General features: G+C 39.4%; 2 protein-coding genes across 2 annotated transcripts; both read left to right on the plus strand.

The window, feature by feature from the left end:
• The first annotated feature begins 35,052 nt into the window (after positions 1-35,052).
• LOC133818879 (uncharacterized) lies at positions 35,053-39,383 on the plus strand. The gene is made up of 6 exons (XM_062251982.1): positions 35,053-35,071; positions 36,102-36,207; positions 36,443-37,303; positions 37,443-37,548; positions 37,784-37,989; positions 38,846-39,383. The coding sequence occupies exons 3-6, from the start codon at positions 36,546-36,548 to the stop codon at positions 39,114-39,116; spliced, it is 1,341 nt and encodes a 446-aa protein (XP_062107966.1). The 5' UTR covers positions 35,053-35,071; positions 36,102-36,207; positions 36,443-36,545; the 3' UTR covers positions 39,117-39,383.
• A 1,910-nt stretch (positions 39,384-41,293) lies between these two features.
• LOC133815077 (uncharacterized) lies at positions 41,294-42,460 on the plus strand. The gene has a single exon (XM_062247963.1). It carries the CDS (start codon positions 41,294-41,296, stop codon positions 42,458-42,460), a length of 1,167 nt encoding a protein of 388 aa, XP_062103947.1.
• The last annotated feature ends 29,629 nt before the right edge of the window (positions 42,461-72,089 follow it).

The following is a 72,089-nucleotide window of genomic DNA, read 5'->3' on the forward strand; positions in this document are numbered from 1 at the left end:
AATCTGGCACTCACCCTGATGTCGTCACCTACATCTAGGGCACACTGGAAAACTCCTCCAGTTGTCACCATTGCCCTGACGGCCACCAACAGAACCCGGCACCCTCCTATCAGAACTAGGAGGAGTAAATGAATCTGGAACCCTTCTTTTCTGCTCACTGGGGCCACCGCCCCGACTAGACCCAACAAAAGGAGGCACCGTCCTCCTGGCATCGCACCTAACAGCGTTGTCCTTCCATATCTGATCCTCAGCCCTCTCTGCAGTAAGGGCCTTATCCACAGCTTGAGCATAGGAAGTGGTCTCTGGAATCAACGTAATATTCACATCACGGGCGATCATCACATTCAACCCCCGTATGAATCTATCTCTCCTGGCCGCATCCGTCGGCACTAAGTCTGGCGCAAACTTTGCCAGTTTGTTGAATCTCAGGGCATACTCAGTAATTGATAACCTATTCCGAGTCAGGTTGATAAACTCATCAACCTTTGCAGCTCGAACTGCTATGCTGTAGTATTTCTCATTAAAGATACCCTTAAATTCTTCCCAAGTCATGGTTGTAACACTCCTCCGCTGACTTACTACATCCCACCAGACGCGGGCATCCTCCCTAAGCATGTAGCTAGCACAGGCTACCCTTTCACTTCCTTCGACCCTCATAAAGTCTAAGATCAAGGAAATCATGTTCATCCACAGCTCGGCCCGTAGTGGGTCTGACCCACCCTCAAAGGTAGGATGTTGCTACTTCCTGAATCTTTCGTACAAGGGTTCCCACCTGTTCTCAACCACAGGCTGAACCGGCACTGGCGCTACATTATGCTGTATTGGTAACCCTGTAACCTGTGGAGGGGCCTGTTGCCTCATCTGACGAAGTTCTTCCTCCGTTCTCTGTAATCTAGCCTCCACTTCGGCCAATATCTGCTGCTAGTTATGTGGGGCAGGTGGAGGGTCCTGACCCTGATTGTCATCCTCAGCTCTGCTGCCGCGGAGTCTAGATGATTGCCGAGGCATTACAACTATACGCCTGAAATCAGTGACACCACTCATCAGGCATGATAACAAAATCCAATTCCACCTCCCAATCTCAACAACAAACCAAGATCAACAATCCAAACAAGATACAAATAGCATATAACACACAACGGGCCTTGCCCTGGCATCATGCATATGTTATTTCATTCATCATGCTCTTTATAAGCTAGGCAGGCAAACAAGGCATTCAAACACATATTCAAGTATATTAATCAACCATACCCATCAACCCTGAGTCGAGCTTTTCAGTGGCAGCGTGCGTACATGTTCGGTCAATCTCCAGAACCAATAAACCTTGGCTCGCTCTGATACCAAGTTGTAACGCCCTACTACCTTAGAGCCGTTACTAAGAGAGTTTATAAAGTGCAATTAACTCACTAAGTGAGGTTTTTAGAACAAAAGTGTGATTAAACAGGAAGTCAAGGCTATAATCTTTAAAAGTACTCAATTTCATTAAAATTCAAGAGTTTAACATTCGGGATCCCAAAACAAGGTTTGTAAAATATTTACAATTCAAAATAGGTTTACAGATGACTAATTATCAAAAACATAGTTCAATACAGCCATTTCTCAAAAATGCCCCCAACCAAAGCGGTCGGGCAGGCCAAACATGTACGCACCGCCCCCACGCTCTCCGTACTCATGGCTGGTTGACTTTCTCTTTGCCCTTACCTGCAACACAGAGCACCCGTGAGCCAAAGCCCAGCAAGAAAACTCATACAGTACATAACATATGCATATCATATAATTATTATAGCAGATAACTCATATCTAATCAAACAGTCCATAAGATTTAAACACATATACGGCCATGCCGTCCCAGAAGCGTTACCGAAGCTTGGGATCTCAGTCTACACCGTAAGGATATCCCATGTATCCATTGGGGTCTCACCCTAACCACAAGCACTCTATGTGCTAAGTAGTATTCCCGGGCCCACTGCCGTTCTCGGTCTTCGCCGTTCTCGGCCCTTCGTCGTTCCCGGCTCCATTGTCGTTCATTCTGCTATAACCACATTTAGCATTCTGAAACAACAATCAAACATATAATAATTCATTTAAAGCTACATCCTAGAAATGATACAACTTAGGGTCACGCCCTGCAACAATACTATGGTCCCAAGCCCTGCTCTACGGGTGCTACAGTTTTCTTACCTGTATCCCGAGCTTTCCGATGCACCAAGGTCACAAGCACGGTCCTCTATCACGAGCCTCTCCAAAATCCTAGTCACAACACATATAAAACACTTTTAATACTAACCAATCCCAAAACCACTTCCCAGGACCAATCCCGTACTCTCAGGACCTCTAATTCCCTAATACAAAGCATTGGAACCATCCCCCGAGTCCCCGGGCAAAAGCCCTAAAAATACAATATTTGGCTGTCAAAAATGGCCTAGGGCCACGGCACTCCCATCAAGGGCCGCGGCGCCCAGAGGCTTTCCCCTAATCCTGATGCATGCTTGCGCCGCGGCGCCAAAGAACAGGGCCGCGGCGCCCCTACGCGAACCCAGATTTCTGGGTTTTCTCCTGTATTTTTCCCGAGCCAAAATAACTCCAATTCAACCCACACAAGTACCTAAGCCCCAAAATCAATTTAAAACCCCAATTGAACCCTTTAACAACCTATAAACATCAAAAACAAACCCAATTACACCATCACACTCAAAATCCACTCTTGAGTTTCAAATTCCTGAAACTTAAACCATGGCTTCCAAGACTTAAACCAGAGCTTGAAAACTATAAATCATGCCTCTAAAATCTTAAACCACATCAGATACGAAAATTAAACATGCTAAGGATTCTTACCTCAATCAAAACTCAGCTTGAACTCCTCTCAATTCCAGCCTCCAACCTCTTTCCTCTTGATTATCCTAACTGAATTTCCAAGCAAAACCATCCATATTTCCTTTAGGTTCCCACACTCAATCTCTGAAAATTCAGACTTAAATTCAACAAAAACAAAGCATAGATTCTTACCTTTCAACAACCCTAGCTTAAATCTAGTTTTGGTTGCCTCAAACTCCTCTGAATTTCCTCCTAGGTTTCAAGTTCCAGCCCTCCTTCTTGCTTCCCTTTCCTTCTAGCCTTTTCTTCCAATTTTCCGTTTAAACCAATATATGACCAAGTGTTATACGTGAACCATCCTTCCCTTCAGCTCAAACTTATCTATCCTTAGCCAATTGACCAATCTACCCTTCCCTATAAATTCTCTCCTAACTAAACCTCAAGGGCACTCTTGTCCTTTCACCTATATTACAATTCTACCATTTTTTTTCCATCTAAACTTGTTACTCTTAGCAGTTACTAATGGTTACCCAGGTTACTCAATCACCAATAACCATTAACCACTATTTCTCAAATTTACAAGATTCCCAAAGTACCCCTAGGCTCCTCCCGAGCCGGGTATAAAATCCCGTTGTGACTTTTAAATTAACTAGCTCTCTAGGACCATCTCGGCACGTGCATCACATTAATATCACCACACTCACGTGGTACAAATCTCATAATACAATTATCACATTTATGCCCTCAGCGGGCTAAAATTACCAATTTACCCCTATCATGTAAACGGGGCCCACATGCATATTTATACCACCTAAACATGCATTCTAATCACATATTCATTCAAATTCATATATTATCATGTTAATTCACTTATTGCTCTCCAGGCACGCTAATCAAGGTCCTAAACCTTATTAGCAACTTGGGGTGTTACAAGTTTGATCACCACACTAGTTTTGAGCCTTCCTACAGATCAAGGTAAATTTGTGGTTTATTGTGACGCTTTGAGACAGGGTCAAGGTTTTGTACTTATGCAGACTGGGAAGGTGATTGCCTATGCACCACGTCAGTTGAAGGACTATGAGCATAGATACCCCACGCATGATTTAGAGATGGCAGTGGTTGTTTTTGCACTGAAGGTGTGGCAGCATTACTTGTATGGTGAGAAGTGTGAGATATACATTGATCACAAGAGCCTGAAGTACTTTTTTCACTCAGAATGATCTGAACATGAGGCAGAGACATTGGTTTGTAGCTGGTAAAGGATTATGATTGTGAGATCCTCTTTCACCCTGGAAAGGCCAACGTGGTAGCAGATGCCTTAAGCCGGAAGGGGCCGAGACTGTTATATAGTGCTAGATAGATATCAAGGTAGTTGGCTGATGAGATGACTTGAGCAAGAATAGAGTTAGTGGTGGGCTGGTTGGCCAATATCACTTTACAGTCTACTCTCTTGGAGAGAATCAAGCAAGACAATTAGATGATCCACAGTTGGGGCAGGTTAGAGAAGACGTCCTAGATGGAGTAGCTAAGGACTATTCAGTGTCGAGTATGGGTTTACTGAGATATAAGGGTCAGATTTGTGTTCCGATGGACACCAAGATCAGACGAGAGATTCTGGATGAATCTCACACCACCCCGTATTCTCTTCATCCAGGCACCACGAAGATGTACCAGGACCTGAGAGTTTTATATTGGTGGCCTGGGATGAAGAGGGGTGTGACAGAGTATGTAGCGAGGTGCCTGGCCTGTCAGCAGGTCAAGGCTGAGCATCAGAGGCCGGCAGGACTGTTACAGCCTCTGGATATCCCAGAGTGGAAGTGAGAAGATATCACTATGGATTTCGTGGTAGGCTTGCCCAGGACAGTGGGCCAGCATGATTCTATTTGGGTCATTGTGGATCGGTACACGAAATCAGCTCACTTTCTACTGGTGAGGATGAATTACACAGTTGACCAGTATGAAGATCTCTATGTGAGAGAGATAGTTCACCTTCATGGGACGTTGAGGTCTATCGTGTCTGATAGGGACCCTATCTTTACTTCCAAGTTTTGGGGGAGTTTGCAGAGGGCAATGGGTACACAACTAAAGTTCAGCACAACTTATCATCCTCAGACCGATGGTCAGTCTGAGAGGACTATCCAGATACTTGAGGACATGCTGAGAGCATCTGTGTTGGACTTTGAAGGGTCCTGGAGTAAGCATTTGCCTCTGATAGAATTTTCTTATAACAACAGTTATCAGTCTACCATCGCAGTGGCACCTTATGAGATGCTATATGGTAGGAAGTGCAGATTGCCCATTCACTGGGATGAGATGGGTGAGAGGAAATATCTAGGTCCGGATGCAGTCCAGAGGACCACCGAGGCTATTGAGAAGATTAGAGCTCAGATGCTCGTTCCTCAGAGTAGGCAGAAGAGCTATTCTGACTTGAGGCGGAGGAACGTGGAGTTCCAGGTGGGAGACTATGTCTTCCTTAGGGTTTCACCTCTGAGAGGGGTGAAGAGGTTTGGGAAGAAGGGCAAGCTGAGCCCTAGGTTTGTGGGACCCTTTGAGATCCTGGAGAGGATCGGGCAGGTGGCCTACAGGTTGGCCTTATCCCCTGCACTGTTTAGTGTGCATAATGTATTCCATATTTCCATGTTGAGGAAGTATGTGTCAAATGGAACTCACGTACTGAGTTATGAGGATTTGGAATTGGAGGCAGACTTGTCTTATGAAGAACAACCAGTTCAGATTCTTGACAGGAAGGACAAGGTCTTGAGAAACAAGACTATACCTTTGGTTAAGGTATTATGGAGGAATAGCAGGGTCGAGGAAGCGACCTGGGAGCTGGAGGCAGATATGCGAGCTCGGTTTCCCGAGTTGTTCACGTAAAATTTCGAGGATAAAATTTCTGTAAGGATGGGATAGTTGTAACGTCCCAAAATTACCTAATAAAGCTTAAGGCCTTTATTAGGGGGCCGAGATGACAATATATGGAATTACGTGTATAAATGCTATATTAATTGTTAATATGTGAATTATGTGATAATATGATTAATTGCGCATATTTAGGGATATTATATATGCATGTGGGCTTGCTTTTTATTAGAAGGGTGATTTAGTAATTTGGCCGTTGCGGGCATAAATGTGTATTTTTGTGCATATATGTGATATATGTGAGAGACCACATTATTATGTGGGTTTATTTGGGTTACTCGGCACGAGGCGATCCTAGGGAGCAAGTTAGCGGGAAAGTCACAACGGGACCCAATACCCGACTCGGGGCGAGTGAAGGGGTATTTTGGGTAATAGAAATTTATTTGGGTTATGAAAATAAATAATTGGAGATATATTTGAAGTTAGAGAGTTTAGGCGGGAATATTGGAAAAATTTACCATTTTTCCCTTGGGGACATTTTTGGTACCCTGAGCTTTGGGATTAACTTAAGTAACTTAAGTTAGAAAAAAAAAAAAACTAAAGTTAGAAACCCATAAAGTGTTCAGCCAAGGCCAACTCTCTCTCTCTCTATACTCTCTTCTTTTTCTCTCAAGGACTTCCAAGCTTGAACCATTGAAACTAAGGGATTTTTGGGCTAGGTTCACAAGAATTGGGGCTCTAATATTTGGGAATTATTCAGTTGCAGCTTTGGGTTCTAACTGTTATTGAGGTAGGTTTTAAATTTAATTTTTTTTTTAGCATGTAAATTCTGTATTTGCTGGCTGGTTTTTAAGTGTCTTGAGCCTTTGAAGTACAAAGATTGAAGTAAGGATTTGGTGAGTTTTGGGACTAGTTTTATGTTGGGTTTTGTTGTTGGGAGCATATTAGAGTTGTTGTATTGATTTAATTGTGTTGTTGGGATGATTTTGGGTTAAATTGAATTTAATTTAGCTACTAAATTGGAGGATATTTCTGGGTTCAAGGGGTCAAGTCGCGACCTTGTTCTTTACAAGTCACGACTTTGCTTGAACCAGGCGCCTTGGGAGGCCTCTGCCTAGGGGGCGCGCCGCGACTTGATAGGCCAAGTCGCGGCCCGTGCCTATGGACAGAGAGGGGGATGAAGCTGGTCAGGGGGGGCGCCGCGGACCACAGAGGGGCAAGTCGTGGCCCGCCTGGGCAGATTTTCCTTGGGGAGTTTGTTTTAGAATGGAACTTTTTCCTTAGGGCTCGTGTTTGTTTCCACTGCCCGGTTTGGTGGAACCCGAGACCCCGGAGGTTAGGACTTGGTCCGAAAGCCTTTGACCACTCGATATTAATAGAATCATATTTTATGGTTGTGGCTTAGGGTATCGCTAAGGGCTCGGAACTGGGATCGTGCTCGAGGGTCGTTCTTAGATACGCTTTCTTGGACCTAAGGTAAGAAAACTGCACCCGGAACGTGTTGTATGTGATTAGGGCTTGGCCTGTCTGTTGTATATTAATACGATTAGGGCTTGGGCCACATGATTTGATATGTTAGGCTATTGTTCTAAATTCTTGTTGATAAATGCTTAAAGTTCTTATATTCATTACATGAATTCTATGGTTAGGGCATGTGGCCCCGTTAAGTGAATATGTTTAGTATTATGAAAATGGTTATCCAATGGGATTATGTGAATAGCATGATTATGTGCTTAATTGTAGGGATGTGCCTATCCACATTTGTTCCTTATAAGTAAGGTATGAAATCCTGGATCAGGGCTTGACTTATGAGTCAAGGATGGCAATAACGCATTGTGCGTTGGTCGAAAGGCATTGGCCTAAACCAGCATTATTACGTTGATCGACTCTAAGGTTGTAGGTGAACCATGAGGGCTGGGCTAGCTATATGGCTAGTGAGACAGAGCTAAGGGCGAGGCCCCAGGTGACTCTATGGTCACATAGCTAGGGCATAGGCCCGAGAGTTGGCTTAAAAGCCAACTGAATAGGGCAACGACCCCAGGTTGATCCAATGATCACTCGATTGAACTTATATAATATTGGTTATGAATTGATGTTGGTTTTTATAGATCCAATCAGAGATTATACGCAGTGGAACAACAACAAAATTGTTAATTTAACTCCACAAGATTTCTAGATCTACTTCTTCACATACATATATATATATTGAATCAAATATACAAATAGAAAATTACCTCAAGTCCTTCCTTGTTGCTATATTTTTGTATGGTAAATATCCTTGAGATCTCACACCAAGATCTTCCAAAATGGTCTCAGCACACAAAGAACGAGTTTGGGCTCGCTATACAAAACAATAAGCAAAATCTATTTATCAAATGTTCCCAATACATGGGATCTGATAAAGTTTGGACCTAAGTTTGTGAAGAACAGTGACTTATGCTTGTATCACTGTTCTATTTCTCTCAGGGAGATTTCACGATATATTTTCTATCACTGAAAAGTATCGTTCTGAAAAATTGATCTCATATATTTAATACATCCAATATATTAAAAATAAAATATAAGTTATTTTAAACGATTTGAAAATAACTAATCAATTATCAGATTTTGTTTAAATAATAATATTTTAATCATATTACAATATCTCATTATTTATTTAATATTAAAATAACTAAAATTATGGAACTAAGAAACTGCCATGAGCTTCTCATGCGTGTAGCACAGTAACTGTGTACTGTGCTACACGTGTACCACATGTCGAGGAAAGCATGTGATTTTTCCCAATTTTTATTATTATTTAAATACCAAAATCCCACACAAAAATTAATTCAAAATTAATTATATTTTTGTTAAATCAAATAATTAATTAATTACACATAATTATACAATATTTATGTTTGGTGCATAGAAAAATATTTTACTTATCACATAAGTCATTTTGCCCATTTTTGTATTTATCTTTGTTAGTGTTTGTTTGAGCCATTTCGGGGACCATGGACCTATAACATTAAGCTCCAATAAATTAAAACTAAATAATTAAACTCTTTAATTATAATAGTTGATTTATTAATTCTGATATTTCTCCACTATAAATTCAGAATTGAACTCTTTATGTTATAGATATACTTTTACAGAAATCTTATTTTAAGTTGTCCATTGATATAACCATCTTACAATAGTTCAACCCTCTAATTAATTAGTTCATAAACTAGAATGGAAGAATTACCATTTTACCTTTCTAATTTACTTCTTATTCCTTAAGTACCATTAATTCACTAGTGAATAATTAATCTATAATCTAATTATAGATTTGAGCTCAAAATCATTAAGTTCCAGAATTAACCCTTAAGGGAACTAATATACGATCTGTTAGGAAAGATTAGATTCTGTATTGTTGATACATGTTCCCAGCCATCCATGATATTAAATCTCCAAAACAAAAGTCATTAGCCTCATTCTTTGAAGAGGCCTTAACGAATGAATCAAAAGATTTAATAAACATGAACAGGAGTTCATGAACACTCAGGATTTAGGTTGATGTATAAATGATCATCAGTTATGATATGAATTATAAGTCTTTATTATTAAATGGTTTTTGGATAAAGACTTTTATTCATATCGGTCCATGTCATATATAATCATATTATATAAAGCATCTTTGCCGAGATGTCTTACCACATCAATAATCTGAATCTAGATTATTTGTATCAACATGATACTCAGAAAACCGTATTTACAACCCCAATTAAAGAATTCCATAACTTCAATTTGTTGTTGTTGACTATTTTTATTCATTCATGTGATCTTAATTCTCTCATACTAATACAAGATCACATCCTCAATAATGAATATGGAATTTTTCTGATATTTACAATATTATTCAAACAATAATTTAATAATCTAAATATAACAATAATAGACCATTGTATTTATTTATTCATCGAAATAATAAATGTCTTTTACATTCTTTTAGGACATACTCCTAACAATCTCCCACGTGTACTTAAAGCAAGTAGGGCATTTCTCTCAATCCCATATTACGTACATGACCCTCGAATTGCTTTGCAGGAAGCGTCTTCATAAACGGGTCTGCCAAGTTGTGTTCTGATGCGATTTTCAGAATGGACACATCTCCTTTATGTACGATTTCTCTGACTAAGTGGTATTTGCACTCTATATGCTTGCCTCTCTTGTGGCTTCGTGGTTCTTTAGAATTAGCCACTGCTCCACTGTTGTCACAGTAAAGAACAAGTGGTTTCTCCACTTCTGGAACCACTTCCAGATCCGTGTAGAACTTTTTCAGCCAAACTGCTTCTTTAGCTGCTTCACAAGCTGCTATGTATTCAACTTCCATGGTTGAATCATCTATACTGGATTGCTTAATGCTTCTCCAGAAAACTGCTCCACCACAAAGAGTGAATACTAACCCAGAAGTAGACTTTCTACTATCCTTGTCAGATTGAAAATCTGAGTCAGTGTATCCAGTAGGTTCAAGGTTGTAAAAGATCCAAGGTGCGTGCTAAGGTCACATAAGGGCCTAAATACATGTCTGAGCTGCGGGAGGCTCGGGAAACCGTCCTCTTGCAATGGCCTTCGCATCACCTCATGGCACATGGCATCTCGCGAGGCCCCAGCCTCACGACACCCCTCGGCGTGCCTCGCGCCACTGCTCGGCACCCCTTGGCGCCTCACGACATCCCTTGGCGCCTCGCGCCTCATGCCACCCCACGGTGCCTCGCGCCTCGCGCCACCCCACGGTGCCTCGCGCGGGAGGCATCCCATAGCCTCGACGGCCTAGCGTGGGGGCATCTCCTAGCCTCAAGAGGCGGCCTCACCTGGGGGGCATCCCATAGCCTCGACGGCCTCGCGTGGGGACATCTCCTAGCCTCGAGGGGCGGCCTCGCGTGGGGGCATCCCATATCCTTGACGGCCTCGTGTGGGAGCCTCGCCTAGCCCCGACGGCCACTCGGCGTAGGAGCATCTCATGGCATCTCCACGAGGGGCAACCTCACATAGCCCCGCCATGGTTACGCCGCAAGGGCCTCGCGTGATAACATCCTGCGCCCTTCATCTCGATATGGCATCTCCTATGGAGACCTATGGAAACCCCACCGTCTAGAAGTGAAAGCCCAAGTATGATTCTGAAAGGTCATGATGGTACAATCTCGTACGGGGTACGGCTTGTAAGGCCCCATACGTCTGACCGTGGCACTCATGCTAGTCAGGTAGTGGGAGCACTAGGAGAAAGGACATGGCCTGCATACTACCAATCAGGTGTCAGATTCGACACCACTATCACCTGTACCACTCCTCTGACATTCGTACGGTAGAGTAGTGGAGACAGCCTCGTGGTACCTGGCTATATACTAGTATCAGCACCACTACCCCTGAGACCACTCACCTGACAGAGTACTCGTGTACCACTTGGTCCCCTGGACCACCATGTATCCAAGGCCATTAGAGCCTACTATAAAAAGAACCCCACTCCCACATGGAAGGGGGTTGGAAAATTTACTGTAGCAAGGGCACCATAGTGAATGAAAATTGATTTCACAATTGTTTTGTTGCAATTGTTCTTAGAGTTGATACTTAGATTCCTAGAGCTTTTCTTTTGATAATCTTTACTTTGAAATTTTTCTGACTTAATTTAGTTGACGAGTTCTCACCGTCAACAAAGGTCACTACCCGAATATACTAGCATATAGTTCCTCGTTCTCCTGAGATACTTGAGAATATTGTTCACTGCAATCCAATGACATAATCCAGGATTGGATTGATAACGACTAACTATCCCTACTGCATAACAAATGTCAGGTCTTGTACACTACTTAGCGTACATCAGACTTCCTACTGCTGAGGCCTAGGGACACTATCTCATGTCTTCCTCTCCCTAAAGTGTTTTGGGACATTGCTCCTTGGAAAGTAATACTCCAGAAACAGGTTGGCATATCACCCTTTTTGAAGTTTTGCATATTAAAGCGTTATAGCACCTTATCAATATAAGTTGCTTAAGACAGTGCCAAAGTTTTGTTCTGTCTATCTCTAAGAATCTTAATGCCCAGAACATACTTGGCTTCTCCCAAATCTTACATTTAGAATTGTTCAGCTAACCATTTCTTTACATTTTATAATGTCTCTACATCACTCCCAATTAGTAGGATATCATCAACGTAAAGAACTAAGAAAATGACAACTTTCCCTTTGATGTATTTATAAACACATTCTTCGTCAACATTTTGTTCGAAGCCATATGTTTTTATAGTTTCATCAAATGTTAAGTTCCAAGATCTTGATGCTTGTTTCAATCCATATATGGATTTCAACAACTTGCATACCTTTTTATATTGATCCTTCTTAATAAACCCTTCTGGTTGTTCCATATATATGGTTTCATCAAGTTGGCCATTCAGAAAGGTTGTCTTGACGTCCATTTGCCAAATCTCGTAATTATAGATGGCAGCTATGGATAAAAGTATGCGAATGGACTTAAGCATGGCTACAGGAGAAAATGTTTCTTCATAGTCTACACCTTTTCTCTGTGTGTAGCCTTTGGCCACAAGTCTTGCTTTATAAGTCTCTACTTTTCCATCTACACCCATTTTCTTCTTGTAGATTCATTTACATCCAATGGAATTAACATTGTCAGGCAGATCTACAAGTTCCCAGACTGAATTGGAATACATTGATTCCATTTTTTGATTCATGGCAGCTTTCCACTTATCAACATCAGGGTCCTCCATTGCTTCTTTAAAAGCCAATGGATTGTCCTTTTCAGTATCTGATACAAGAACGTGTGCCTTATGTTTGTAGCGAATAGGTTGTCTCATAATCCTCCCACTACGATGTTGCACTGGTTTTTCCTTTTCACGAATTGTAGTTTCTTTAGTTGTTTTATCATTAACTGATGAAGAAGATGGAGATGAAATTTTATCTGTCATTAGTTCCTCTAAAACTACTTTGCTCCGAGGTTTAAAATCATTCATATAGTCGTGTTCTAAAAATGTTGCATTCGTTGAAACAAATACATTTTGATCACTTGGACTATAGAAATATCCACCTCTTGTTTCTGGAGCATAGCCCACAAATATACACACTTCAGACCTCAGTTTTCCAGATTTAGGTCTTAGCACATGAGCAGGACAACCCCAATTACGAAAATGTCATAAACTAGGTTTATTTCCATTCCATAATTCTAGTGGTGTCTTTGTCACAGCTTTGGACGGAACTACATTCAAAATGTAATTAGCTGTTTGAAGTGCATATCCCCAAAATGATAAGGGAAGTGAAGAGTAGCTTAACATAGACCTGACCATGTCCAACAAGGTCCTGTTTCTTCTCTCTAAAACTCTGTTTTGTTGTGGTGTTCCAGGTGCTGTGAGTTGGGATAGAATACCATGCTCCAACAAGAAATCTTTGAATTCAGAATCCAAATATTCACCACCACAGTCAGATCAGAGTGTCTTTAAAGATTTACCTAATTGATTCTCAGCTAAAGCTTTGAAGTCTTTAAACCTATCAAAAGTTTCTGACTTCTTAAGCATTAGGTAAACATGACCGTATCTAGAATTTTCGTCAGTAAATGTGACAAAATATTCATAACCACCTCGAGATGGTATGTTAATTGGACCACATACATCACTATGTATTAGCTCCAGTGGTTCTTTGGCTCTATTTCCCTTTGAAGTGAAAGGTCGTTTGGTCAATTTTCCTTATAAACAAGATTCACAAACCGGTAGGGTTCCAACTGTTAGTTCCCTTAAGGGTCCATCTTTAGTTAATCGGATTATCCTATCTAGACTAATGTGACCTAATCTTAAGTGCCAAAGATACGTGTCATTTTCTTTAGAAACCTTTTGTCTTTTGTTACTTTGTGGTTTAGCTACTTTGAATAATTCAGAATTATTGAGCGATTTTTCAATTGGATTAAACATGTACAGTCCATTCTTTTGTTTTGCATGAAAAATATTGTTCGCATTCCTTGAAATAAAAATCATATTATTATTAAAAGAAATGCCAAAATTTTGTTCATGTAACAAAGATAAAGAAATAATATTTCTAGTAATTTCAGGAATAAAGAAAACATTATTCAAAAATAGAAAATTATTCTTAAAATTTAAACGGACTGTTCCACATGCTTTAGCTGAAACAAGTGCTCCACTTCCCACTCTCATAGTCATATCTCCTTGCTCCAAATGCTTTACGGGCTCAAGCATCTGCAAACAAGAACAAACATGGTAAGTGGAACCAGAATCAACTATCCATGATAATCTATCATGTTCCACCATAAAAGCTTCGAGTACAAGTAAATCTAATTTACCTTTCTTTTTCTCTTTCAGCTCAACGAGATACTTTGGATAGTTTCTCTTCCAATGACCGTCGACATTACAATGGAAACACTTTCCTTTGGGTGCCTTTTGTTTGGGGTCATTGTTCTTTTTGTTCTTGGGTGCCTTGGATGACTTCTTTACCTTTTTCGGATTGTCCTTTTTAGGTTTGCAATCATTGTTATTGCTTTTCCTTTTCTTCTTAGAAGAAGATGGTTTTTCTTCAGCAACATTTGCTTCAGCCTGACTTGAGATTGTCTTGTTCAAAGACTCAAAAGTTTGTAATTCATTCAACAATTGTGTCATGTTAAATTCTAATTTATTCATGACATAATTTATTGTGAATGTTGAAAAAGCAGGAGTTAAAGACTCAAGTATGATGCTTACTTGTGTCTTTTCATCCATGATGGCTTTGTGCGCCTCAACTTCATGGAGTACACTAATCATGCTCAAGACATGCTCACGCACAGATTGACCTTTCTTCATCTTAGCATTCATGTAGGTTCTAGTAGCCTCATGACGACTTTGATCAGATGGGCACCCAAACATTTCCTTAAGAGATTCTAGTATCTCAAAAGCAGTTTCCATGGATTCATGCTTTGTTCGTAAGACATCACTCATGATCATGAGCATATAGCACTTAGCTTTGTTATTGGATTGAACTCATACATCAAATTTGTCCCGAACATGTTTCGGGGCATTGGCGCCAGGTTCTTCAGGACATTCCTCATTTAGGACAAACTTGTGTTTTTCGCTAACCAACAACAGATTCATATTTGATTTCCATTTTATGAAGTTATCACCAGTTAATTTTTCTTGTGCGATTAAAGTAGTGATAGGATTACCAAAGATAGACATATTCTGAATAAAAAAATACAAATATTATTATTATATTTAGAAAAACTAATATCAAAGTTTTGGAAAATAAATGTGATGCATGAGCACAATTAAAACACATAAAATAAAGTTTAATTTCTACGATAAAACTTTCTTAGAGAATTTATAAGCCGTTCTTATCTTTATTGTTTAAAACTTAAAATAACTCATTATTTTCTCTTTTAAACATTAAAGTACCGCTTAGTTTGGTCAAGTTATGATTATCCACTGCAAAAGCTTAATCATAACTTTGTGAGTGTAACCCATTATTTTGGAGTTCATGACTTAACTTAGGACATGCCGCCTTAGGTCAGTCAAACCTAAAATACATCATTAGTTCCTATCTTTGTAAGAAATATAACCTTGCTATAGACATGTCTAGACACCTTCCTTAGGGGGACGAAAACAAAGCCGTCACGAGGCGCTATTCACATCTCACGATGTTATATTAATAATGGAGACCATGGGTTATGTTTGAGATATCAACCCTCTCCCACTCACTATTTTGAAATAAGTGTTTTTATCCTAATTAATTCCAAATTAATTATAGATTCTTTAAACTTTATGAACATAATTAAAATTGGAAAGAGAGCGAGTTTCTAGGTCCATATCCAATTTTAAATTACCAATTATGTTCATCTAAACTTTACTAAAAAAATAATTTTAAAATTGCTGACGCAGTTCTTCGCCAACAAGTAATTATACGAATAAGTAGGATGGATTAGTGCTAATTGGTGAACCGTAATATGAAAATAGCTAAATTATAGACTTGAGAAATTAATATCATGGGAAGGTGATCACTCCTTTCTTTTTAGGTGGTTCGAAGGTTAAAATCCCTCTAGTTCACCAGTCGATATTATTGATATCTCTTGGCTATCTCTTACAGAGTATTTCTTTACAAAAACATGCCAACCCCTTGCACTGCCCAAGAGTTTTGGTATTTATAGGAAGAGGATACCTGGGTTGGCAATGGGGTCATCCCGTGATCTCTATACCCTTCACGTCATCTCTGTGACACTAATGATTAATTCCTAAAACCTTACAGTGAAGTGTGGTCTAATCAATAGGTAAGGAAGGATAATGGGCCGCATGGCCCAAATCAGGCGTGGGATGACTGAACACGCACATTTATACTATGTGTCCAAGAATTTTGGAATGGAATAGACACGTGATGTATGATATATGCACGTTTATATTGCGTGATTGACTTTGCAAGGATTCAGGTTTCAGATCTCTACCGCATCACGAGCTCAACGTAGCGCCATCTCGTGACATCCATACTACTGACCCGCTGCCCCCGAGTAGCAGTTAACTCTCTAATCAGCTCGGACTGGACAGATGGAAGCCCGTAACAACATCTCTGGGTGGATGATTTACACGTGGCGGATCGAATTAGGCCCTCTTCCAGCTCGCCAATAGTGCGCGGATGTTTAGGGCGTACATTTGCCCCCCAAGCCCCTGCTCGTGACCCATGACGTCATCTGTGACCTTCACAGCGGGGCTTTTAAGTTTCCCTTTTGACTCTTCATGTCCCGCCCACTGCGCGGGTATCAGACACGTGGAGCGCTGTGGTTTTGCGATTGTTCGGCTTCCGAGAATTGCATTAAATGGCCTAGCCTGCCTTCGACCGTCGTTTCGCCTCTCAAGTTATGACCCTCGTATCTCGCATTAATTTGATCGAACGGTCCTCGTTCCTTTGCCTCTTACGTATATATAAGGTTGGCCATCTTCCGTATTAGCCACCCTTTATTTGAAATTTTTTCCTCATTTTCTCTCCTTTTTAGTCTCAGAAGTTTTTCTTCTTCCGGTTATCATCCCAGAGATCCCTACGCTCCTGTCACAAGAGTTTCTTCGTTAGTCCAGCTTTAAAGGCTCCACCAGGACTCCGATTCCTACGCTTTTTGCGACTTTCACACGGAAAAAACACTGTAAGTCCTCTGCCTGTTGCATGTTTTGATCTTTCTGTTTCTCTGTTAGTTAAACTTCTTTCTTAGCCGCACATTGTAGGTTGTTTTTGGTTGGTTTCTGGTGCATAGGTTTTGATCCTAGGAATATCGACTATATGAGAACATGTCTAGGAATGTGATTTTTAGGACAAGATAATTTCTGGGTAATTATTCTGAGTAGCTTTTTTGGGTATCTTTAGGGAATGCCTGTTTGGAAAGGGGAAGGTGAGAGGTTTCTAGGGTGCAAAACTGGGTAGCTTAGGGGTCACGCTTCCTAGGCGGTTTTGCTTTATAAAACGTTCCCTCCAAGGCAAGCATTATCCTGACCCTCCTGACACACAGATCCCAAGAAATCGGGGATCCGTTGGAAACGTGGGCGCGTGACCATGGCAACGCGTGGCTTCACACACCGTGGGCTGAGATTACCTCAACCCGTGTTTGAAAATCATTTCTCGCACTATATTCCCTATTCTATTTTTAGGTCGCCTATTTAAAATTTTCTTCATTCTTGTTCGTTAGGCGACCATATGGAGCCCAGGAAGAACATACCCAAGAAGAGCACGGCTAGCTCGTCATCGTAGCAGGCCAGCAAGGGGAAAGGGATTGCTGTGGATTCTCCCATCCCCCACTTCGGTCCCACAGTGGAGAAAGAGGTCGAGGTGGGACCTGATGCTTTCTTCGAGGCAGAGAGGATAGTCTCAAAGATTACGACCCAAGGGAGGGTCAACAAGATCCTACTGTCCCATAACATCAAAATTGGGACAGGCATTCTTGTTGTCCGACCTCCCCTCGAGGGAGAGAGGAGCTGCATGCCTCTCGACGAGGAGTTCGCGGCTTGGAGAGACAAACACCTCAAGGCCGGGGCCTTCCTACCCCTGGACCAGTACTTCGCGGATTTTTTGAATTACGTGAAGCTGGCTCCCTTCCAACTGCCCCCTTACTCCTACCGTCTGCTAGCGAGGTTGATGTACCTCTTCCTGAGGCACGAGTGGGAGGTCCTAACACCAGCAGACATCCTTTTCTTCTTCTGCCCCAAAGCCAGCCCAGATCAACGAGGGTGAGGCGACGAGTACTACTATTTGACCCATTTTTCCAACTCTCCTGCAGTCACCGAGCTGCCCAGCCACCCCAACGACTTCAAGGACAAGTTCTTCATGTCGACGGGGTTTCGTAACTACGAATACCACTACTTCAATCATCCTCGTAAGTTCTCTCTATTCTTAGCTCACAAAATCACCACATTGCTTTATTTATTTTCACGTGTATTGACTTGAACATCATCGTGCAGCCATTTTTGTGAGGACGGCCAAATCGGTGACCCTTGGGGGTCAATACGATACCTTGGCAGGGCTACCACCAAGTGAAAAAGACTACCGCCAACTCGTATCTGATGAGACGATGCTGGCGTGTAAGTTAATTTCTCCGGGCCAGACTCTGGCCTTGAGGAGGTCACGGGCTATCCCAGTTGTGACAGTCATAATCCTGTGATCCGTAAGGGGAAAGACCGGGTAAACTGTGCAATCCCACACCGCCTGGGGAAGGTCAAGTGTGATGATTCTAAGACTGTGTAGGTATGGGACTACACAGTTGAAGAGGGCTTAAATGGATTGATGGGTACTACCTATATCAACAAGATGCATCTTCTTTTCGGTAGCCCATCACTTGAGAACTCCAAAGTTAAGCATGCTTGACCTGGGGTAATCTAGGGATGGGTGACCTCCTGGGAAGTTTTCCTAAGAAGCATGTGAGTGAGGACAAAGCAAGCTAAAAAGACTCGTGTTGGTTCGTAGGGTCAGTCGTCATTCCAGGAAGTAGCCATAGTGACGTGGGGGCATCACAAATGGTATCAGAGCCTTGACCCAGCTGGAAGTGTGGCCAACGAGGACGTCGGGCTCGTAAGGGGGGCTGATTGTAACAGTCATAATCCCGCGATCCGTAAGGGGAAAGACCGGGTAAGCTGTGCAATCCCACACCACCTGGGGAAGGTCAAGTGTGATGATTCTAAGACTGTGTAGGTATGGGACTACACAGTTGAAGAGGGCTTAAATGGATTGATGGGTACTACCTATATCAACAAGATGCATCTTCTTTTCGGTAGCCCATCACTTGAGAACTCCAAAGTTAAGCGTGCTTGACCTGGGGAAATCTAGGGATGGGTGACCTCTTGGGAAGTTTTCCTAAGAAGCATGTGAGTGAGGACATAGCACGCTGAAAAGACTCGTGTTAGTTTGTAGGGTTAGTCGTCATTCCAGAAAGCAGCCATAGTGACGTGGGGCGTCACACCAGTAGCTCGCGAGCTGGTGCCTATCCCCGAGGGGGATGCTACGGACAGTGACGAGCAGGACGAGGAAGATGAGATGCCGCTCGTGCGATGAAAGTGGGCCCTCGAGGCTGCTCAGGGGCTCAACACGGATCAGATTCAGTCTGGGGCAGCAACCGGCCCCTCCGGCCAAGGTAACCCATACCTGTTTAGGGACTTAGACAGGGCTATCGCAGACCTAAGGCTTGCTAGGTTTAACCCAAGCCAGCTCGTACATCGTCATCGAGATGACCCAGGCCTTAACATAAACCTACTCCAGTGTGTAGATCAACTAGTGTTTCTCCATGATATGGGCCGCCCTAGGGGCACTGTAGTAGTAGACAACACCCTGGCTTTTAGGTCAGCCTTTTTTGAGGAGTACGGGACCAACCTTAGGTCGTGGCCCTCTCTTCTGGAGGGTGTAGTCACTCCAGGGCTTAGGTAGTATGTAGAGGAGTCCAATTCTGAGGCGGATCTGGACCCAGAGCCCTTTCTCATTCGCGAAGTTATAAACTTAGACTCCCCCATAGAAGCTTCAAGGCCGGAGGTCGTGGTAATAGATTCCTCCTCTAGCTCGGAGGGTAGGACCTTTTCAATACACCTTTAGACTTTCTCTTGTAATGAAGTAACCTTACATGTATACTAATGCTCCTTTCTTTTCTGTTTCAGGCGAAGAGATGGCCCAGCCCGGAGACAACATCCTATGGTCCATCTTCCAGCTAGGGAATCGTCCCTCCAGATCGTCCGGGCCACTGGTCAAGAAACCCCGGCTGACCAATAAGACTCCTCCCTCTGGGACCACCTCCAAGTCTCCCGCTAAGGGGAAGGGCCAGGTCCCTGCAGCCGCAGAGAACATGCCCCCACCTCCCCCGCGACCTCCAGTCCCTACTCAGGAATAGGAGGCACCAGCTGGAACCCCGCCAGCTCCCACTCCCATTGTGCGTATCCCGGTTAACACCCAGGCCCTGGAGAAAATCCCTGAGGCCTTCCGAGGGATGGTTTACGAGACAGCGAGCTATACAGTGGATCATTACTACAATGCCACCCTGAGGGACTTGCGGGAGATCGAGATGAGGAGCCCCAAGAATGTTATGGAGTCTTCGCTGGGGATGACCCTCACGGTAAGTTTATTTAGCTAACTTTCTTTGTTTTCTTCCCAGCACATGCTTCTTTGCTTTCTTTCCAGCACATGCCTTACTATCTATGTCTTTGCAGGTGGCTTTGGCTCTACATCGTAGCATAGCTCGGTCCAGGGCCAGGATTGACGAGATCAGGGGTGAGTTCTAGACTGCTCAGGCCACTCTCACGTCTGCACAATAGCAAGAGAAAAATGCCAAGGTTGCCTTGACGGCTGCCAAAGAAAGCGAAAAGGCCGCACAGGTCGCCTTGGCTGCTACGAAGTCCGAACTGGAGGTGGCCAGGGCTAAGCAATTGGAGGCCGAGGCTGCATAGGTCACCTTGGCCGCTGTGAAGACCGAGCTCGAGGAGGCCAAGGCTAAGCAGTTGGAGGTCGAGGCCGCCACTGTGGCAGAGAGGGCATCTTCCAGCTCCTCCGTGGAGGCCATGCTCTATCACTGCTGGGCCTTCAACCAGGATGGGGACTTCTCCTTCCTGGCGCCTGAGGTGTGGGAGCCATTCCTCGAGAAGTTCAAGGCCCGCCTTCAACAGGAGCCGCCTTCTGAGACTGGGGAGACTTCCGCTGCTGGCGAGCAGGAGACCGAAGGGGTGACTTCATCGGAGTGGCCTGGGGGGGTCTAGGACTTCTGGATTCTTTATTTACTTGTAATCTTTTACCATGATGTTTTTCCTCCTTGAGACAATTGGTTTCATTTCAATCTATTTTTATTATTATTGTTATTATTTATTTAACTAACTTCTAATGTTTTTGGACCTGGTTGTATCCAGGACGGTTAACTTTAAAAACTTAGTCCGCGTTTATTGTTATTGATGCCTCGTGCTTTTTAAGAAAAACATCGATTAACCAATTTGAATCAACTTCTAAGTTTTAGGGCCGGGTTGTACCCAGAACATTGATTTTAAAAACTCAGTTCGCGTTAATTTTTTATTGATACCTCGTGCCTTTTAAGAAAAAACATCGATTAACCAATTTGAATTAACTTCTAAGTTTTAGGACCTGGTTGTATCCAGGACATTGATTTTAAAAACTTAGTTCGTGTTAATTTTTTATTGATACCTCGTGCTTTTTAAGAAAAACATCGATTAACCAATTTGAATTAACTTTTTAGTTTCGGGACCTGGTTGTATCCAGGATATATATGCCCCCCAAGTAACCAGAAAGAGAACTTTCTTGGTTACTTGGAACATGCTCTTCTAACACTACACGCACACGGAAACATACAACGATATACGAGGGATGTACATCTCATTTCTTAATAAAACAAGGCGACTTTCATAATTAAGCCTTACAAAAGTGTGACTATTGATAATATTTCTGTAGGTGTGTAGTGTTCCATGTCCGTGGGACTGCTTCTCCATTAGGCTGAGCAAGTTTAAAGGTCCATTCCTTCACAACCTCTATTATCTGATAGGGTCCTTCCCAGTTTGGTCCCAACACTCCGTCCTTGGGATCCTTACCGGCTAAGAAGACTCTTCAGAGCACCAGGTCGCCTAAGTTAAAGATGTGTCTCTTGACCTTTGAGTTGAAATAACAAGTGATCTTTTGTTGATAATGCGTGAGCTGCAGCTGCGAAGCTTCTCGTTTTTCATCAATTAGGTCGAGGGACGCGCTGAGCAATTTGTCGTTCTGGTCTTGGTCCAACGCCCAGACTCTGTGCGAGGCTATCTTTGTTTCGACAGGAAGGACGACCTCGCTCCCGAAAGTTAGGGAGAAAGGAGTGTGACCCTTCGAAGTTCGGTGTGAGGTCCAGTACACCCACAGCACCTGGGGGAGATGTTTAGGCCAAACTCCCTTGGCTTCATCCAACCTCTTCTTAAGTCTCGCTTTTAGTGTCTTGTTCACAGCCTCGACCTGTCCATTAGCCTGGGGGTAGGCCACAGAGGAAAAGCTTTTAATTATGACGTGCCTCTCGCAGAATTCGGTGAAGAGGTCGCTATCGAACTGGGTTCCGTTATCCGACACGATCTTCTTTGGAAGCCTGAATCGGCAGACAATAATCTTAACCACAAAGTCAAGGATCCTCTTTGATGTAATCGTCGCCAGGGGCTCCGCTTCTGGCCATTTTGTGAAGTAGTCAATAGCCACCACCGCATAGCAAACTCCTCCTTTTCTCATGGGCAGGGCACCAACTAAATCAATTCCCCAGACCGTGAATGACCACGGGGACGAGATCATCTTTAGCTCAACTGGAGGGGCTCGGGCGACCGTGGCGAACCGCTGGCACTTGTCGCACTTTTGGACATAAGAAATCAAATCCTTCGACAAAGTGGGTCAATAATATCCTTGCCTTAATATCTTCAAGGCCATGTTTTTCCCCCGAGCGTGATCTCCACAAAATCCCTCATGCATCTCCAGCATAATAGTTTTCGCTTCGCTTGGCAGAACACATCGCAGAAGAGGTAAAGAAAGACCACGCTGGTATAACGTCCCGTCTACCATTGCATACCTCGGAGATTGGTAAAGTACCCTCCTTGCGTCGTTTCTCTCTTCAGGTAACTTTCCTGTTGTGAGGTACTCGACTATGGGAGTCATCCAAGTCGCCCTAGTGTCGATCATTTCGACCTCCCTCCCGGCTTCCTCTATGCTTGGCCTTTCCAAGAATTCCATCGGTACCAGGCCCAAGGTTTCGGCCTCCTCAGAGGTGGCGATCTTTGCTAAGCCGTCAGCATTGGCATTCTGCTCCCGAGGTATCTGTTCAACTAGGTTGTGCTCAAATGCGAACAACTCCTTCTTTACCTTGGCCAGGTAGGCCGCCATCTTGGTTCCCCGCGCTTGGTATTCTCCTGACACCTGGTTTACCACGAGCTAGGAATCGCTATAGCACTGGATGGAGCTGGCCTTCAACTCCTGGGCCACCCTTAGCCCAGCCAATAAAGTTTCGTATTCGGCCTCGTTGTTGGATACCTCGAATTCGAATCACGGAGTGGAAACGATGTCCCTCCGGGGATATCAAAATGATTCTAGCTTCGGATCCATTCTTGTTAGACGAGCCGTCCACAAAGACTTTCCACGAGGCTCGTACTGGTTCTTCCACTGGTTCCTCTTGGAATCCCGTGCACTCTGCTACAAAATCAGCCAGAGCTTGGCTTTTGATCGCAGTTCGCAGCACATGTAGTATCTCAAATGGGCTAAGCTCGATAGCCCACTTCAAAAGACGCCCCGATGCCTCAGGTTTCTGCAAAACTTGCCTTAAAGGTTGATCGGTTATGACGTGGATTGAATGGGACTGGAAATACGGCTTGAGCTTTCTGGAGGCCGTGATAAGGTAAAACGCCATTTTTTCCATCATCGGATATCTAGACTCGGCTCTTAGAAGCCTCTTGCTAATGTAGTAGACCAGCTTTTAAGATCGGTCCTCCTCACGAACCAGCACGGCGCTGGCTGCATCTTTTGTTATAGCTAGGTAAAGAAAAAGAGGCTCTCCTGCTGTGGGCTTAGATAACACGGGCGACTTAGCTAAATGTGCTTTTAGGTCGAGGAAGGCACACTTACACTCATCGGTCCACTCAAATTTTTTATTTCCCCGGAGCAGGTTATAGAATGGCAAACACTTATCGGTTGATTTGGAAATGAACCGATTAAGGGCTGCCACCCTTCCTGTTAGACTTTGGACATCTTTTCGTGACCGGGGTGATGGCATCTCAAGTAGCGACCTGATTTTATCGGGGTTCACCTCTATTCCTCTGGTGTTGACAATAAAACCCAAAAAATTTCCTGACGCAACCCCAAAGGTCACTTTTGGGGATTCAGCCTCATGTCGTACTGTCTTTAAATTTTAAAACATTCCTTCAGATTGGGGACATGGTTATCGGCAGTTTTCGACTTGACCAACATGTCGTCAACATACATTTCCATGTTTCTCCCGATCTGATTAATAAACATCCTGTTGACCAATCTCTGGTATGTAGCTCCTACATTTTTCAGCCCGAAGGGCATGACCTTGTAACAATAAACGTTAGTTAGGGTCATGAAGCTAGTGTGTTCCTAGTCCGCAGGGTTCATGGCGATCTGGTTATAGCCCAAGTATGCATCCATAAAAGACATGAGCTCGTGCCCCGCAATGACATCTACTAATTGATCAATCCTTAGCAAGGGGAAGCAATCTTTGGGGCAGGCTTTATTCAGATCGAAAAATTCGATGCAGGTCCGCCACTTCCCGTTGGGCTTCGGGACCAAAACAGGATTGGTGACCCAGATTGGGTATTTTTCCTCGCGAATAAAGCCGCACTTTAAAAGTCGAGCTACTTCCTCTTCTAGGGCCTCAGCTCGGGTCGTGCCCAGGTGCCTTTATTTCTGGGACTTCGCAGGCACATTCTTTTCCAAGTTGAGGGTGTGCATGATGACGCTTGGGATGATCCCTATCATGTCTTCATGAGACCAGGCGAACACATCTAGATTCTCTTGTAGGAATCTCAACAGCTCCGCCTTTTTCTCATTACACAGGTTTTTCCCAAGCTTTACCACCTTTGAGGGGTCTTTCAGATCGATGTTCAACTCTTCAAGTTCTTCGATGGCCTGGAGCTCGGATCTATCTTCACCTATCCTGGGGTCGATATCATCATTCAAGGTGATACCCTCCCCATGGGCTTCTTGAGGTTTTTCTATCTCAGGAATAAGTCCTACTTCCTGAGATTCCTCATTCCTGCTTTGAATGGTCATCGTTTGCTGCCCGGGTCATGATTTTCCCTTCATGAAAATGCTATAGCATTCCCTGGCAGTGAGCTGATCACCTCGGACTGTACATATCCCCGTAGAGGAGGGGAATTTGACTACGAGATGGTGGATAGAGGTTATGGCCTCAAATGCCATCAACGTAGGTCGGCCTAGAATAGCGTTGTAGGCGGTGGGACAATCGATAACCACGAATTCGAGGAGCTTAGAGACAGTTCGAGGCCCCTCTCCCAAGGTTATTATTAGCTTGATTGTTCCTATCGCTGCCGACCCTTCTCCGGAAAATCCATACAGCATCATGGAGGTGGCCTTCAGCTCGGTGACAGATAATCCCATTTTCTCCAGCGTAGATTGGAACAGTAGGTTCACCGAACTCCCATTATCGACTAGTATCCTCCTAACTCTCTGGTTGGCGAGTTGGGCAGTTATGACTAGAGGATCCTTATGGAAGAACTGGACGTGACTAGCGTCCTCCTCAGTAAAAATGATTGGTTACCTCTCCAATCGTTGCTGTTTGGGTAGATGCTGCTCCAGGACGAATTCCACTCCGTTATGAGCCTTCAACTCATTGACATATCTCTTCTGGGCACCTCTGCTCGTGCCGGCCAAATGGGGGCCTTCGGAGATTGTGGATATCTCTTCTCCTATTATAGGAGGAGGGGTATCCTGACTTATCCGGGGCCCGGCCTGATTTATCGGAGCTTCCGGAGCTGGCTGACTAGTAGGAACTCGGTTCCGCGCATACTGAGCCAAAGGTCCGGGTCTAATGAGTGTCTCGATCTCATCCTTCAAATGCCTACAATCGTCAGTGTTGTGGCCAATGTTGTTGTGGAATCGACAGAACTTGGAAGGGTCCCTCTTAGCCTTCTGGTGTTTCAAAGGCTCCGGCTTTTTCCAGGGGAGGCGGGCAGAGTTTGCTAGGAAAATGTGTTCCCTAGTGTTTGTGAGCTCGGTATAAGCCACGTAGACTGGCTTAAATTTTTCCATGGGCTTGTTCTTCTTCGAACCGTGCTAGCCGCCCTTGCTGCTCCCTTTTCTCTTACCTCCACCTCCTTGGTTATTTTGTGCAACGGTTTGAGTCGTTTTTACGACATCCGTTTCCACTCCAATGGGTTGATCCAGGGTTTGGCTAGTTCCCGCGACCGATGCTCGTGCCTCTTCCAAGTTTATCCATTCTTGGGCCTTGTTTAGGAATTCATCCATGATGCTGACACCTCTTCTCTGTATCTCTTTCGATAGCCCACCTCCAACGAGGATTCCAGTCCTCAAGGCCATAAGCTTGGAACTATCGTCTGCGTCCCTGGCTCGGGCCGCGACGTTTACGAACCTGCTCAGGTAAGCTTTCAAAGGTTCCCCGGGCTGTTGCTTCACGTTTGCCAGGGTGTCAGCTTTGACGCGGGCAGCTTGAGAAGCTTGGAACGCCCTCTTGAAGTCAGCAGAAAAATTCTTCCACGAGCTGATGGAATGCTTTTTACACTACTTGAACCACTGCCTAGCTGGCCCAGTCAAGGTGGAAGGGAATATCAAACACCTCAGCTCGGGGCCGATATTATGGGCCATCATCAGGGTGTTGAACATACCCAAATGATCCGATGGGACTCCATCTCCATCAAACTTTGACAGGTGGGGCATCCGAAAACCCGACGGGTACGTTGTGGCTGCTATGTTGGGGGCAAAAAACTTGAGCTCGTCCCCCGAGTCATACTCGTCTTTCTCCTTTTTTGACAAGATCTTCTTCATCAGCTCCTCCATCTGAGCTAAATGCTCTAGGGTTTGGTCCTTAATCCCTTGGTTGTTCTGCAGCTGTTCAACAGCTCCAGTTCCGTTGTACGCGTTAGGCGGGTTATTGTCCCTCCAAGCTTGAGCTTGGTTAGGTGGGACATTCCCACTGTCACATACTTCGGAAAGACCATCCCCTCGGTGAGCATGACTTCCATTTCTAGTCGGATCCCCCTTCTGCGAATTGAGGCGATCTCGAAGGTTGGCCCTCGAAGTGGCCCGAGGGCTCTGCGCTGAATTCAAGCGATTACGCAGGTCTCCACTGGATCTGCCACTTCGCTGGCTCCCGGTCTAGTAGCTCCCGTTGGAAAAGATTGGAGCCCACTGCTGAGGGTGAGGATCCGGGACCTCCTCGCGTGCTCGGTTGCGATGGGAAGGACCGGCGGGAGGAGGATTTCTTCTGCTGCTCCCGTGTGTCAGAATGTCTCGAACTGGACGGGGAGGAGATGGGTATCTTATCGGCGATGGGGGATGCCTAACTGGTGACGCAATCCTAGTCCTGTCCGGGCTGATCAAATTAGCTCACGACCGTTGTACTCTACCATCTCCAGCATCCTGCGCTCGGTGGTCGGACCGCTGCACGGGAAGGCTGGCCGGAGCAGGCTGTCTTCGCAAGCCTTCCCTGGATCTCCTCCGCGAGCTGCCACGAGCCTTTCTGGGAGCGTTCGACAGTGGAATTAAGCTACGAGTCGAGGTTCAGACTGACCGACTAAATTGCTGATTGGCCCTGGGAAACTCCTCAAACATAGTTTCTTGGTTGTGGTGTGATGCGGGTGCAGAACTCGGGGTTGAGGTTCTGAATGATCGACTGGGTCTGGGCCGATTATCCATGTGGGACTTGTGAGTCCCACTTTGCCTCTTTCCTACGTTAACGTCGGTTGTAAGAGGGGGTAGCCGGGCCAAGACTTCTTCGATTTGCTTACTTGCTCTGGATAGCTGACTCCTCAATTGTATGTTCTCCATCTCTATCACTGTCAGGAAACCCAGGTTCAGATTTGGCGGTCGGGGCGCCAAACTCTCGTGTCGTCTTGGCCCATCGGCTACTTTCCCGATCGCTGCTGGATCTCGGGGTTTTGTTCATCGGATATGGCAGCATGGTGGGCCTCCTGCCCATCATGTTGATTCGCCTCGTTACCATGTCTCGAACGAGTAACCACCATGATCAGGTTTTTGCGATAGCACCAATCTAAATCCTCTCAATGAAAGCACCAAACTGTTGACGCAGTTCTTCGCCAACAGGTAATTATACGAATAAGTAGAATGGATTGGTCCTAATTGGTGAACCGTAATATGAAAATAGCTAAATTATAGACTTGAGAAATTAATATCATGGGAAGGTGATCACTCCTTTCTTTTTGGGTGGTTCGAAGGTTAAAATCTCTCTAGTCCACCAGTTGATACTATTGACATCTCTTGGCTATCTCTTACAGAGTATTTCTTTACAAAAACATGCCAACCCCTTGCACTGCCCAGGATCTTGGTATTTATAGGAAGAGGATACTCGGGTTGGCAATGGGGTCATCCCGTGATCTCTTTACCCTTCACGTCATCTGTGTGACACTGATGATTAATTCCTATTAACCTTACAGTGAAGTGTGGTCTAATCAATAGGTAAGGAGGGATAATGGGCCGCATGGCCCAAATTAGGCGTGGGATGACTGAACACGCACGTTTATACTGTACGTTCGAGAATTTGGGAATGGAATAGACACGTGATGTTTGATATATGCACGTTTATATTGCGTGATTGACTTTACAAGGATTCGGGTGTCAGATCTCTGCCGCATCACGAGCTCAACGTAGCGCCAGCTCGTGACATCCATACTGCTGACCCGCTGCCCTCGAGTAGCAGTTAAACCCTCTAATCAGCTCGGGCTGGACAAATGGAAGCCCGTAACAACAGCTCCGGGTGGACAATTTACACGTGGCGGATTGGATTAGGCCCTTTTCCAGCTCGCCAATAGTGCGCGGATGTTTAGGGCGTACAAAAATAAAGTTGGTTTAAAGAAATTAAGTCATAAAGACTTAAAACCGGTGTGATATTTTACCAAGTTTTCAAAGAATAAAACTAAGTAATTTATATGCAATTGGTTTCGCAAAACAAATCATATAAACATATAGGACAATCCTAATAATCATGTTTCTACCAATGAGATGTATGATAATGACTGTGTGAGTTTTTTATGTATAGCACAAAATGCATAAATATATTATCAATCACATGAAAATAATTATTTAACTAAATAAACAATAAATGTTGAACCAAGTGCTTTTGGGTATTTCTAATTTTACAAACTCTTTATAAAATTCAAATAAAACCGCATTGATCGCCATCGGGCTTCTTTACTTTACTTTCGGTAGGGTATGTGTCGTTGGTCCAGAATAACAATAAGAAAACAATTTTCTAATTATCTTGATTAATTAAAACAAAACTTTTAAATAATCATTATTTTATTTTCCTTTTTAATTAAAGCAACTTTTAATTAAAAACTGAAATAATTTTGATTAAAATCTGTTATTTAGAAAAATAAATTTTTAAATAATATATTCAAAAAAGTTCATTAGGATAACAAATTTATCTCATTATTTAAGTATCAAATTTCTAATAAATAGGATATTTAACATTTTAAAATTTAAAAAAATAACAGATTAATTTCATAAAAATAAAAATAAATTATGGACCAGTAAGACGGGGACACGTGGCACCAAAAGGTGCTGTCGGGGCCCACTTGTACGGACCCGTCCGTACGACATCCCCGACAGCGGCTCAGAGGGTGGCCTCGGAGGAACGGTGGCTGAATTCTGAATCCCGAGCTTCATTTTGACTTAGTGTGATCGGAATTACAATTTTATGGTGTCAAAAACCAAATAAAATTACATAAATCCTATGTCCCTTTATGGATTACACAATGATCTAATCATAAACAAATCCTAACCCAAAAACACCATACAATTAACGATTCAACATTCTCATGCATTCAATCATATTAAGCCATCCATTCATTCATCAAAAATAAATAAATGCATAAATTAAACCCACACATATTCAATATATATCTGTGAAGATGGCTCTGGTACCATTTGTTGGTTTTTATAGATCAAATCAGAGATTATACGCAGTGGAACAACAATCAAAATTGTTAATTTAACCCCACAAGATTTCTAGATCTACTTCTTCACATACATATATATATTGAATCAAAGATACGAATAGAAAATTACCTCAAGTCCTTCCTTGCTGCTATCTTTTTGTATGGCAAAAATCCTTGAGATCTCACACCAAGATCTTCCAAAATGTTCTCAGCACACAAAGAACGAGTGTGGGCTCGCTATACAAAATAATTGGCAAAATCTATTTATTAGATGTTTTCAACACATGAGATCTGATAAAGTTTGGACCTAAGTTTGTGAAGAACAGTGACCTATGCAATCACTATTCTATTTCTCTCAAGGAGATTTCACGATATATTTTCTATCACTGAAAAGTATCGTTCTAAAAAACTGATCTCCTATATTTAATATATCCAATATATTAAAAATAAAATATTAGTTATTTTAAACAATTTGAAAATAACTAATCAATTATCAGATTTTGTTTAAATAATAATATTTTAATCATATTACAATATCTCATTATTTATTTAATATTTAAATAACTAAAATTGTGGAACTAAGAAACTGCCATGAACTTCTTATGTGTGTAGCATAGTAACTGTGCACTGTTCTACACGTGTACCACATGCCAAGGAAGGCATGTGATTTTTCCCAATTTTTATTATTATTTAAATACCAAAATCCCAAAAATAAATTAATCCAAAATTAATTATATTTTTGTTAAATCAAATAATTAATTAATTCTCAATTAGTTAATTACACATAATTATACAATAATTATGTTTGGTGCATAGAAAAATATTTTACTTATCAAATAAGTCATTTTGCCAATTTTTGTATTTATCTTTGTCAGTGTTTGTTTGAGCCATTTCAGAGACCATGGGCCTATAACATTAAGCTCTAATAAACTGAAGCTAAATAATTAAACTCTTTAATTATAATAGTTAATTTATTAATTATGATATTTCTCCACTATAAATTCAGAATTGAACTCTTTATGTTATAGATATACTTTTACATAAATCTTATTTTAAGCTGTCCAATGATATAACCATCTTACAATAGTTCAACCCTCTAATTAATTAGTTCATAAATTAGAATGGAAGAATTACCATTTTACATTTCTAATTTTCTTCTTATTCCTTAAATACCATTAATTCACTAGTGAATAATTAATCTATAATCTAATTATAGATTTGAACTCAAAATCATTCTGTTCCAGAATTAACCCTTAAGGGAACTAATATACGATCCGTTAGGAAAGATTAGATTCCATATTGTTGATACATGTTCCCAACCATCCATGATATTAAATCTCCAAAACAAAAGTCATTAGCCTCATTCTTTGAAGAGACCTTAACGAATGAATCAAAAGATTTAATAAACATGAACATGAGTTCATGAACACTCAGGATTTAGGTTGATCTATAAATTATCATCAGTTATGATATGAATTACAAGTCTTTATTATTAAATGGTTTTTGGATAAAGACTTTTATTCATATCGGTCCATGTCATATATAATCATATTATATAAAGCACCTTTACCGAGATGTCTTACCACATCAATAATCTGAATCTAGATTATTTGTATCAACATGATACTCAGCAAACCGTATTTACAACCCCAATTAAAGAATTCCATAACTTCAATTTGTTGTTGTTGACTATTTTTATTCATTCATGTGATCTTAATTCTCTCGTACTAATAGAAGATCACATCCTCAATAATGAATATGGAAATTTTCTGATATTTACAAAATTATTCAAACAATAATTTAATAATCTAAATATAACAATAATAGACCACTGTATTTATTTATTCATCGAAATAATAAATGTCTTTTACATGCTTTTAAGACATACTCCTAACAGCTGATTTGTTGAATGGTTATTTTAAGTTATATTCTCTGTTATCGTACATTCTGTTTTCTTGTTGAGCCTCGTCTCACGGGTGCTTTGTGGTGCAGGTAAGGGAAAGGGAAAGGGAAAGCTTGACCAGCCATGAGTTGGAGAGCTTCGATGGCAGCGTGTACATATGCGGCTGCTCGACTATCACGGCCAGGGTTATCTCAGAGGAACTAGGGTTATAGCCCTATTTTGCTGCTTAGGCCGGCTGATGTAACTTTTGTTATGTGTTTACCCTTTTAAACAATTGTGTTGTAATATTTTGGGATCCCATGTTGTATAACACTTTTGAAATAAAAGTCAATGGTTCTTTGACCAAAATTTTTAAGTTACACAATTTAAGCCAAATGACCTAATTAGCAGGTCTAACACAATTTTAAGTACACATTGTAACGGTCCTGGATTAGGAGGGCGTTACAGATGGGATTTAGTTAGAAACTCGTAGACATAGTTATGGATTTTATAAGTTTAACCTATGGTTTAGAAATATTAATTTTAACATAGGGTTTGATTAATATAGCTGGTCCTATAAATATTGTTTATTATAACCTAAGGTTTAGATAGAATAATTAAGAATGTGACACTTGTCACATGTATGATTATTAAGGATTTAAGCATTTTGGATGAATAAATTAATAAAGGATAGATCTAGAAGGTCTAGAACCTTCCCTCATCTGTTAGGATCACGTTTTATTCAATCAAAGTGGTTTAAACAAATTCAAGTGTTCTGAAAGTGTTCAAAAACATGTTTAAAATATCAGTGTATGCCGATATATCGCAGCTATAAGGGCAGATATATCACCTATGATTGATACGGAAAACATGTCGACTTCGCACGAACGAAACCACGGACCCTCGGGATTATGGTGTAGGCGATATATCGACTCCAGTAGCCCTTTTTTAATCTTCGTGGAATCCGAAACTAGAAACAACCCTCAACAACTTTGACGTGTTCCTGAACGTTTTTGACCGAGTTCTGGGCATCTGTTGAGCGAAAAATGTATTTTTAATAATTTATTTATTCATTTTAAAAGGAGTTAGTTTCACTCGTTGAACTCTATAAACATGACCCTTCACTCAGCCATTCTCTTCATCATTCAAGCACATTTCAGAGCCTTCAAGTTGCTAAGTTCGTTCTAGAGAGAAACACTAGGGTTTTGGGGTTAAAAACTTTCAAGTCCAAGCTTTTCTAAACACTTGGGAAGTAAGCTTGTGTGTGATCTCGGTGTTTGATGTATAGATCGAAGCTCTAAGCTATCTAAGGTACCATTAATCTCTAGGTTTATTCCATTTCCATTCTTCTTATTCTTTCCTTTTATTTCAAAAACCTAACTTGTTGTAATGACTTTTGGTTAGGTGTTCAAACTTAAGGTTTTGGGTAAGTCTTTATTCCAATAATGGTTTAGATCTTTTTTTCAACTTCTTTTCTCTAGAGGACTTATGGTTTCTTTATGTTTGGTTTTAGGAGTTTCCAATCCCGCTCTTGTCTCCAATATTCCAGTATTTTGTAAGGAAAATTAGGTAGTTTAGTTTATGATCTAGTTTATGTTTAGTTTACGATTAGGAAAATTAATAAAGGAAAATTAGGTAATTTAGTTTATGATCTAACATTTCAGGTACAATAAAGGGGTAAGTGTGTCTGGATCTAAGGTGTCCAATGATGTATGACAGACTTATGTACGGTAGGCTCGGTTGCCAAAATTTTATGACGGACCTAAGTTGATGTCCGGTGTATGACAGACTATTGTCCAGGGCTTAATTGCCACCCCTGTATAAACACATATCTTTTTATTATATTTGACTTGTTATTATGACCTATAGTTATGATTATGATCTATGACCTATAGTTACGATTATGACTTATGACCTATGATTTATGATTATGACTTAGCCTATGATATGACCTATGATTTTGTGATGTGATATGATTAGTATAAATAAGTTTTTGTTATGACTCTTGTGTAATTTAGGATATGTTGATTAAATGATTATATGACTAACTCTTGTTTGTATTTTCCTTACTGGGCTTAGAAGCTCACCCCTTATGATGTTTGTTATTTCAAGCAATTGAAGATAGAAAGATCGGTGGCGAGTGGGACCTAGGAGCTTCGTGATGTACTCGTGGGGACCATTTGGCCAAGGAAGATTAAGCGAGCCTATTTATTTATTTTTATTAAAGAATGGTTTCTTTTAAAGTTTTATTTAAATGTTGCTCATTTTAATATGTTAAAGACAATTATTTTATTTTTGTAAAACCATGGATCCATATATGTATTTTCAAGATTTTATTCAATAAAAAGAGCAATATTTATGATTATGATCCGTGTTCTCGATAATTTATGAGAAATTAAGGCATTACAACTAATATATATACCACTATATTACAGTTATACACTCCTAACTAAATAAAAGAATGATAGAAAATGAGAATTTATATAATCAACAATATAAAATGATCATTTTTTTACCATTTTTAAAATAAGTACATTAATTTCTTTATGCTATTATTTTGAGTTATTTAATATAATTTCTCAATATACTAAATTGGATGTAGATCATTAATCACCGAATCACTATAAATTTCATTTCTTATTTATTACTGCATTAAATATTCTCTTACGTCTGTGCACTATTAATTTTATAAATTAAGGGGGGACGAAAATCCAAACCAACAATTTTATTTTATTATAATTTTTAAATGTTATTTTATTAATTTTAAAATTATTTAAATATCAGCAAAACAAATATTTAAATATAAATTAATATTCGTTAATATATCATTTTTTTAATCATTAAAACAAAACTGATCAGAAAATTTTAAAATTCAAAAAGATGTAAAATGTTTTTTTTTTTTTAAATGGTTACGCAAAGATGTAAACTAAATGTTGAATATCCTTAAAAGAAAAATAAACGTTGAATAATTGAGGTTGGTCCCATTAATGCAGAGCAGAGCAGGCGACTGAATTGGGTGAAAATCCTCATCCTGTAGCACCACCAAACAAATTCCTATTAATAAATTTGACCTCTCTTTCTCGCCACTTTCCCTCATCCCAAACAATAATAAATACCCAATCCTCTCACCGTCTCCTCAGACCTGGTAAGTTATTTTTTTTTTCTTTGGTTCATCCTTTCACACTCACCCACCCACCGCCAACCCGCCAAATTCAAATTAAAAGCCTCCTTACCATTTTTTTTAATAAAAATATCTGAAATCCAGGAAAAATAGAAAAGGCTTAAGGAGAAAATTGTCATTGTGTGACACGATTTTCTTTCTCAGCTGTCGCTTTACGGCGTCAGTGGCTATGGTTTTCCTCCAAGGGTTCGTTAATGTCGCCTAACCGTAGTCCGTACCTGCATTTCCAATTTTACCCTTCTATTTTCTTTTTCGTGTTTTTATTCATTCATTTTTAATATTATTCTGATGTCACTACATACTCACCTTCGAATTTTCTTAGAGCATATGCAACCCAACTGCATTACGGCATTTATATGCCGTATAATGGTATTTCAGTCTCCAACCCAACTGCAATCTCTCCTCTATTTAGCCGTGGATGAACAGTGCCACGGCATATATGCCGTGCACTGTTCACACGGCATATATATATATATATATATTTTTTTTTTATAAAGATAAATATATTTATATCTTATATATATATTTATATATATAAACATATGAGTATTATTTGAGTCTATATTTTATGTTGGGTTTTTTAAATTATAAATACACATATAATTTAATTTTTTAAATAAAATTTCAAATATTTCATAATTAATTTTTTATATAATTTATTTTAATTTGTGTGAAAATTCTTACTCTACACTATAAGAAAATAAAATTAACATTGAAATTGACTAAATATACAAAAGATAATTAATAATGATATTTTTATTTAATTAATTAAATAAATAAACTATAAAATAATATAATAATAAAAATAATATTCTATTTTATTAAAAAATAATATAATAATAAATAATATATTTTTTGGTGTAACTTTTGGTGTTGTGGTTGGAATGGAAAAAAAATATAGTGCTAAGATTCTTTAATTTTGGTGTTGGTGCAACACCATAATAGGATAATAGGTTGGAGATGCCCTTAGGAGAAAACCGTCATTTCAGATAGACTCCTGATTATCTGGAAACATCAACGTTGACAACATCTCATATTGTTTTCTTAAACTTTGTTACACGTTTAAAAATGTTTTGCAATGCATACGTGTCGTTCTCCAATTGGGTTGTCGTTTCCTTGTACTAGTTGAATCTGAGTCAAAACATATTTAAATTTTGTGGCAAATTTTTGCATTTTAATTTTAAATTTGTTCGCTATTATATATTCCATTCCCAATCCTAATCAAATTACTCTTGCACAGAAACGCGTATTGGGATCCTTTTAAGGAACGTTTTATGAGTTTAGTCGGGCTGTCAGAGAAGATTTGACAGCCCGACTTCATTGAACGAAAAGTTCCTAGAATCGAGGTAAGAATATATATATATATGGGAATATACTTATCTTTTGTGCTCATATTCTTGCGTCCATTCTCTTCTACTTCGTGAATAATCAATCTATTTTTTGACACTCTCATATAATTCGATATAAAGTTAAACACCCATATCGTATATTTGTTACATTGTTAAAGGGTTATCGCCAAAATCCCCAACCGTTTTGATAAAGTGTTTCTCATTCTCGGTTTTTGGCTTTCTGGGTATTCAGGTTTTCGGTTGTTTTTGGCTTTGGCTAGAGCGTGTTCGTTGTTTTATTGGGGTTCGGTTGATATTGTTTTGAGAGTCTTGGGGGCTTGGTGCAGTTTTTGAATATGGGTTCCTTGTCTGGAATCCTCCAAAGACCTCTGGTTGCCGCTACTGCCGTTGCCGTTGCTTCTGTTTCGAATGAGTTTTCCGATAAGTTACCGTCTCAATCTCATAAATCCCCAGGAACGTGCTCTTCTTCCCCGGATTTATTGAATTCTTCAATCCATGATTCATTACAAGAACCAAAGTCTTCGTGGGCTTCGCATATTTCAGTTTCTAAGCTCGCAAACTTATCGTTTGTCACCAGAATACGAGTGCCCGTACCAAGTGTTAATTTTCCCATTCCTCATTCGGGCTGTAACTTTGTTCCTAAATCGTTAAGTTCTTCAATTGCTTGTTCCCCTGTTCTCCTTGATTTGTTTCAATCAGCTAAGTTGGTCAAAGCACCAGAGCCAGTTACACATCTACATGGTTTATCTCCTCCTGCGGATGTTATGTACAGATGGCATTTGCCTGAGCCGACCGCTATAGATGTTTCAGGTGGTTCTGAGTGTTCATCAGCCAAGTCTAGGACAGTTGTAGTTTTGCTAGGATGGTTGGGAGCAAAGCAGAAGCATCTTAAGAGATATGCAGAATGGTATACCTCAAGGGGCTTTCATGTCATCACCTTCACGTTTCCAATGTCTGAGATTCTTAGTTATCAAGTTGGAGGAAAAGCCGAGAAGCACATAAACTTGCTTGTGGACCATTTGGCTGAATGGTTAGAAGAGGAGCATGGAAAGAACCTGGTTTTTCATACTTTCAGTAACACTGGATGGCTAACGTGAGTGCATTTAGTCTTTTATTTCTCATTAGACTCTCGGAACAATATGCCACTATATCTTGTTGGAGCCATCTTTAAATTTCATCTCCTTTTAAAGTTCTTGATTTGATTTGTGTAAGTTTATTCAAATTGTTAACAGGTATGGGGCTATCCTCGAGGGGTTTCAGAAGCAGGATCCTTCCTTAATGGGAAGGATTAGAGGCTGCATTGTGGATTCTGCACCTGTTGCAGCACCTGACCCACAGGTAATGAAAACATCTGGTGTATGAGATGTATATTTACTATGACATACTAATGAAAGATATGCCTTCAACAAAAGATGGCTTTGCGTTAGTAACCACTGAGATTCTATTTTGTGGTCAGGAAGACTTTTGTTAGAATTGGACAGCGATTCTCTTGTTTAGTGTATATCTTAATGATGCATAGTTTTCTAGTTCATTGTGTTCTGATTATATTTTGTGTATTCTTAATTATATGAAGGTATGGGCTTCAGGTTTCTCTGCTGCATTTTTAAAGAAGACTAGTGTGACAACAAAAGGAGCCATAAGCTTGAATGCGTCGGGAACTGGAGTTTTGGTTGACACCAAGGAAGCTGTGGAACCAAAACCAGCAGTAACTGAAGCAGCTTTGATGTTGGTTTTGGAGAAGTTTTTTGATGTGGTTTTGAACCTTCCAGCGGTGAACAGGTAATTTATCACAAAAATCACTACCAATGATTCGTTAATTATTATCATCTGCCTGTTTAATTGAAGTGTATGTGTTCTCTTTGATTAAGAAATGAATTTCAAGTTACAATATTGGGAGATAAATTTGATGAAACATGGAGTTGTGAACTTGAGTATAATATAGAGCCTAAGTTCATACATACATTACCTGTATATTTGCTTGCTTTGGACATCATAATATTTGTCCAGGCATATCAGTGCATTAAACTCACATAGTTTGGTTGTGCGCTTTTGTAACTCTATCCAAGTGTGTCTGCTGAAATTCACTTAACAATTTAACCACCTTTTCATGAATTTTCAGTATCAAACATTATGTCAATCATTAAGGGGATGGTTTTGTTTCGATATGGTTATTATATTAAAAGTTTAAAACTTAGTTTTAAATTATTACTTCATTGAAAAATAAAATAATCCCTTTTCCTGCCAATATTTCACTACTTAAGTATCATTTTTTTCCTTTATTATATAATATAAAACTAAGTTATATTATATATTATCGAGCATATTGCTGCGGTTTGTCAAAAATGTACCATGTATTAGTATTCCATAAAGCATTTGATAGAAGAGAGAATTGACACAAAACAGAGTAGTTTAGAAAGGAGCTTTTTCAATTGATAGATTAGAAAAGAAGTTGACATAAATAGTAAAATGTTTATGAATCCCTTTTTTTTATTGCGCAAGATATAACAATGCTGTCTTTTTATAAATTGCTTCTGTACCCTTTCGATTCAATATCAATTCTTTGCCATAGTGCTTCACTTTTGACTTGTACACGGTCATGGATTCTAATATGAATATGATTATTGTGATATTACAGGAGACTTTCTGATGTGTTGGGTTTATTGTCTACACAACAACCAAGCTGTCCGCAACTATATATTTATAGCTCTGCAGACAGAGTCATCCCAGCAGGGTCTGTCGAATCATTTATTGAGAAGCAAAGGAGGGCCGGGCGTGAGGTGAGGGCCTGCAATTTTGTGTCTACGCCTCATGTTGATCATTTCAGAAACGACCCAAAACTTTATACTTCTCAGCTAACCCAATTTTTGGAGGACTGTGTGCTTACTAGTTGCAAAAAGTCGCATTAGTTTAAACTCAAACCAAATTCTTTTTCTCTGTGAACTATACAAAAAAAGAGAAGAAAAAAAATTCATTAATTCATTGCTATAGATTTGGTGGAATGCAGCATGAGGATATTCCTATTGTGTGCTCTGTTCACATGCTGCAAACATATTCAAAGGGGGGTTATAATTATACAGCTCATGCAATGTTGAGCTTTGATTTATATTTTGGCATATAGTTGAACTTTTGACCTTTGGTTTATTACTGAAGTCATAATTTTGCTATTTTGGCTATCTAGTTTTTTTCTACTTCATTTTCTGTTATAGTTGATGCAATAATTCTCATTTTCATGCAATTGTAAAGAGTGAAGGTATATATGACATAATGGTTCCAATCATCCAAATACCATGTGCTCATGTGAAGTGACTCTGTCCTTGCTCTATATCAATTTCATCTGTAGGCATGAAACTAAAAGACATTATGTGAAAACACCCAAATGGCACACCGTGAACTAAGAGCATTATTATCAACTAGAAAAAAAAAGTGGTGACGAGTTATTATTTATAGCTGAACACTCGTATGATCAGTTACATGTGGAGCCACTTTCCTTCAAAGTTAAGATGTAGAATTATTGCTCATCGATTTTATCCGCTGAAACCCACCAATAATTGGGCATACTGAAAGACTTCGTTAAGAGCTTAGATTATCTAAAGGGATATTTTTAAAAATATGTTATTTTAATAGCTAATATATGTTCTTTTATAAAGTCTTGTCTTTTGACATGGTAGATATTCTCTCTGTCTTTGTATAATTTCTTAAGTTTCTGTATCAAACTATCATCTTATCAATGGAAGACAATGAAGCCCGTAATAGTGAAATAAGCCTGGAGGATCAATACATGAACATCTCACTGGAAAATGAAGAGGAGGAGGATCTAATATATGATCAAGGAGTGGAAGATTTATCTGAAGTCGATGCTAGATGGTGCTTGGTTGGTCGCTTTCTCACAGACAGATGTTTTGACTTTCAGGCGATGCAACACAAAATGGCGTCGTTGTGGAGACCGGGACGGGGGGTATACGTTAAGGAGCTTGAGCAGAACCGGTATCTTTTTCAGTTCTACCATGAGGTAGATATATCACGTGTGATGGAAGGCAGTCCATGGACTTTCGATCGGGTCCCGTTGGTTTTTGAGTGTCTAAAAGTAGGAGAGAATCCACGGGCTGTGGTTTTGAACAGGTTACACTTTTGGGTGCAACTTTTGGGTGCAACTTCATGGCATGACTCCGGGGTTTATGTCGGAACGCGTGGTACGGGATATTGGTAATCGTATTGGAGATTTCATGGAATCCGACTTAAACAATTTTAATGGCGTTTGGCGTGATTATATGCGCATTCGGGTTTTGATAAATGTGGATCTCCCTTTGAAGCGGAAAATGAATATCAAGAACCAAAATGGGCAGATTTGCTGTGTACAGTTTAAGTATGAAGATTTGACTATGTTCTGCTTCATCTGCGGCATACTTGGTCATTTTGAACATTTTTGTGAAAAAATCTTCGATACTCCTCAGCATCTTCTCGTCAAACCGTATGGTCTGGGCATGAAGGCTGCACCTCGACATCAGAACCATACTATTGGCTCACGGTGGCTACGGCAAGGAGCAGTTTACAGTGGTGGAGAGCAACCAAATTCAGGTCCTCCAAGTGTCAACAGGACCATGCAAGACAGCATGTTTTTGGCGAAAAATCAGGAACCACTATATGACCCTCCCTACAATATAGGCGAAGCTAATGGGGTTGAAGGAGCAGTTATGGGACCGACAAGTCATTTGATTTCGGCCAGCCCACGATATAACCATAATGGAAAGTCAACTGCTAATGTAAGTGATGAGGCTCCACGTGTGACTTATCCAAATACCCTTCTTGTTATGGAGGCCAAAAGGAAGCGCGTGGAACAATTGGGAAGGGGGAATATCGGGCATGGAATTATAGGCCCAAGGAATGATTCAACTGGGCTTGTTTTGGAGGAAGATGTTGTAATGGGCTCCCACATCAATGAAAGCCTGGGATTAGGCCCAAGTCACTTTGAGAACAACAATTATGAATTTATCAATTCAGAGGCTACTAGAGTGAGTTCGGGAGAAGCAAGTGGTCCAAAAAACGTATTTGGGGCGGGTTCTGTTTCACAGACCCGCCAAGCATTATGAATGTATTGAGCTGGAATTGTCGTGGGCTTGGGAACCCAGGGACCTTTCAATTCCTTAAGGAGCTTGTTGCTCAAAAGAAACCCAATTTTCTTTTTTTGTGTGAAACAAAATGTCAAAAACAAAGGCTGGAATGGGTTGGTCATCAGTTGGGCTTTGAAGGGATAATTTGTGTGGAGGCCCAAGGCAGAAGTGGGGGGCTCGGCTTACTCTGGAAACATGCCGAAGAGGGGTTTCTATTGGGTTATTCAAGCAACCACATAGACCTGGAAGTGATTAAGGAGGGTGAACCACATTGGCGTCTCACTGGATTTTATGGAGAATCCAGAAGAAATTTTCGTCGCACCTCATGGACTCTTCTCCATTCACTGGCGGCATCGTCCCAGCTTCCTTGGTGTGTCATTGGTGACTTCAATAATATTGCAGCTCATGAAGACAAAAGAGGGGGTAGTTTGTATTCTCAGTGGTTGATTGATGGCTTCCAAGCGGCTATGAACCATGGTGATCTTACTGACCTTGATCTGGTGGGATACCCATTTACATGGGAAAGGGGGAGAGGAACTGAGTATTGGACTGAAATTAGGCTGGATAGAGCAATCGTCAACTCCAGGTGGAATGGACTATTTCCGAATTCGAAGCTCTCTAATTTGGAAACCTCTCCTTCGGATCATAATCCTATTTTTCTGGAACCAATTGTCGTGCAGAACCATTTCACTCATCGTCATTTCCGCTTCGAAAATGCTTGGCTCAAAGAGCCACTTTGCTACCAATTGGTTCGGGATTGCTGGGACAGTCAAGAAGGGAAATCTTTTGAAGAAAAATTGCATTTTTGTGCTGAGAAATTGAATACGTGGGGAAGGGAGCTAACTGGTAATTTCCGACGACGACTTCGACTTTGTAAACAAGAGCTGGAGTATTTAAAAAGGCAGCGAGACTCTGCTTCCATTCAAAGGTATGATGAAGTAAAGAGGAAGCTTTTTGACATTCTTGACCAGAGGGAAGTGTTTTGGAAACAAAGAGCCAAACAATTTTGGCTTAAAGAGGGGGACCAAAATAGTAAATATTTCCACAAGGCAGCTAGCACTAGAAGACGGAATAATACAATCCAGAAGCTAAAAATGAGGCAGGGGAGTTTGTTGATTGGGAAAATGGACTTCAATCAGTGATGATTGAATATTTTAATAGCTTATTTTCGACTTCAGGGGCTCAATACACCGAGATATTGGAGTGTGTTCAGCATCGCATCCCCAACGCAGTCAATGAAGAATTACTCAAACCAGTCAATGAAGAGGAAGTGAAGAAAGCGGTTTTCCAAATGCATCCAGACAAGAGCCCGGGACCTGACGGAATGACACCTGCTTTCTACCAAAAGTGTTGGACTATCGTTGGCAGTGATGTTGTAAGTGAAGTGCGCAAGTTCTTTGCAAGGGGCGAGTTTGAGGAGAATTGTTGTATGGCCAATGTTGTTTTGATCCCAAAGAAAAAGAACCCCGAGACTATGGCGGATCTTAGACCTATCTCTCTTTGTAATGTTATGTACAAGGTCATCACCAAAGTTCTCACTAACCGGATGAAACCAATTATGGACGGAATAGTGGCGGAGAATCAAAGCGCTTTCATCCCAGGTCGTTTAATATCTGACAACGTCATGATTTCCTTTGAGATACTGCATTATCTCAAACGGAAGAGACAAGGCAAGGAAGGCTATGTGGCATTGAAACTTGACATGAGCAAGGCTTATGATCGCATTGAGTGGGATTTTTTGAATGCTATGCTTCTGAAGATGGGTTTTCACAGAGACTGGGTTCATCTACTATCTAAATGCGTCACCTCTGCCCGATACAAAATCACTCATGGGGGGAGAGAAATGGGGCCGATTGTCCCTTCACGCGGTATTCGGCAAGGGGATCCTTTGTCCCCTTATTTATTTATTTTGTGTGCTGAGGGTCTGTCTTCACTGATAAGGAAATATGAAAGGAATGGCTGGCTCCATGGGTGCAAAGTTGCAAATGGTGCACCACGTGTCTCTCATATGCTGTTCGCAGACAACAGCTATCTCTATTGTAAGGCTACGGTTGACGAAGCGTCCAAAATACAAGAGCTACTTAACAAGTTTGAAGAAGCTTCAGGGCAGAAGGTTAACCTTGGTAAATCCTCTATCTTTTTTAGCAATAATACTGATGATGCTATGCGTAACAATTTATGTACTCAGCTACAAATGAGGATGGCAGACGGCAATAGTTTGTATCTTGGGCTACCTAGTACGCTAGGGAGAAATAAAACGGCAGTTTTTGGTTATTTAAAGGACAGGATTCGTAAGAGAATGCAAGGGTGGGACAAAAAATATTTATCTAGAGCTGGGAAGGAGATATTGGTTAAGACAGTGGCTCAGGCGCTCCCTAGTTATGCAATGAGTGTCTTCTTATTACCTGCTGAGATAAGTAGAGACATGGAACAACAAATGGCAAGATTTTGGTGGAAGTCTTCTGGGTCACAAGGTCGTGGGATTCATTGGATGTCTTGGGATAAACTAGGGCGTCACAAGAGTGTGGGCGGAATGGGATTCAGGAGCTTACGAGATTTTAACCATGCCCTTTTGGGAAAACAAGGCTGGCGTCTCCTAACAAGACCACATTCCTTAGCAGCTAAAGTCTTCCAGGCAAGATATTATCCGACAGGCACATTTCTATCTGCTCAACTGGGGAATAATCCAAGCTTTGTTTGGCGAAGTATATGGGAATCTCAGGACATGGTTCGTAATGGCACTAGATGGTGTGTGGGCAACAGTTTAAGGATAGATGTGTTGAACAGCCCCTGGCTACCAGACAATGACAATCCTATGGTTATTTCTACTCACCCAGCACTAAAGGAGGCAAAGGTAAATCATCTGATGAGCATATCAGGGAGGGATTGGGACATTGAGATCATTAGAGATTTATTTGAGCAAAGGGATATCAATCTTATACTAGGCATTCCTATCCTGTTTGACCAACAGGATGATCATTATATTTGGTCTCAAGAGACCTCGGGAATGTACACAGTTAAGAGTGCTTATAATTTAATATAGAAGAGGCTAGGGCGTTGGAATGAGGTGGACTCTACTCCATTTTGGAAACGACTTTGGAAGCTTAAGATTCCCCCGAAAGTCAAGAATTTGATGTGGCGGGCTGCAACAAACTGTCTTCCTACCATGATCCAGTTACTCACAAAAAGAATAGAGGTTAGCCCTTTATGTCCAATTTGCGGTATGGAAGATGAATCTATTGTTCATTGTCTGGTGTCTTGTAGAGTGATTGAGCAGGTATGGAATAGAGTGGGTATTGGAACAAAAGCAACACATGGCATGACTTTCTTAGAATGGGTGATCAAATGTTTTCAGCGATATGATTCAGAGACTCAGTGCCTATTGTCTACAGTTTGTTGGGCCATATGGGGAGCTCGAAACAATGCAGTTTGGAATAACAAATTCACTGGTACTTCTAATATTGTTGGTTCTGCAAAAGGATTCCTTGACCATTGGAGAAATGCTCAGAAATCTGATTTTGCTTCATCATCTTCGACGTTGGAGAGGGGGGATGGAGCTGAGCAATGGATTGTTCCTAGATTACACAGTGTCAAGGTGAATGTGGATGCAGCAATTTTCCAGGAGCACCAAAAGTTTGGGGTCGGTTTTGTAGCTCGTGATGACAAAGGCATGTTACTAGAAGGAGGCACTCGCCTTTATCATGGAAGCATTGATCCAATTTTAGCAGAAGTGATGGGGATGCGTGAGGCCCTGAGCTGGATAAAATCGAAACAATGGCATCAAGTATATGTGGAGTCTGACTGCCTAGTGATGGTTCAAGCTATACGAAGTACCACTGAGATGTTCTCTCCTTTTGGGAAGATTATAAACGATTGTAGAACCTTACTTGGTGATATGCAAAATGTAGTTCTTTCTTTTGTTAAACGGTCAGCTAATATGGTTGCTCATGACTTTGCTAGAGCGTCCATTTTGTATCTTGATCGTCTGTTCAGTCTGGGGGATGTCCCAGCTGATTTGTTGCCAACATTGGTAATTGAATTCCATGGTTAATGAAGTTATAATTTCCATTCAAAAAAAAAAAAAGCTAATATATAAAAATATGACATTTCCATATATCTATATATGTAAGTTTTACTTAATTATTTTTAAAAATTATATGGCTTTTTTTGACATTAAGTTTTAAAAAATCAATATTCTCATTTATATTAACAATGCATTCAACATCAAGAAACATTAAATCTAGATAGACTCAATAACACATTGTTTTTTTTATACGAAGATCTTTATTTTTATCCTAGGTTGTTTTTTAATGCATTAAGACATACTTATATAATACTTAAATTTTTTTAATATATATGCATAGCTTTTATAGTTCTTTTTCTTTTTGTATACATATAATTACATAGTTTTTTTTTTAATGAAAATGAAGTTTGAGGTTAATTCATGATTGCACGAACTTGTTTGATCTCACATTTGTGCATGTGTTGAAACATATTTTTATTAAATGTCCATAAAAAAATGAGAGCACTCGCGATTAAAAATAATAATATAACTTAGTCATAGTTTAGACAACTTCTTCATTCAAGAGAACAAAACATGAAGACAACTAAAATGAATTTTTTTTCTCTTGTTAAATGTAAAACTATAAATATATCTTTAAAAGAAATGGGTGTGTCAAATTCATTTAAATTTTGGAAGCTATTTAGCTAAGATTTGTCATGGATGAAGAATTGTTTATTTTTTGACCCAACACATGTTCAAAAAACTAAAAAGATAAAGTAACATAATTTTAAATTATACAAATTCATCAACAATTTTGATTGATTTTATTTTACCTAATATTAGTATTAGTTTATTTGCAATTCTATTTAAAGAATTGAGACTAACAATGTACTTTTAGGTCGAATTTGAATTTAAAATTGTATTTTTTTTCAAAATCTTGAAATTCTATCACAGTCACTAGTTACACTTTCACAGTAACCAGTTATAATAAGAAAAGTGTAACAAGTTAAAAGTTTTCTCAGTTTGAAAGTTGTAACCGGTTACAAGTCTACATAAATAATTTTTTTTTGGTTCCATATTTGTATCTAGTTACCACTCTCAAACTATATATGATGGGATTTTATAGATTTTAAAAGAAAGAAAACTAAATCCAAGATTCAACCAAGAAATCTATTGTAATTTTTTTAACTTTTTTTTTTTGCTATAATCCATATAATTATTTTATTTATTTACCCAATGGAAATAATATCAATTGAAGTAGTTTTATCGTTGTAGATGAAGGGAGTTGATGTTAGAATTAATGTCCTAAAAACATATAAAGACATTTGATTGATTTAAATAAAAATACAATTTTATTATATTTGAATGTTATAATTATTGTTTGAATTAATTATATAATAATATCAAGAAAATTCATTATTCATTCATGAGAATATGATCTTGTATTAGTACGAGATAAGTAATATCATATATAATGAATAAAATAGTGAGTAACATATTAAAGTAAAGAATCTTTAATGAATGGTTACTAGTACGGTTTAATAAGCACACGGGATGCAAGTGATCTAGATTCGGATTACTGATGTGGATAGACATCTTAGTAAATGTAATGTATATAATAGAGATTATACACGATAGGACCAATGAGAATTAATTATTTTTATAAACTTGTCGTTTGACATAAAGATTTAATTCTTATCATAATAGATGATCATTTGTAGATGAGTATAAATCCTGAGTATTTATGAATTCTTGTTTATATTTATTGGAATTTTTTATTCACTCATTAAGGTTTCTTAGTATAATGAGGCTAATGAATTTTGTTTTGGAGATTCAATATCAAGAATGGCTGGGAACATGATTTACAATAAATGAATCCATACTTTCCTAACGGATCGAATAATTGATTTATTATTTAACTATGTAGTTTTTATTTTGAAAAACTATAGATTTAAATAAATATTACTCATGTTTGGATTAATATAAAGAGAGATGAATAATTATCTTATTTAGAATAAGATATTTATTTATTTAAAAATGATATTTTAAGATAAAGTTAATTTTGAATTAACTGATATTTATTTTGGGATAAATATATTGTCTTAAATATCAATTAAATAAACGAATGAGAAAATTATGTGATATTTCCTATTCCTGGGATTTGAATTTTGAATTTCAAATAATTTGTTTATTTAATTATTCATTTTACATATGATTTAAATTAAATAATTAAATAAGGTTATAATTGATCAGTTTATTTTAATAAAATAAATATTAATTAATTATGTTGATTATATTTATAAAACTGAAAGATCGATACTTTCCGGAATAAGTTGTTTTAAACAATTAAAATGTTTAGACTCTCTCAGTGAAAAGAAAGCGATGATTTTTCTAAACCTGAAAAACTATTCAATACATATTATCTCAATCAAACATCTCTAGATCTCATGTGTTGATTATATCTAAAGAGTCAACATTTTGAATCCTACACGCCCACACACGTCCTTGTGTGTTTGAGGATTGACCTGGAAGATCAAGGTGTGAGCTTTTTAGAATTTGGATTGGAAGATTGTTGATTTATACAAAAAGATTCGTGGATACTTGATAAGTTTCAAGAGGTAATCTCTAATCTATTTGTATGTGATTTAATATATATGTATGATCCTGGCTGGTATTAATAATTTTTTTAAAAACCCATTTCCGTTATGTAACTCTGATTGACACTTTTAATACCAACGGTTGAAATGTAGGATTAAGTGGTGGTAGGGCACTATTAAATTAATTTTAAATTTCTAGGTCTCAAGACTCTGGATACTAATCTTACTTTCAAATAGTTGTTTAGTGTATATGTTGCTATAAACTTTTATCTCAATGTTGACTTTCCACCATCACTAGCATTAAGGATTTTGATATTATGAATACTTCTACTTTGTTTTATATACACTAGACACTCTATGTATAAGATTTATAAGGAAATTACTTTATGCAAAACTAACTTATCATTCTAATGAAAATTATATTGGCAGTGGCATTGATATTGATATTGTCATTATATATATATATTAGCATTGGTTAAATACATAGTGAAATTGGTTAAACACAAAGATGTGCAAAACCATAACGATTTCACTAAAGTCAACATGAGCGGGTTGAATTTTGATGTAGGCATCTCAAAATTATCTTTTTGGGTCCAAAGTATTTCTTTAGAGTATCCAAAAATTTTGGAGGCATTTGGAGACGTTTTGGAGCGATATCTGGGGCATTATTACAAAGGCATCTGCGTTGCGTCGCCTATGGGAAGCGATGCATCGCCCGACATGCAAAACCCTAGACAGGCGATGGATCACCTGCATGTAGGCGATGCATCGCATGGGTGGTCTGTATGGGACCGTACAATTACGTGTTTTTGGCTCCAAAACTTATTTTAAAATGATCTCATCTCATTGGTTAACACTAATGACGCTTCCTACACTATCTAAGAGGTTCATTTGAGATTTTGGTGAATTGATCCCTCTCTCTCTCTCTCCCTCTCTAACTCATAAAGATTACTAGTTTTCTCCAAGATCTTCATCAAGAAAGCTTGACTTGTATGAAGATCAAGGCTTGTAAATCCCAATCTCATTCCATCTTGTAGTAGTTTTAAGCAATCTCTAATAGGAGGCTACAAATAGAATTTTTTGGACAACAAATTCAATTTGTGTCAAGCCTTTTGTCTTCTCCATTGATTCACATGAAATCATAAAATAATTTTATGTAACTAGTGTTTCTCTCCACAAATGTCCTCTCTTTCTCTTGATCTAATTTGTTATTCTTCCATTAAATTCATTGTTATATTGTGATTGATTCTCTTACATTACAATATTCATTTTGTAATTATAAGCCATCATTTGTGATTAAATATTTCTAAATTCCAGTAATAATTATTTAATTGCTTAATATTTGATTATCGATTTGCATTTATTATTTGAATATATTTCTTTAACTATCAAAATTTGTATTCACACTTTGAATATGGTTATTTAATTATCAAGATTTTCATTCATACTTTGAATATGGTTCTTGATTAATCTGTAGGGTTTGTAATATTGAATTAATTCCCATTATTCATTGTTGGTTTAGAAAGTGTAAGCCATAAATTGTGAACAATAAAAAATCTTTATCTTTAATTACTTTCTTTTTTGTGTTTTGCATAATCAACAATGAGAAAATTTTGTTCATCTTCTACAATATTCAAATCCTTATGTCAAGATATGGTTTGTCTTGAACACATAACCATGGGAGATTAAAGAAAATTCTACTTGGATATACACTACATAAACATGATTATGGATTCAAAATCTTCATCAACAAAGGATGAGACAACTCAATGGGATTACATACTTAAGATGAATGGTATCATCAAAATCCTTGTTTCTAAATGTGTAGATTTCAAGAATTTATATAAAATGTGTTTGCTGCCATATTTTGTGAGTTTATTTATGTTAAGAGTACAATGGTGATTGTTAATGTACAATTGAAGGACTATTGTCATACTTGTTTTGTTTATAAAATTATTGATCATCATGTGAGATATGGTAATTGTAAAATTAACCATAATAAGATTAGGGCTAGGACAATGAGTGTTGAGATCATTACACTCTTAAATGAAGTTAATTGGGTTACTATCATTGATAATGAGATCTTTGTGACCTTAATTAAATGGAATGCAATCAAGGAATGCATTGTAACCCTAATTGAGAATAGTACATTTAATGAGGAATGCATGATAACTCTAAAGGAAATTGACATAGTTTATGCATGTGGTGATGAGACTAATGCAACCTTAAGAGAAGGTAAACATGTCAGTGTAATTGATGTTGAGATCATTGCATTCTTGAGTTAAGTTAATGCAACCCAAGGGAAGGTGGAATGATGGTGGTATAATACTTGTGCTACCCTTCATGCAACCTATGATAAAACTCTTTTCAAAACCTTTGAAAGTACAAATGATAAATTTGAAGTCCAAATGGGAAATGAAAAGAGATCGAATGTAATTGGAAGGGGCTGCATTAATTTGTGTTTCACCAAGGGAAAGAAAGTGACCCTAATAATATTTTTCTATATTCCCGATATGACCAAATTTTTTTTTAAATGGAAGTTTATTGAGTAAGTTTGGTATCAAAGCAAAGTTTGAATGTTGTAACTCATTTTGACCAAATTCGACAAATGGTTATTCATATGATGGGATGATCAAACATTGTACTCTTGATACTGACAATAATAATGTGGCATCTTGTTCTTGTAATGTTATTAATTTTAGTTCTATTACTTTGTGGCATAATAGACTTGCTCATATAGGTTGTAACACAATTACAAGAGTTGCTAAATGTGGATTAATTAATTGTGATGTGAATAAGCATGATAAATGAGAATTATGTGTCAAATCTAAAATGGTGAAGAAACATTTTTCTAGTGTTGATAGATGTTTAAACTTGCTAGATTTAATACATAGTGACTTATGTGAATTAAATGGGACAAATGAAAGAAAGAATAGGACATATATTGAGATGATTAACTGTATGCTTTTACATGCTAAATTGTGTTATAATTTGTGGGGTGAAGCTTCGCTTGTTGTGTGTCATATATTGAATCGAATTCCTATGAAAAAGAGCAATGTATCTTATAAGCGTTATGGAGAGGAAAGAAACCTAACCTAGGCTATCTTAAAGTGTGGGGGTGCCTTGCCTATTGCAAGATCATGTAGCCTAAAAGGACCAAGGTGGGTCCAAGGGTCATTAAGTGTGCATTTTTGGCTATGCCTCAAATAGCAAGGCCTATAGGCTATTAGACTTGGAGTCTAATGTGATAATTGAATCAAGATAAGTAGAGTTCTTTGAGAACATGTTATATTGTGATAGAAACTCTCAAGAACCCACATGTGTTGGAGAATCTCATGAGGAGAAAGATCCAAAGATTGATGAGCAGCCTATATTGCCTCGAAGAAGCTAAAGGCTTGTAAAGATTTGGGATCAAATGAGAAATATTCTTATGTGAAGATACTTTACCTAGTAAAAGGAAAACTTGAAGAAGTCACATTGAAATTTTCTATGGTTCTTCAAGTTGAGGATGATCCCAAAACCTACCAAGAAGCAATGTCTTTGAGAGACTCAGCTTTTTGGAAGGTAGCAATAAATGATTAGATGGAATCAATTATGTCAAACCACAAATGGGAATTGGTAGACCTTCAACAAGGTTCAAAATCAATAGGGTGCAAGTGGGTATTTCGGAGGAAATATCACACAGATGGTACCTTACAAGCCTTCAAGGCTAGATTAGTAGCCATAGGGTTTAAAAATAAAGGAAGGAGTCAATTATTTTGATACATATGCACCGGTTGCTTGGACAACCACAATAAGAGTTTTATTTGCCTTATCATCAATATATAACCTTTATGTTCATCAAATGGATGTCAAAACGACATTTCTAAATGGAGATCTCGATGAGGAGATCCATATGGAACAACCAGAGGGTTTTGTTCTAAGGGGAAATGAACATAAAAAGTGTAGGCTTGTTAAATCATTGTATGGATTAAAACAAGTACCAAAACAATGTCATGATAAGTTTGATAAAGCCATTGTTTAGGATGGGTTTAGACATAATAATGTGGACATGTACTTATACTCTAAGACTCGTGATGGCTATTGTAACATCCTGAAACTCCTAATATGATTAAGTATTTTAATTGGCATGTTGGGAGGACACGTGGGGTAATGATGTGATTATATTATTATATGATTGAGTATGCATGATTATGTGTAATAAATATGTTTAAAGGTTCGCTTTTTTTTAAAAGGGGCATTTTTCATAATTTTTACCCGTTGATGATATATTTTAAAAAAATTTATGAGTTATATGCTTTGGACCACATTATTATGTGGATATATGCGATATTCAGCATGAGTGGATCTTTTCAAGCGGTTATAGTGGAAAAGTCACAACGAAGATAAATACCCGTCTCAGGCTGAGCCTAAGGGTATTTTGTGAATTTTGATATTTTGGGATTATTAGTGAATGCAATTAATTGGTGGAATAGTTTTATTTGATGGTTTAGTTGATAAATTGGGAATTGGTGGTGTAATTTGAGGTTTAGTGGGAATTTAGGCTAAATAACCATTTTTCCCTTGTGGTGTTTTGAGAAGAGAGTTATGGGGAAGGGTATAATGGTCATTTGACCACTTATTAGATAAATTTGGTTAAGTATTGATGGCAACCTCTTTCCACGTTCAGACTCTCTCTTTCTACACCACTTCTTCTATCGTTTGGTTATTCAAGCTCATCCAACACCAAGTTCTTGATTTTTGGAGTAATCTAGGAAGGAATTAAGCTTAAGGAGAGGAGTTAGGGGTCACCTTCAATCTAGGGAAATTCGAAATCCATCTCAGAGGTAAGCTTTCTGTGACGTTTTTAATGTGTTCCCGAGTTAGTTGCTTGTTCTTAAAGGAGTTTTGGGAATTTTGAGTTTTGTTTTTTGAAATTCATGACCCTAGGTTGTGTTAATGGATATATGGATGTTAGAAACATGATTTGGGTTTGATTTAGAACTTGAATTCGGATTAAAAACAAAAAAAAAATTGCTTAGTTTTGAAATTGGGGAAAAAATGGGTTCTTAGAACCCTCAATTTCTAATTGGTGTCAATAAGTTGTAATTGAAGGTGCACTTGATATCTAGAGGTTGTATGTCAACTGTATAACTATTTTGTGGCTTAAATTCTATGCTTGGAACTTGTTGGGATTAATTTGAGTTTAGTTATGGAGTTGGGAAATCGCATAAAATTTGTAGGTTTCGCTTTCTATGTAGATCCAATTGACCAACTTTGGGCACCTAGTCGAGCGGCCAGTGATACTAGGCAAGCATGGATATTTTGGCAAGTCGTTCAATCGACCTAGGGTAGGCATTCAACCGGCCTATGCTGATAGCTTTGTTTTGAGTTGGTTTTCAATGGGCTTTGATGAGTACCCTTGGGGGATCATATGATAAGGTCCCTAGGACATAATTGGACATGTTTAAAGTGTGTTTAGGGCCTAGTGAGGTCTATATAATAGTTGTGACTAGGGTTTCCGAGAGGCTTGTGAGAGGATCACACTCGGGGTCATTATAATTTTTGCACCAGACCGAGGTAAGAAAACTAGTACACACACTTAAAGTTGGGCATTGGCCCTGGTATCTGAACGCGATTATAACTGTGCATCACATTTGTTTAGGGTTGCGTACCCTTGTTTTATAATTGAATTTGTTGCATTTGGTTGCTTGTATTTATCTATGATTGATCGGCATGGGCCGTATTCGGCAGCAAGCATGCAGAATGCAGGCCGTGATGGCGAGGCCACAAAGAGGTGTTGTACCCACTTGCTCGACACAGGTCGTATAAATGATTTATATGCTGATATGAATTGCTTATTGTCTGTGAAATATATTGTTTGCTGGTTATGTTTTATTGTATATTTGTTATGCCATGATGGTTTTCTTGCTGAGCCTTGGCTCACAAGTGCTTTGTGGTGTAGGTAATGGTAAGGGAAATGTCAACCATACATTAGTTAGAGGGCTTTGGAACGGTGCATACATGTTCAGCCCGCTCGGTCGTTATGGTCGAGACAATTTGAGGGACTTAGGATATGAGTCCAATTTTGTCGCTTAGGCTGACTATTTTTTGTATCTTTGAATGTAATTCTACTTTGTTTTGCTGCCATATTTGGGATCCATTGTATACATTTAAGGTTTAATGGAAAAGTTCATACCATTTGACCAAAATTTTTAATACCTAACCTTTATTTATCTTTAATTACACTTTTAAGTGTAACGATCTTTGATTAGTAGGGCGTTACAGCATGGTATCAGAGCCGCCAAGTCTTTATGGTTCCTGAAGATCGAACGAACATGTACGCTTGCTGTTAAAGAATGGCTCGACTCACAATTCGATGGGTAATGTGTTGAATACGTGTTTAACTGCTTAATTGAACTATATGCCTTATCTACATGCTAGAATAGGGAGCATGAAATATACTGATAGGGCCTGGCCCTTGACTGCTATGGGAATATGAAAGATATGCTTATTAACATTATTGTTGAATGCGAGTGTGATAGATATGCTTATTAACATTGTTGTTGCATGTGAATTCTTTATTTGCTCAGTTTTGGACCGTGGGACGGTTTTTGGATACTATTATCATTGCATGATAAGTCGAGTCATTGATTGTAGAGCATGATAACCAGGGCCAAACCTTCACTTGCCCCTCAGAATTGGCAGCAGATGTTTGTAGAAATGCAAGCGAGACTTCAGAGGCAAGATGATGAGATCATATTATTGAGGCAGCAGGTTCCGCTAGGGAATTCTGCACTGTATGTGCCACTTGCGGTGGTACCAGCTTTATCATAGCCTAGGATTGAAAATAGATGAGAACCACTGTATGAGAGGTTCAGGAAGAACCTCCCTCCAACCTTTGAGGGAGGCCCAAATCCGCTCAGAGTTGAGTAGTGGACATGCATGATTAGCTCTGTCCTCGCCTTCATGAGGGTGGCAGGCAATGATAGGGTGGCATGTGCAACTTATATGTTGCAGGATGATGCCCAAATTTGGTGGGAAGTGGTATTCCACACTCAAAACATCGCTACGATGAGTTAGGAAGAGTTTTGAGAGTTGTTTAAGGAGAAATACTTTAATGACGCAGTTCGAACTGCGAAGGTGGGTGAGTTCAGTAGTTTTGTTCAAGGCAATATGACCGTGACTGAATATGACTTGAAGTTTGATTGGTTGGACAAGTTTGCCTCTGTCTTGGTGCCAATTGAAGTGGATAGAAATGAATGGTTTGTTTAGGGGTTGAATTCCATGATAGTCCGGGATGTCAGGATTACCTATGTGCCTGGAGTGACCACTTATGCCTAGGTAGTAGAGAAGGACCTTACTGCTGAGGGTGCGAAGGATTAGATATGGAGAGAGGGTGCTGTGAGGCATGATGCTCGGAGGGTGGTACCTCCTTTTACTAGGTCTAGTAGGGGTGTAGGCCCCAGTGATCGCAAAAGGAAGGCCGCAGACACAATTAGCATACCTGGACCACAGAGGAGGTTCTGGGGCATTTAGGGTGACAGTCAGTAAGGGAATGAAAGCTGGAAGAATTATCCAAAGTGCGCTTGGTGTAGGAGATGCCACATGGGAGAATTTCATGCTAAGGCATACTTCCTATGCATTGTGGTGGGTCATGTCAAGAAAGATTGTTCACAGTCGAAGAAAAAGGAACAAAAGAGGGGTGACAACTTGGTTCCAGCCTGAGTATTCACATTGACGCAGATAGAGGTTGAGGCTAGTTCTTCGGTGGTGACAGGTCAGATTTATAGCACTGGTTCTTCTTATCCAGTATTGATTGATTTTGATGCTACGCATTCATTTGTATCCAGTAGGGTGATAGGCAGACTTAGAAGAACCTTTGATGTATGTAGTGGACACAATTTTTCTGTAATTAAAGTCTAACTAGTCAGCCAGACTAGCTCGCCAGGCCCAATAAGCTAGTAAGGCCCCAAACCAATGTAAATGGGCCCGCACATATTGAATAAGCCATCTAAATGGACCAGCTTGCACCCAGGCTTAAGTCCGGGTGCATTCAGTCAGCTAGAGACGTTGAAGCTGTCAAAAAACCCGCTCCTTTTCCCATGAAAATCGAAGGGGAACCACTGAGAACGGATCAGACGGGCAAGATAGATGAGAGGAGAACAAAAAGAAGAGGACGAATATAAAAAAAACCCTCAGGGGTTGAGAAGAGGACATCGGATAATCACTTTACTCTCTTATTGAAACGAAGGCTACTCTCTTTCACAGCGATCCAGTCAAGCAAGTCGAATCAGTCAATCTGATCTGACCGGACTTGACCCAGTCGTTCAGTCCCGCCATCGTCGCCACCGTCACTCTGACCATTCCACTACTCATCCATCCATCTCTATTTCATTATTTACATCATAGTTTTATTACTTTCAATTAGCTTTCGTTACAACCCGAATAACTTGAGCGTCATAGTCCCTTTGGCTGACACCCCACTGGTGCTCCTAATTGAACTCTCATTCCTCTCTTTGTTCTTGACAGGTTGCTGGTACCCATCTAATCAATTGTAGAAAATCACATCTACAATTTGGCGCCCATCGTGGGGCCCTAGTAATCAGACAATTAACAAATAAATCAAGGAGTTCACTTGGGAGCCGTGTCAGGCGTGACTAAGACACCGATCTGTCTGCCCAGCTCGCTACTCTTACCGCCCAGATGAATGAAGAACGCGAGAAAATGAGGAGGCTCGAAGCTGAGAATGCTGACCTGCTCGTGCAAATGGAGGCCATGTCCTCTCAAGCCACCGGGGTTCAGCCATCCCTCCTCTGAGGTCCAATTAGCCCGATGCAACCTTTGGGTGGCCTCACCCCTATCTCTAACAATGATGGACCGAGCCAGATAGTTCCATCATCCTCGGTAAGGAATTATTGATAACTCTAGAATATAGAGTTATCTTTAATACTTGTAGCTTATAATTTGATTAAAAAGATGAGTGATTTGTGTCTTTATCTTTAGAATTGAGTCATTTTCTTTTATTTGGGTTTAGGAGTTAGTTTTGGTTTTATGAGGTAAAATAAGTAAGAAAATGATAAATTTGATGAAGTTGAATGAAGTGAAAAAGAGCTAATGTGATTTTAAATGATAATTTTTCGTGCAGGAATTCTTAGAATGCTGCAGCAATGCTGAAGCATTTTGTCTAGGCAGCAAGCATTTCTTGGGTCAACGTGAGAAGTTGCCACCTCAGCAATATAATTTTTTTTTTAATTAACTTGACATGGGCTGAAGATTAAAGGAAGATATTTGGGCCTTTAATTGTGTTGGTGCATGTTTAACAAAAAGACAACAAATGGGAGGAAAAAGGCCCACGTGAGAACAAAAAAGGAAAACTACCCTAATGTATATATCATCAAGCTTTCCCTTTTTCTTTGGAGAGGCACGTACAGTACCAGAAAAGGGGACACAACCAGCAGCCATTAGAGAGGAAAAGTGGAGAATGAAGAAAAAGAAAAAGAAGAAGAAAGAGAAGAATTCAAGAGAGGAGGACCATTTTGGGAAGATCTTTTTGGCTTGATTCTCTTACCCTTCTCCTTAATATTTTATTTTTTTTCTTGTATTTTCTAAACTATGATTTATTTTGTTAAAGGTTGTTTTGATTTTGTATTTGTGCTCTTGAATTTAGCCATGAACTAAATCTTTTGAGGCTTGAATTATTAATTAACTCTATGTCTTAATTATAATTTTCTAGCATTTTATTTTAGCAATTTACCCATTGTTCATTCAAATGTGCTTAATGATGAATTCTTGTCATTGCTTGATCACCAATTACAAGATATTGAGTTATATTTGTGCTGGGAAGTTTGAATATAATGAATAGATTTGAATGACACAAGTGGATAATCTTGTTAGATTATGTTTGTGAATAGCATAGGAATGTGTTAGTTGCCTTGTGTAACAATGATGAATTGGTGCTTAATTCTGGGTTCTTTAACTTGATTGGCATAGGAATATGTTAAATTAGGCGGAAGAATTAATATCATGGGTCTTGGAAAAGTTTCATGAACGTGTTTTGAATTCTTGTTAACTCTGAGTTTACTGAGATTTTGTTGCAGTAAAACGTATAGGTCAATTGACATAGACGAATTTAATAATTCAAACCCATTTCACCAAATTGAATTTTTATTGCTTTTATATTGTCATCTTAGTTTATTTTGAAGCATTTTCAATTTATTTTTCATCATTATTAAATTTTTTGGTAATTGATTTGTGCAAAATTATTTGCTAATTAAATCCATGTGGAGACGATACTCAACTTATTTCTTTATTACTTGTTTGTCGACTGTGTACACTTGCACACTTTTAATTGCTTAAATACACACAACAAGTTTTTGGCGTCGTTGCCGGGGATTGATTTAGTGAAATTTTGTTTTTTAGAATTCAATTACTTTTCAATTTGGTTTCTTGTTTTTCATTTGTTTATTTTTACATTTTTTTTGTTTCTTTTTATGCTTTGTTTGTTTGATTTTTCTTGCAAGGTACTTGAGATGTCTCATCGCCAAGTACTCTTGGATTTTGTTCAACATGGCTCAGAGACTTTACATAGAGCATGGTGGAGACACAAGGAGTTGCTAATGTGGTTTCCTCACCATGGTTTGCCTAGAGAAAGTCAATTTGAAGTCTTTTTCAATAGGATGAATACAAACACAAGAGAATGGGTAGAAATAGGAGATGGTACCACCAATTTCTACCAAGTATCAATCGATGAAGCCCATTGGATTTTGGAAGACATGGTGGAATACGATTATTGTTGTTGGAATTCTCCAACAACTAACCAAGTTTGGGAAAACAATGTTAGTCGTATGGAGTCTAATTTTAATTATACTCAAGGACCACGAGAGGAGAACTTGGAGAATTTTCAAGATATATCCCCAAGTGAGGAACCACAACCAAGTTCATTGGAGGATTTCATAAGAGAGCGCATAGCCAAGATAGATGCATATATGGAAAAACAAGATGCACTAATTCAACATCAAGATGCATCTTTAAGGAATTTAGAGAATCAAATTGAAAAAGAACAACATGAGGTGGCCATTTTGAGGAGTGGTGAAGAGTTGGAGATGCTTTGGGAAAATTTTGAGCAACTACAAGAGCCCACTTCAATTCAAATCAGCAAAGAAAAGGGCGAGAAACTAATAAAATCAAGCTCACCAAAATTTGTCTCTGCCCATAATGTTGTAGCATTTTCGTCATAGCAAAACTGCCCAGAATTTCAGGAAATTCAGCAACAAAATGTCTTCACTCCTCAACCTATTGAGTCATTTGTCGTGCATGAATACACTTATCAAGATCCAATGTGGCCACCACCTCCTCCACCATCAATAGCATCATATATTTGTTTCCATCATGCATCTTCACCAAAAGAAAGTCAAGTTGAAGGTTTGAGCTCACCAAATCCACATCTGGCCAAGCTTGAGGGCGTCCACAATGAAGACCCATATGTGAGGGCGTATGCAACTTTCTATGGGCAGAAGCCGCTCTTTGATGAGCACTTCTCCAAAGTCAAGCTGACGACTTTAAGTCAAGCGATTCTTGGGAGGCAACCCAAGTTTCTAAACTTGTTTTTAATTTTGTTTTAGTTTAGTTAAGCTCATTGCATTCCTTTATTAAATATTTTATGTTTGAAAAAAAAAAGAACAAAGTTATTTTAATTTTAATTTTTGTTACTTGTGTTATTTTTTAGAGTGGTTTTACGTTTGTTCTTGTGTTTCAGGTGTTAAATAGCAAGAAAATAGTGTTTTAGCAGTAATTTGGGGGTTTGAAGATTTTGCGGAAATTTTGCTAAAGAAAAATGGAGAGAAAAATGTGTGAAATTTCTGAAAAATGAAGGGTACCACCTGCTGCAGCAAAATTTTTACTCGTAAACTTTTGCTGGAGCAAAATTTTGCAATTTGGGAAAGCACCCAACTCCTCAACTCCACAACCAACCTAAAAGAAGGCCATTGATTCAAAATCAACCATATCCTTTTGGATGACAATTCTGAAGGACAGGCAGTGAGTTTTCTTATCTCAGCTCAATTTTTTTTTCATTTTGTTGTTTTTGTTATTTCTTTTGTTCTGTGGTTGTAATCTTGTTTTTAATTCTTGTCAGTATCTCTATTTTGTTTCTAGTTTGTCCTTGTCTTTTCGTTATTTTGTTGTTGTGTTGAGGATATTCTATTTCTTTTTTAGTGTTAACTAGGGGGCTCGATGACGATCTTGCAAAAGCTAAAAAAATATAATAAAATTAAGTTGAAGCTGAATGTCTCTCTTACTTAAGTTTTTAAACTCAATTCTTTGGGTGTGAATGTTGCTAGCAATTGATTGATGAGAGTGTTTTTCTTTTTAATGTGTGCATAGATTGAATAAACATTTTTGAGACCCTAGAAAGAGCTAGTTTCTTGTGAGTGCTTAAGTTTCTAAAATTACTTAGTTGTTTTCCTTGAGGCGAAGTCCTAGACATCACTACACCAATGACATGATTTAGGCTATCTTTGGCCCGTTTGAGCCTTTGAAGCCTACCTGTTATGCATTTTTATCCCTAGTCACCTTGTTGAGCTTAATAGACACTTTTCTTTCTTAGCCACTCATTAGCCTAGCTAGATATAATAACTTCCTTTAACCATACCCCTTTAGCACCTTTATCTTTATAGGATAGATTTGTGCATTTTGGGGGGTTGAGAGGAGTTGAGTGTGAGAGAGGAAATTGGGTGAGCATTTTCATTTTCATCTTTTTCTTATTTTCACCATTGGGGACAATGTTGAATTTTAAGTTTGGGGGGGGGGGGGGGGGGAGAGTGTATTCTCATTTTTCTTGTTCTCTTACCATTTAGTTTGTTTATCAATATTCGAAAAAAGTAGAAAAATGTTAAAAAAAAAAAGCAAAATAATTTCAAGAGTGCACTCCCTTGAATCAAAGGAAATTTTTGAAAAAAAATTCAGAAAAAAGTCAAGAAAAGAACAAAAAAAAGTAATCAAGTATGTTTGTAAATAAGTTTGGAGGTGTAACTCTTCAAATAAAAGAAAAGTTTGTTTTAGTTTTTGTCTTTGTATGTTAGTAATAAAGGCTAGTGGCAAGAGTTATATTTTGTTGTGGGGTGTTCTTTGGGGAAAATAATGTGTGCATTGATTTAGGTCCTAGAAAGATTGAGGTGCTTAGGGTGATTCAAGCCAAAATTAATATCATTATCCTACCTTCACCCTAGCCTATCATTACAAGCTTGATAAAATCTTATTGATCTTTGGTGTGGTGTTTGTCTACATTAGTGGAGAGGGAATCACTAAGTAACTTATGGAGGCATTATTTAAGCTTTAGGACCAAGGTCTAGTTTGATTTTTGGTGATTGAAAAATGTTTAGGAAAAGCTATGAATGCACTAAAGGGAGAAACACTTGACTCATATTTTGACGGCAACATTAATACTTGAATATTTTGGTTTAAATCTTCTATAAGTGTGAAATTCAGTTTCTCTTATTCAACAATAAAATTCCCAAGATTTTTCCCCTTTTTAAACATTGGCAAAGCAAAGTTTATCCTCTATTGTTGTGTCATGTTTTTGTTGTCTTCCAAATTTGTTCTTTTGTTGTTCAATTTGTGGTGTCTTTTGTTTCTTTCGTCATCTTTTTAGATTCATCACTCGACGACGAGCAATGTCATAAGTTTGGGGGTGTGATAACTCTAGAATATAGAGTTATCTTTAATACTTTTAGCTTATAATTTGATTAAAAAGATGAGTGATTTGTGTCTTTGACTTTAGAATTGAGTCATTTTCTTTTATTTGGGTTTAGGAGTTAGTTTTGGTTCTATGAGGGAAAATAAGTAAGAAAATGATAAATTTGATGAATTTGAGTGAAGTGGAAAAGAGCTAATGTGATTTTAAATGATAATTTTTCGTGTAGGAATTCTTAGAATGTTGCAGCAATGATGAAGCATTCTGTTTAGGCAGCAAGCATTTCTTGGGTCAACGTGAGAAGTTGCCACCTCAACAATATAATATATTTTTAATTAACTTGACATGGGCTAAAGATTAAATGAAGAGATTTGGGCCTTTAATTGTGTTGGTGCATGTTTAGCAAAAAGACAACAAATGGGAGGAAAAAGGCCCACGTGAGAAAAAAAAAAAGGGAAACTACCCTAATGTATATATCATCAACCTTTCCCTTTTTCTTTGGAGATGCATGTACAGTAGCAGAAAAGGGGACACAACCATCAAACATTAGAGAGGAAAATTGGAGAATGAAGAAAAAGAAAAAGAAGAAGAAAGAGAAGGATTCAAGAGAGGAGGACCATTTTGGGAACATCTTTTTGGCTTGATTCTCTTACCCTTCTCCTTAATATTTTATTTTCTTTTTCTTGTATTTTCTAAACCATGATTTATTTTGTTATGGGTTGTTTTGATTTTGGATTTGTGCTCTTGAATTCAGCCATGAACTAAATCTTTTGAGGCTTGAATTATTAATTAATTCTATATCTTAATTATAATTTTCTAGCATTTTATTTTAGCAATTTACCCATTGTTCATTTAAATGTGCTTAATGATGAATTCTTGTCATTGCTTGATCACCAATTACAAGATATTGAGTTATATTTGTGCTGGGAAGTTTGAATATAATGGATATATTTGAATGACACAAGTGGATAATCTTGTTAGATTATGTTTGTGAATAGCATAGGAATGTGTTGTTTGCCTTGTGTAACAATGATGAATTGGTGCTTAATTCTGGGTTCTTTAACTTGATTAGCATAGAAATATGTTAAATTAGGTGGAAGAATTAATATCATGGGTCTTGGAAAAGTTTCATGAACGTGTTTTGAATTCTTGTTAACTTTGGGTAATTTGCTGAGATTTTGCTGCAACAAAATATATAGGTCAATTGACATAGATGAATTTAATAATTCAAACTCATTTCACAAAATTGAATTTTTATTGCTTTTATATTGTCATCTTAGTTTATTTTGAAGAATTTTCAATTTATTTTTCACCACTATTAAATTGTATGGTAATTGATTTGTGCAAAATTATTTGCTAATTCAATTCATGTGGAGACGATACTCAACTTATCACTTTATTACTTGTTTGCCAACTGTGTACACTTGGACAATTTTAATTGCTTAAATACACACAACAATTATCAAACTCCACCCACCATGTCTAACATGCAGAATTCTATTGCCAATGCAGGTGAATAGGTAACCATGACTGAACATGGACAATCATCTGCGCTCGGACCACAACAGATTCAAGGAGTCAGCCAGCCAGCCTTGGCAGCTGGACAATAGCAGATTCCAGGAGTCACCCAGCCAGCCTCGACAGCTGGACACAACAGATTCCATGAGCCAGTCAGCCAGCCATTGGACCTGGACAACAGTAGGTTCCGGGTGTTAGTCAGCCTACCATTGGAGCCAGCTAAACCATCATTGGAGCTGGTTAGAATATACTTGAGCAGCAAACAATCGGATTGAATCACCCAGCCATAAGCGAGCCAGCCCGCCACACCAACATTAGATCACTTCCAATCCAAGATCCTGAGTTGGCTTGTAAATTGGCCGAGATGGAAGCACTCATCCAGCAAATTCTTGGAATGCCTATTAAAAAGAGTGCAGCAAGCTGCTGTGCTGATTCGCCTTTTGTTGATGATATAGCCATGGTCGAAATGCCGAAAAAGTTTAGCTTCCCCCACATAAAGATGTTTGATGGAACGTCTGATCCCGATGACCATATCACTTAATATAGGCAGAGAATGTTCACTATTGCCATCCCACGCGACATGAGGGAAGCATGCATGTGTAAGGGGTTTGGTTCTATTCTGATTGGACCAGCTCTCCAGTGGTATACTAATTTACCTAATAATTCTATTTCTACTTTTGCACAATTGACTAACACTTTTGTTGAGCAGTTTGCTAGTAGCAGAAAACTTGAAAAGTCTGCAGAAGACCTTTACATCATAGTTCAACGGCCGGGTGAGCCCTTACGAGATTACGTAGGCAGCTTCAACAAAGAGAAGGTGTCTATAACCCATTGTAATCAGGACACAGCCATCTCAGCCTTCCACAAAGGACTCCGCTATGACTCGGACCTATACAAAGAACCTACCAAGTATCCTTGCAAGATGATGGAAGACGTTGCCGCCAAGGCCTGGACATAGATCAAATGGGAGGAGGATGAAGCTAACTATTATCACTATTCTCCAAGGAAAGACACTCGAAGAGACTCAAGGGTAGACAGAGGACATAGTGACAGACGATCCAAGCCATACCTGTATCCTAGCAGATCAGAGAACAGAAGGAGGGAGTACAGTCGGTCGTCCGAGCACGTCTCCGAGATGGACCAAAGATACCAGAATACAATCTTTCAATCTCACCAGCCGAAGTCGTTGACGTATTGAAAGGACTTGGAGACAAAGTAAAATGGCCAGAAAGGATGAGAACTCCATCTGACCAATGAGACAAAACAAAATGGTGTGAATTCCACAATGACCATGGTCACCGAACGAATGAGTGCATTGCCTTAAAACTCGAAGTATCCAACCTATTAAGACGTGGTCACCTAACTGACCTGCTCACAGACAAAGGCAAACGAACATTCTAGTAGGAGGTAGATAGGTCAGTCGTTCAAAGAGAAGTAACCCCACCGAAACCACCTACTCATGAACGGACAGTGAATGTAATAACTGGTAGCTCTGAGGTAAGCGGAGTCACCCATTCAACAGCCAAAAGACATGCCAGGCAGACCAACTGGATCAAAGGAGAGTCCAACGGGACAAAGAAGAATACCATCAACATACAAGCTCAAACCATCAGTTTCTCAACAACAGAGTCAACCAGACTCCTCAACCCGCATCAAGATGCTCTTACTAAACGTATTCTTATTGATAATGGTAGTTCAGCTAACATTTTGTTTTTAAGTGCTCTCAGGGAAATGGGGATAGATAAATCAAAGATCATAAAGAAGACTACAATCCTCATCGGTTTCAGTGGAGAGCAAAAGAACACACTAGGAGAGATCGAGCTACCTGTCTATGCCGAAGGAGTCAATCTATGCACAAGATTCCTGGTGGTAGACTCTCCGTCTGCTTACAATGTGTACTAGGTCAACCATGGATACATGAAATGGAGACAGTCCCTTTAACATACCACAAAGTTTCTAAGGTTCCCAAGTAAATAGGGAGTGAAAGAAATCAAAGGCCAACAGAAAGAATCAAGAGCATGTTACCAGATTACCATGAAGGCCAAACCCGCTCAGTTATAGCAATTACAGCAAGACAGACAGACTGACTCCCAGATAGACCAACCGAACATGGAGGAGCTGGATGAAGTTTAGATACATCAGGACTTCCTAGACCACAAAGTCCAAATCAGATCATGATTGGACCCTGACATCATGAATAAACTCATTGATTTTCTATCTGCCCATTATGATTGTTTTTCTTGGTCCCATGCGGACATGACTGGAATTGACCCCGAAATTATTGTCCATAAATTGTAGGTTGACCCAGACTACCCACCAAGGAAACAAAAAAGAAGACAATTTTCCCCTGACAGGAACAAGGCCATCAACGAAGAAGTTCAGAAGCTCACTGATAATGGGTTCGTGAGGGAGGTGCACTATCCCAACTGGCTGGCCAACATAGTCATTGTGAAGAAGAAGAATGGAAAATGGTGAGTCTGCATCGACTTCACAAACCTCAACAAGACATGTCCTAATGACTCATTCCTATTACCACACATAGACATGCTGGTAGATTCCCCAAATGGTCATGAACTCCTAAGCTTCATGGATGCATACTTAGGATACAACCAGATCCTGATGCATCCGAACGACCAGGAAAAGACAACCATCATGACTAACTTGGGCATATTCTGCTACAAGGTCATGCCATTTGGACTGAAGAACGCAGGAGCGACTTACCAAAGATTAGTCAACAAGATGTTTGCCGACTTTCTGGGGAAGATGATGGAAGTCTACATTAACAACATGCTTGTCAAATCCCTCATTGTAGAGGACCATATCAGTCATTTAAAACAATCTTTTGACACTCTTAGGATATATAACATGAAATTGAATCCAACTAAATGCTCTTTTGGTGTGACTGCAGGAAAGTTCCTTGGATACCTAGTTAGTCAAAGGGGAATCAAGGCTAACCTAGCACAGATAGAATCAATCCAAAGGATTCCTTCTCCAACGTGCATAAATGACGTACATAAGTTAACTAGAGGCATTCTAGCACTCAACTGATTCATCTCGAAGTCTTCAGAACAATGTCACCTCTTCTTTAACACATTAAGGAAATCCAAGACCTTCGAATGGATGATAGAATGCGAAGAAGCGCTAATCGAGTTTAAGTAGTACTTAACTAGTCAGCCTCCTATTATCCCAACCAAAAGATCACGAGTTGTTGTTCGTCTATCTAGCTGTATCCGAAATAGAAGTAAGCACGGTTCTAATCAGAGAGGATGAAGGTAAACAACTCCCAATTTATTACGTGAGTAAATCTTTACTTGATGCAGAAACTCGATACAGCCAGCTGGAGAAGCTGGAACTAGCGCTCATCCATGTAGCAAGAACGCTACACCCACACTTTCAGTGCCACCCGATAATAGTACTGACTACATTCCATCTCTAGACCATTTTACACAAACCAGAGCTGTCAGGCGGACTAATCAAATGAGCAATCGAACTCAGCGAGTACAACATATCATATAAACCACGAACTTCGTTGAAGTCTCAGATATTAGCTGATTTCATTGTCGATTTTACACCTAACAATCACATGCAGGCAGAGAAAGAACTCTACTGCCTTACTGACAGACAGTCAGTTGGCATTTGGAAACTCCACACAGAAGACTCAAGTAACATAAGAGGAAGCAGACTCAGACTTGTTTTGACCTCCCCTCATGGATAATCAATTGAGCAATCAGTCAGATGCCGGTTTAAAACTACAAACAATGAAGCAGAATATGAAGCAATGATTGCTGGACTTGAATTGGCCAAAGCAATTGGAGTTAGAAGAATCAATGTGTTCAGCGATTCACAACTGGTAGTCAACCAGATTTAAGGAAGCTACCAAGCTCGAGATGATAAAATGACAACATACCTCAATAAAGCCAAGGAGCTTCAATCAGGCTTTGACGAGTTCACCATTAGCCAAGTGCCAAGATGAGAGAACAGTCATGCAGACGCTCTAGCCAACCTCGGGTCATCCATCCAGACAACCAACCATAAGGCAATTCCAATAGTTTATCTCTAGTGGCCAGCCATCTAGAAGGGTGAAGGAGAGTTGGTCAGTGACATCTCAACTAATCAAACATGGATGACTCGAATACTAGAATTCTTGGAAAGAGGCACACTTCATGAAGACAAGAATGAGGCACGATGAATCAAAGCTCAGTCAGCCAACTTCATCATCATACTAGGTAAACTCTATAAACAGTCATTCTCTGGTCCTTATCTAAGATGTGTTAACCCTGCAGAGGAAAAATACATATTGGATGAGTTACATGAAGGAAAGTGCGGAAACCATTTCAGAGGGCAGGGCTTGGCGCACTAAGCCCTAACTCAAGGGTACTACTGGCTGACCATGAGAGTTGACTCTTCCGACTATGCAAGACATTGTGATAAGGACTAGAGGTTTCGCTCAAGTAACTCATCAGCCACCAGAACACTTGGTAGCAATCACTTCCCCATGGCCCTTCATGAAATGGGGAATGGACATAGTTGGAAAGTTACCAACTGCACTGGGACAAAAGGTCTATATGCTCGTAGTAGCAGACTACTTCAGTGAATGGATCGAGGCATAATCCTACCATCAAGCCAGAGACAAAGAGGTAAAAAACTTCATCTGGAAAAACATAATATGTCAATTCGGTGTACCCAAGGAGATCGTAATAGACAACGGGTCTCAATTCATTAGCTCTAACTTCCAAGACTTCTGCAAATTTTGGAATATCAAGCTTAGCTTCTCAACACCAAGGAACCCCCAAGCAAACGGACAAGCATAGTCATCCAACAAGACTATCATAAATACTATCAAGAAGCGCCTTGAGAAAGCAAAGGGTAAATGGGAAGATGAGCTATCGGGAGTGCTATGCTCCTATCGAACCACAATAAGAACTTCAATAGGAGAGACACCATTTTCACTAGCCTACGGAATGGAAACAGTCATCTCGAACAAAAGTGAAGTTCCAAAAACTAGATACGAATTGACAAATGACATAAAAAATTGGGAGAACATGTGCCATGAACTAGACACCATCAACGAGAAAAGAGAAAAAGCACTCTTAAGAGTCTCAGCCTACCACGGAAGTATAGCCAGACATTACAAAAAAAAACCATCCGCAATCGATCATTTGGAGTGGGAGATTGGGTATTACAGAGAGTATTCCAAAATACTAAGGAAGTAGGAGTAGGTAAGCTCGCCCCGACCTGGGAAGGTCCCTACCTAGTCACTAAGGTAGTCGGACATGGAGTGTACAAGCTACGAGCCCAAGATGAATGAGACATCGGTAACAGCTGGAACGTTGTCCACCTAAAATAGTATCATCCTTAACTATACTTTGTCTTCTATCATCTACTTTGTTCACAGTCTTACCAGACTTTCAACCAAGCTACATACTAACACTACCATGCAGGGAGTCAGAACTACATTTGTGCTTGATCCCTGCAAAGGGTATGTAGGCAGCTCCACGGAGCGCAACCCCCTATCAAAACCATTTTTTTTATACCACGAACAGTTCAATAGCAAATCTAAGTATAAATCGACTAAGTAACTTCATACTTAGAATGGGGGGAATAAGATACTAATACTTCATAAGTTATATAGCCAACCAACATCTGATATAACAAATTATAGAACGCTAACATAAGCTACAACCAGTCAGGATACAAATAGAAAAAGTTTCATGTTTACAACACTACATAAGAAAAAGTCCACACAACAACTAAAAATACATAAGATGGGATAAACTCAGTCATCCCCCAACATAGAACTTGAACGAAGGAGGAGTCAGTCATCCACAACTAGGTCAAGAGTAGTCATGACACCAAAAGAAGTGGCCAACTCTTTGGCTCGGGCTGTCTCTTTAGCCTTCATCTTCTCCAATTCCTCAAAGTTTGCAATGTACTTAGGAACATCTCAGCTATCAGTCTTACCATTCTGAAACTCACTGTCCATTACACCATGACACTGGATCTCAGCCTCCAGCCCAATCACTAATATCTGATTCTCCAACGAAGAAACCTTAGCTTTCAAAACATCAACCTGACCAAGAGTCACCCTCAGCTTCTTGGCATCAGCTTCCTTGGATTCTAGTTGAATCCTTAAGTCAGCTATAAGTTGATCAGACTCCTTCTTGGAATCTTTCAGCCGACTAACTTCACCCCGAAGATCATTTCTCTGACCTCTTACTTCCTTCAGAGCTGCCATTAAGGACTTAATCTTCTTCTTCTTCAGCCAAATAACCCCTGCAAACCCTGAAAAAAGTAAAAAAACGTAAGATAGCATGAGATATCAGCTAATCAACACAAAAGAAACTAACAGATGTCTCCATACCTGGAACAAGTGGGAAACAGTAGTGTCGATTGACCCATCCATACCGACTTGCTCCATCCTTTGATCATCTTCAGGCCACAACAGCTTATCGATCTCTCCTAAGTGAGGCCTAGTCTCACTATAAGCAGCAGCATTAGAAGGGAATGAAAGGGCAACAATGTCACTGAACGGGTCGGAAGAGTCAGCCTGCACAACCTTCTTCTTCTTTCTCGTCTGACTCCGCTTCAAAATAGGAGGATCAGCAGGAGGCATGATGACCTCTCTGTCAGCATCAAAGCCCCCAACAGATGATTTCTTCGCTTGACGTAAGCATTCCAACGCATTGGAACTAGTTAGAGGAAGTCTAAAGGGCCGAGACATAGCTATGTCTGCAAAAAATTGCTCATTTGTCGTCAACTCAGTCAAAAAATTGGGATTATATCCCAACACTTCTAAATTTCTCTTGATAAACACAATACGAGGGTTATCATGACTTTGGGAGAAGAGGAATACCTTCAGGGAGTTGGTCAACAGAGCGCTACAAAGAACTCTGATGGAGACTCGATTTAGACAACAAATTACTCCACTCATGCTCCGCCTCTAGAATAGCAAGAATACTCTTGAGTCGACCGGAAGACTCCTTCGAATCCCAAAGGTACTCAACCTGAAGTCTACCTGCAAAATAATAGAAGTCGAATCCCAAAGGTACTCAACCTGAAGTCTACTTGCAAAATAATAGAAGTATCAGCAAAAAAAAAAGAATATGCAAAGAAACGAATTAATAAGTAAGCATTAAAGACTCAAACGCAGGAGACCATGAACAAGGTATCCTACAATCAGCGGTAACCCCAATGAGACGAAAGGGACAAAGAAGTAGCGATCCTTCCACCTCTTATTTCCAGACTTCAAGCTAGTAATTAAAGGGGGATTCTTCCCCCTGTCTGTTAACTGGTACCTACCCTTGTCACGTAGATGAGTCTTCAAATAATAAGCTCCCAATAAGTCAGCCACCCCAAACATTATGTTGTGTCTCTCACAGAGGACTTTGGGAGACATCAAAATCCGCCATGAATTGGGCATTAGTTGTCCAGGAAAAATCTCATGATATTCACACAACTCAACCACTAATCTGGGGATAGGAAATCGAAACCCTTCCCTAAAAGGAAGCTCATACAAACACACCCAACCAGGTAAGTGCCAGTCAGGTCGCTCTGCATTAGTAAGAGCATGCAAACTGATAGAATCAGGAATATCATAATAACGACGAAGATAGGGCAACTCACCTAAACTTATAAAATACCTAGTGTTGGAACTAAGCATACTACTGGAACCGGGCATACCACCATCGATAGGTTCATTAGAATCTATTCCCCTTCTATTAGCACAACCTAAAGGATGACTGCCAAATTCAACTACTGTAGCTCGGTTGCAATCAACCATACCAACAGAACTCTGGAATTGAGAACTACAAACTTCTCCACTAAATGAATGAGACAGTCGAAAGATTGAGTCAAGACAACTATCACACCTACTGGTAGACATAATGCGTTGATCACCTAAAGCAAAGCAATAACTAAGTTTTGAAGGAGCATAGAAAAGACACGAAGAACATTCAACTAGACAATAAGAATCACCAAACAACTCATCAATCGGTCAAACAGACCATTCATTAAGACACAATTAAGAAAAAAAACAATTTATCAACAAATCAATTAGATAGATAAACTATTATACCAATTAAATTACAACATGATCAGTCAGTCAGTCATTCCAAAAGGACTCTAAAAGCAAGATATGCATATTGAATAAATTAAGTCTCTACTAGTTAGTCAGACAGACCACTCGGTCAGAACAAAGAAATATATGGATCTGACATACATGAATTAGATGCGCATATGAGAGGAATACTATCCTAAAGTAACTAGAACAATAAAAGTGCATTTATCACCATTACAAAAAGATCAAACACAAACGAAAAATCTACAGGATCGAACATAAATAACAGTTCAAATTACCTAAACTAAACATGAAGAACGCGAAGAACATGCATAAGAACATTCGACGGAAAACAAAAGGAAAAAACTTACCTCTTGAGAGCTCTTCCACTTCACACTTTGCACCTCCCCTCCAAGCCTTCCTCGAATGAATGTAAAGGTGAAAAACAAACTCCCCTTATATAGGCATATAACTCCACCAGATGGGTGCAAAGTGTCAACCATCAGGAGGCCCTACCTAAGGGTACTCAACTTTCTCTAGAAAACACCTCAAGAGAGTTAAAGAAAAGTGGAGCCCATGAGAAATAAGCCATCGACCGCCAAACAGTGCACCTAGAAAATAGGTGGTGCACTCAATCGGGCATCTTGGCCGCCTCGCCTAGGCCACACGGCCACTCGACCACTAGGACATTCGGCCACTTGGCCCAATCTGCCACCTAGCCACCTGGCCAAAAGGCCACTCGACCTTTCGGCCACTCAACCAATAGGCCACTCAACCATCAGGCCACGGGACCAACCTAAAGGTCCCGTAGTGCTTAGGATTTGTCATTATATACTCTCTAGCTAGAATGAATTCTAACTAGAGAGTAAGGGACAAACTGTAGTGGACAAAATTTGTCTGCAATTAAAGTCCAATTAGTTAGCCA

The sequence above is a fragment of the Humulus lupulus genome, chromosome 2 (genome assembly GCF_963169125.1).
Source record: "Humulus lupulus chromosome 2, drHumLupu1.1, whole genome shotgun sequence".
NCBI lineage: Eukaryota > Viridiplantae > Streptophyta > Magnoliopsida > Rosales > Cannabaceae > Humulus > Humulus lupulus.

Excerpts from the sequence above, each read along its gene's own strand:
- LOC133815077 (XM_062247963.1), top strand. The coding sequence starts at position 41,294 with ATGAATGTATTGAGCTGGAATTGTCGTGGGCTTGGGAACCCAGGGACC.
- LOC133818879 (XM_062251982.1), top strand. The coding sequence starts at position 36,546 with ATGGGTTCCTTGTCTGGAATCCTCCAAAGACCTCTGGTTGCCGCTACT. Across the intron at positions 37,304-37,442 it reads AGTAACACTGGATGGCTAAC|GTATGGGGCTATCCTCGAGG; the intron begins GTGAGTGCATTT and ends AATTGTTAACAG. Across the intron at positions 37,549-37,783 it reads TTGCAGCACCTGACCCACAG|GTATGGGCTTCAGGTTTCTC; the intron begins GTAATGAAAACA and ends AATTATATGAAG.